The sequence below is a fragment of the Solanum dulcamara genome, chromosome 10, assembly GCF_947179165.1.
Source record: "Solanum dulcamara chromosome 10, daSolDulc1.2, whole genome shotgun sequence".
NCBI lineage: Eukaryota > Viridiplantae > Streptophyta > Magnoliopsida > Solanales > Solanaceae > Solanum > Solanum dulcamara.
In genome coordinates, this window is record NC_077246.1 from 54,845,117 (window position 1) to 54,914,369 (window position 69,253).

The following is a 69,253-nucleotide window of genomic DNA, read 5'->3' on the forward strand; positions in this document are numbered from 1 at the left end:
AAATGCATGATAAACATCACAACATTATGCAATCACCATTAAGGGTCTCTCTATGATATAGATTAAAGCATAACCTACAACCATAGGTAATCAAATAGGTTCATGGCATGAGATTTATCAACACTAAGAAATTCACATTTACCCTTTTATTTCATGATTTGCATTACTCAAGTGATTCACAAGGAATAATCAACATAAACACACACAATTATTGGTATACTCAGGTCTTCTAACAACCCAGGTTTACATTTAATCCCGCAAGGGTCATTGGCTTTTTAAACAATTTTCACCAAGGTTAACATTCAAAGATTGGATCTTTATCACTAGTCACATAATAATCATGATCTACATCATACAATCCCACTCTAAACATCAATTGACAATCGTTTAAACATCTAGACTCCGTGCCTGAAGTCTTAGACATGAAATCTCCCATTAATCTATATTATATTACACAATGGGAATATATTTATAACTACTCAATTGAAAAAACCCTACAAACCTTGGCTCCAAGCAATTATAGAAAGATTATAGCATGATTTCTAACTTTTGGAAGGAGATTCTATGGAGATGGGTCTGAATCCATGGGTTGTAGCCTTTCTTGCGTTAGGAATCTCCTTTTCCCTTCTCTCCAAGCCTAGAATAGTTTCTTGGGGGTTTCTAGGATAACCCTCATCTATTTTGGCACTTAGGGGAAGAATGAAATAATAAAAAAGATGCCTATTTTCTATTCTGTCCCGTCAAATCCTGCAGCAGCGGCCTAAATCCCGCTCCAACAACCCAACACGGACAGTGCTTAGTAAAATGGGTATAACTCTTTACTCTAAACTCCTAATGAGGAAAATTTAATGGCATTGGAAAGAAGACTCATAGACATTTAATTCAATAGGTCATGGGATACCTAATGCTATATAACATGAGAGATATTATTATTTGAAGTTGACTCTAATTTGAAATCAAGTCCAAAACTAAATCAGAAAGACACTTTCTATTCAACTAATGCGCTCGCAGACCAAGAAATTGATCCTAGTCTTATGAAGAATGAGATTTGTATTTCTTTACCACAAATATTTTTAGTGACAATGGGCTAGGTCGTTACAGTTACATAATATGACCATTACTAAAGTTCGTATTTTGATTTTTTAAAATATAAAAATGATGTATCAATATTTTTTATTTAATATTAAAAAATATCAAATTTAGTGAATAAAAGGGAAAACAATGTTTGACTATCAAGAAATTGTTAATTTTGATAATGTATTCATCGAACGATTTAAAGTTTTTAATTTTTCATTTCTATGTAGGATATTTTCTTAATATCAAATTTGATAAACTATTTAACAGACTAAATTTGAAGAAAAAAAGATTAATATTCAGATTCTAATGAATACTAAAATACAAACTAAAGAAAAATGAGGAGTTTAAAAATAAAAATAAACAACAAAAGAAAAGGACTATGTTGAGAAATTTAAAGTAAGAAAAAAACTAAAAAATAAATAAAGAGAAAAATAATTGAAAAAAGAAAAACAAGTATATTGGTTATTTTGTGGGATGCAAAGTTTGTGGTGCAAATATTACAAAAAGAAGATAACAACATTGTGGAAAATAGATACCACTTGCAAAAATATATGAAGATCGATGATTTTTTTTAAACATATCAACATTTTATATAATTCTTGAACATGAAATGTGCTAACTCATAATCTAACATAATTCTCTATTTCATTGCTGCATAGAATTTATTGAAATTTAGCTTTTCCATGTTATGTTGTAAACGATGCATAGATGTCGAATGGATATTTGAAACAGATTATGAAGTAATATATTGAAGTTGTTTAATAAAAAATATAGGGAAAACTAAACCCATACCTTATAAAAATAAAATAATTACAAATAAATACACCTTTATAATTTATACCCCAATGCATTTGACTCGCGACTTTCCTTCCTTCCCCTCAAAGCAAGGGACCTCCATGATACCATCGTAGTATCGATATACTAATATGGTATCATTGATGTTTGCTTCAGTCTGTAATGATACCACCACAGTATATCTATGTACTATTATGGTATCGTTGATGTCTAGTTCAATCCTCCATCGACATCTCCATGATACCATTATATAATGATATGGTATCATTAAAGATTGTTTCATATAATCAGTAACACTCCTCAAATCATGTATGATACCATCAGAATATATGAATATACTTTTGTGGTAGAACTAAAGTTTTCTTTATTTATTCATTCATATATAATAATATAGTGGCATTCACCAATGAGTAGTCCTTCAAATATATATCATATATTGACATGATATCATCATAAATATTGAATGATATCATCATAGTATATATATACTGTGATGATATCATAAAGATATTCCTAAGTCATTTGATATTACATGAATTATACTACCACAATATATTCGTATATTATCATAATATTAAAAATCCTTAATGAAACACTTTTAAAATCTTCAATACCATAACAATATATTTCATATGTTATGATATCATTAAGGAATTAAATATTTAAAAAAAATTGCACAAATACTGAATGATATCATTATAGTATATATATACTGTAATGGTACCATAAATGCGAATTGGGCCTAGACTAAAGGGGTATATCGGGTATGTATTTGGAGAAGAAAGGGTATTCGTTGAAATTACTTTAGAATAGGAACCTTCAGATAATTACTTTCAAATTGAGTCTATTTTATTTATTTTTTCCAAAAAGATATGTGAAATTACATTGGGCATGTTCTACGGGCCTTAAATTATCTAGTATATATATAGTCATCATATTGATAAAAAGAATATATCATGCATGCTTATATATATAGTCATTTTATTGATAAAAAAAATGTATGTATAATCATCCTATTGACTCAAAATAATAATTCAAACATAACTAATACAAGTATTACTTAGATATGCACTCTATCAAACGAACACTTTTCGAATTCCTTGAGAAGTGACAAGAGTTGTTAGTGGTGATCAACGATGTACGAGGAAGAGTTCCTTGAGAAGTGGCAAGAGTTGTGCTTGAACAAGTGACAACCTCTCAACATACTTGTGTTTTCTCAAAGATTACACTAAGGATGTTGATTGTATAACCATAACTCTTCTTCATTCATCTTTTATCACCATTCCCAACTTACGTGGATCCTTATATGATCAAATTACTTGTTTAAACTAATTTAATTTAAAATTTTCAATAATATAATTTATTATTAATTAATTATTCTTCTTTTTAAATTGTACTAGCTATGATCTATATATAAGTATCATATTTCAGTAGGTGTAGTATCGATCATTTTCAAACCATTCTTTCAACCTACATATGCCTGGCTAATGATGGAGTGTATATCTCGTTGGTCCAACATAAACGATGAACATGAAAATGTATAGACTACACGAATGGTCTGTATATTATGATCACTAGTGACAATATTCAAAAACTAAGTTCTCCAATGATAAAAAAGTATAAATTACCACTTTTTCATTGGCAACTTCTATTTTTTTTGGTCTAAAAGAAAGGCAATCCCTCATATATTTTTTGTCTCATTTACTCTTCCATCTTATTCTATAGTAAACAACTCAGTGGGTTTCTATTTTCACAATGTCTCAAGTATCTCAAACATCCAATGCAATTATTTTTTACATTTGTCATTGTGGTTTTCCAGCTATGTTGAGGATATCACACACCGATACGAATCCGAATTGATAATTTTTTAATTATGCAGTTAGTGTATGTTCTTTTTTAAGTGGATTGAAAATGATTCATCAACGAGCAACCCATCAAAGTTAAGCTTGGGATCCAATACATCGAGTTTTCAAGGCATTGCCAACTCTCAAATATTACAAAGGCTTTGGGACTCCAAAGAAAATAGGAATCTACTAATGATTTTATTCAAAGAAGCCGAAGAGCAAAGAAATCACTTGAAAAGGTTGCTAAAATACACCAAAATAGAAAGGGATCAACTAAAACAAAGGTTGATTTTGACTGAAGAAAAAGAGAAAGACCTAAAAATTATATAGTATGGTTTGTTGTTTGTGTTTGCTTTTTGGAAAGGTGTAACAGGGTTGTAGTAGTACTGAATAAATAATAGTATCTCTCTTAAACTGTTACACTATTATATTTTTTAATCATGGTTGATAATATTATAAAACAACAATGATAGCAGTCTACTAAAAAGAATGATTTGTATTCACGCATTCTATAATATTAAACATACAATTTTAACATCGATAATTGAAAATGATATAACTCTATAAGTAGTTAAGAAAATGATCAATAAAATGGAGCAAAACATGTGATCCCACATACTATAAAAAAAATTATCATATTAACCCATGTTAATCTGTTTATTAACCAAAAAACAAAAACAACCTTAAGATCCCAACATCCACCATCCATGAAAAAATAATTATTTTAATCAAACATCCCACCGAGAAAAACTAAGTCCCAACTGTCTAGAGAAACCCACCAAAATAGATAAACAATAAAACAACAAACCAACAAAATATTTCAACAATATTAACTAACTATCTTTCTCGTCACCAACATCTGCACCATTGAGTTTCATAATAATACCTATCACGTCCACTAAAACTGAATCACTGTCTTCTTCAATTTTTTCTTTCTTCTCCCCTTCTGCCAAATCAGTGGCCAAGGCTTCTTCTTCTTCAAACTTCTTCTATTCTTTAACTTCTTCTTTTTCTTCCATCTTCTCATCTTCTTTTTCCTTCTTCTCTTCTCCTACTTCATCAACTGATGCCTTCTCCTTCTCTTTTTCTTCATTAACTGTTGCCTTCTCCTTCTCTTTTTCTTAATTAACTGTTGCCTTCTCTTTCTCTTTTCTTCATCAACTGCCTTGTCCTTCTCTTTTTCTTCTTCTTTCTCGTCTTCTACAAACTCATCAACTGTCTTCTCCACCTCTTTTTCTTATTCTTTCTTTTCTTCTTCCACTTTATCAACTACCTTCTCCTTCGTCTTTTCTTCTTTTTACTCTCCTTTCAATTCATCAATTACTGCAAGATATTCATCAACAGCTGCTTCAAATTCTTCATCAATTTCTGCAAGCTCTTCATTAATCTCTACATGGTCAGTGGCCATAAATTCATATAAATAAAGTATTTAACAATAATATATAAACTAGTATACCTTGTTTCTTTTTGTTCTTTTTAGCCCTCTTCAATTTTGCATCCCGTATATAAGAAACAACTTCCACCATTGATTGCTGAGGGATCTAATATGCTCACACAGATTTGCATCATTAAAAGTACTTGAAATATTTTTCTATCCACTTGAAGTAAAATTCTCACAAACTTGAATAGGAGTGTGATCACCCAAATATTCATCCTCCACTACCACATTAGTGAGGATGGTCACACCTATCAAATCAGCCTTCAAGGCATCAAGGATCGTGTCCTTACCTTCGTCCCTATATGCCTTAAATATTGTCATGTATTTCTGATTCATCTCACTGACAGTAGGTGTAAGGAATGGGTGCACAATCTACAAAAAAATAAAAAATATAAAATATAACACAACATTCACTAGTTATAAAAATATAGATAATGACATATAAATTTATACCTTTGTCCTTTTTTTGTACTTAAATGGATCACCTTTCATTATATTATCGCTTTTCTTGGTGTGCCATCTAAGTAAACGAGGAATGCCCAGAGGAGAATTGTAACATCCTCTAAAAACGTTGTATACGATGTTTCAATTCTCGCCTAAAAATGATATAGCCTCTGTATTTTGGGCATAACTTTTTATAGGGTTATCCAAATTGGGTGATTCAAATTCATGAGTAACCATAAGATTATTATCTACAACTTTTGTGAAGACCATATTTTAAGTTTCGGAGGTTAAGTAGGTCAAATAAATTAATTGTTGTAAGACAGAATGTTGTGACGGAAAGGAGTATTTATAGAAGAAAAATCATATCTTACTGTAGGATTATCCAAATTAGTTGATTCTTGAACGAAACAAAACTAGACTTCTATACCTAAAATTCTTATGAAGACACCAAATCCTAATAAGGAATTTATCCTATTCAAATGCAGCTCTGAAAAAGAGTATTCTGTCAAAGATAACTCATTTCACCTACCATGGAAAGATCTAGATACATTTGACATCACTCATGACATAAATTGCCCTCCATTTAACATCATCCATGATATCAATATATTCCATTAAATTTTTAGATTTTTCTTCATAATTATTTTATTTATTGTTAGGTCCCTCTTTCCCACCTATAAATACCCACCTTATTTCCTCATTTTATTCATCAAGCTTTCTCAAAGCAAATCTTCTCTCTATACACTTCTTTACACATTCTCAAATATAGTTTTAATTCTTAGTAATGAAGAAATACTATTCCGATGATTCATATACTCCGGGTAGTACACAAAATATTCCGGCGAGGAGAGAAGCTAGAACTCAAGAGTGTTCATTAAGTCTTTCGGTACCGACTAAAGCTTTGGATTCCAGGTATGTAAGGCTTCAATGAGAGTATTCCTTCCACTCTCATGCCTAAATTATTTTGATTATATGATAAATTATATTTATTTTCTTTAAGCTCTACTCTAAGTTATGTGTGTATTTATCCATGGGTTCTTCCACCCATGTAGTCCAAAAAACTCTTTCAATTAAATATCTTGATTTTAAGTAATATTTTTTTATGTTAATTCTTATTTTTACTTAATAGTATGAATCATGGTTAAACTAATGATTATTGCTCTATTTTGATGCAACATAATTTCATATATGAATTGATGATTTACAAGTAAACCCTCTAATTATCTATTTAAAGGTTCTTGAAATTTATGGTGGGTTGTTTAAAGCATGATTTTTAATTAATGGATTTCAAAATATTTATCATGGTGGGTTGTTTAAAGCATGATTTTTAATTAATGAATTTCAAAGTATTTATGTATATTTATTTACATACATATTTGCAAGTTGAAGTGATTTGAACCCACCTAGTTTTACTATGTTTTTAATAAAGTTTGACTTGAAAGCTTTGACTCCAAATAAATATTTATGAAAGCAATATCTATGATCAAAAAGGGAGTCTTATAAAATAAAAGAATGATGAAATGATATGAATGATGGATTCTTTATGCAATAAGGACAATTCTTGCATATTTGAATTATCAAATGTTTTAATGAGCTATTCTACCGAATATGATGTTTTAAATTCTCAAGCTATATATTATGACTATTTTAAAGTATTAAACTATTTCGTGGGATTGACTTAGCACCGAATGAGTCATTGAGGTGGGATTCGGTAAGAGAATCCTAGTGGCAACCCCTTGTCTCATTAACTATGTGCCAACATAGGAGCCAGCCCTTGTAGGCTTAGGCTAATGGATCCATAAATAGCCCTTAAAGTTAAAGTTAAAGAAATGAATAAAGTTGACGGAGTTCTACCCGGCAAGTAGTCTCCCCAGCCAACTTAGGGGGTTATGTTGGATTCCATGTAATAGCTCGCATGGTCTTAAATGTCGGTTATGGTTAATTTCCCACAAAATGAATGTTTTAAAGTATATCTATATGATTTATTATGCATACATTAAATTATGTTCCATATTACATAAATGTTTTAATGTTTTCTCAATGTTCATGCATCCTTACATACTTAGTACATTCAAAGTACTAACGCATACTCTTTGCCTACATGATATCACCATGTAGGGACCAGTGCTCCTCCTCGTTCTCCTCCACGTGGCTAGTTGATATTCCATTGAAGACTACTTTTGGTGAGTTCCCATATTCCGGGAACAATACTCCTTTATCTTTCTAGCTTATGATATGTTAAGATATTTTACAATGGCATTTCTTCTATTATGATTGAGGGTGAGCTAGGGACTTGTCTTAGCCCCGTTAAATCTAATAGTTAGAGGTATTGTTGGACATATATAAGTTGAAGATTTACTATTATGATTTCCGCTTGTTTATTTATCATCATTACCTATGAAAGGCTAAAAGAATGCTAAAAGGCTTGATTGAGGTACTTTCGGGTTTCTCATTCGCCATGTCACGTCTAGGCCCTAGGCTTGGATCGTGACAAGAATCCACATACTTACCAACATATTTTTCAAGATGAGGAAAAGCCTCATATATCCAAATCTATAATTATTATAAAAAAAAGTCAATCTATAAAATGCTACACAAATAAATAAGATTCTATCAAAAATCAACTACATGATTAATAATAATTACCAAAAATGCCCAGGGAAATCCATACAGAGCATATGATGCATTCTTCTTTTCATTATACACTTCCCGCTGCTTCATTAAATTAATTCTCTTCTTCAAATATGTAACGTTAAATCAAAACACTATTTCCCCCATGGATAATTCATGAAAAACTCTAAATCATCAACCATTTTGATGTGGTTTGAATTCACAATTTTTGATGCATCATGGGCAAGCAGCATCGCATGAACAAACCAAACTAAAGAGCACTTTAACTTCTACTGTTTATTCAATTTAGTACCCTTGATCAAACTCAGGAACTTTTCATAGTGATGTTTTTGTTCTCCGGCAACTTGAAATAAAAATTCTTTTCTTTTTAAGGACTCTGTTCATTTTTGATTCCCGGAGGTATGCTGAGCAATTTAGCCCCGTAATCAATGAAAATTTACTTAAGCCAAAACATGCAGGCTTATCATTCACACAGAACCAAATTTTATGCAATTTATTGTCATTCTTGACACGTTGCAACAACATATAATGGACCATTTATTCATTAAACTTGAAATAATCTGGAATATACTTCAAGTGGCCAAAACAAGTACCTTTAAAGTCATGATAAAGTTTTTTGTCAACTAAACTTTTTCTAAAATTATAATAAACATCCATTCTTACTCTTACAGATATCTTTGCTAGAAGTGATCCTATCTCATCCATTTACGTTGCCAGGCCGTACGACTTACTGGAGATATCTTTTGCACAATCTGGCAAGGAGAGGGGATCATCAACCTCATCTCCACTAAGGGTGTCTCTACTACTCTCCTCATCTACGTTATCGCTTTTTGGTTCAGTAGACTCAATATCATCACTACCTTGGACACTACTGTCCTAGTAATTGTCAATATCAGTCATTGTTCTAGATTCTGACTCGAGTTCTTCTACTATAATCTTTTTTTTTGAAGTTTTTGAAACTTGTTCAGTCTTTAGTTTCTTATTTCTAGAAAGAGCGAGAGTAGATCATTTGGTGTTGCCGCCTCTAATTTTAGCCATTTTATACTATCTACAACACACAACCAAACAGAAAAACAAAACCAAATAGAGTAACACAACCAAACAGAGTAAGACTATCGACCACTGGTCTATTAAAACAATTACAGGAAGGCTCAAATAAAAAGATCCAAAAAGGTATAACTTTTATTAAAAATCGACCATACAATGACAATAATCTCCAGAAACACCATTAAAATCGATTTTCATACAGTAAAATTTTTAAAATTATGTGGTATAAACATAAATATTCATAAAATTTTTGGTTATTACCCAAATCAAAAGACCATAATAGTGCAAAATCAAAAATATGAAAAGAAACTATTTAAACTCGATTAAACTAACTTGAGAGGAAAACAATGAGAGCTTTGAACTTGAGGATGAGACTTTGAACTCCAGAAACCTTTTAGGGGATCTTCAATATGTTTGTTGTATGAAAGGTGAGTTTATGGAGGTCGATAAGGCGGGGATCATTTCAAAGATGAAAAGTCGTCGGAGGAGAAAGAGGAATAGTGAAGTGAAGTGGGAATTTGAAAATATTTTGAACTCCAAAAATATTTTATGGTATCTTCAAAACGTTTGTTGTATGAGAAAGGTGAGTTTATGGAGGTGGATAAGGCGGGGATCGTTTGAAAGATGAAAAGTCGTCGGAGAAGAAAGAGGTAAACTGAAGTGAAGTGGAAAGTTGAAAACATTTTGACCAGAAGAGATTTTCTAGAAGTTTACTTGAATCCCAAGGTTTATTATTAATATATTGAAATTGGGATTTTAAATTAGTTTTATAATGAAATATATTTTAAGTAATGGTAAAATATAATTTTATCAACTTGTATTTTATCCCCAAGTTTTTTGTAATATTTGAAGAATCCGCTGACCCACAACCCAAGTTTGTAAAATATTAAATAGGCCCATGATCCCACAACTCAAGTTTGTAAAATATCAAATAACCCATGACCCCACCACTTTTTCATCTTTTCTAACACTAACCCTAAAAAATAAATCTAAAAGAAATGAAGTGTGTATTTCATAATATAAGTTTTGGAAGTGTCCCCTAATCCAATTAATATCACAAACAAGGATAAGGAAAGTGCTCCTAATAATGGAGGAATTCTAGGCCTGACAATAGGCCATTATCGCAAAATAGATAACATAATGTCCTCTATGGTTGCCTATGGAGATAGTTCTCCACAGCCAAGAACTGCTTCGACTATAGGCATACAAAACCCTTCTATAGGAAGTTTTGGTATGGAGAGCCTCACCACAAGCTCGAGTACGTTGAGCAACTTAGGTATCCCACTTGGAATTTGATAAGAAAGAGGATCCACATCGGACTAACCTCACTTTTGGTCTAAAAGGAGATGTCAGAAACATCTAACAACTCGGAGGAGCGGGACCAGTAAGGATAGCTGAACAATGATTCATAAGTTTTATGTCCTGGCCGGTTACGGAGATGATAACTTTGGGTGAAATTTTTCAATTGTCGAAGGGAATAAAACCAGAGGTCGAAAATAGAAAAATCTACAATATTGTGTGATTTTTATAACGATCATGATCACACAACCAAAAGTTGTCGATGACTGCTGCTGGAAGCAGCCTTCCTACTGAATTTTGTTACATTTGCAAGTTCCCTGGCGATAAAAAAAAAAGTTGGTGTTTATGAAAAATAGGACTGATGTCGACTCATTTGTTGGCTTCTCTAAGGAGAGTTGTCAATCTTATCACCAAGGAAGCCACAGTCAATGGGGTCTCGTCATAAAAGTCCATCAAATTTTCAGTCACTCAGGGCAAAAGAGATTGTGACATGCTTGTCGACGTTACCTTCAGTGAAAAGGATATGGATGGCCTAACATTATCGCATATTGATGTGTTGGTAATTACTTTAAGTATTATTGACATTAATGCTAAGTATGCCTTGATTAATCTAGGTAGCTCGGTGAAGCTAATCTGCACATAAGTCTTGGAGGAAATGAAACTGTCTAGAAATGACATCTACACTACTGTAGTGTTATTAGGGTTCAACAATGTCTGTGAATTAACTTTTGGGATGATCATCCTACCAAGCATCGCCCAGGTATTACCAAGGAGACTCTTTATCTTGTACAAACCAATGACATAAAATATATCATGGACATACAATGAGTCCATGACATGCAAGTCATCCCTTCTACTCTTTATCTTGTGCTCAAATTCCCATCCCCCCGGGGAATGAAGTGTTAGATTTCAAACTCAATTTGATAACTAAGTTCATGTTCAAAGATGGCAACTCAATTTCAATTTAAAAACTATCCAACTTGGATCCAACTTGCATTCACATATGCTAGATTGTTCTTATCAACTTGAAGCTATCATTCTTATCAAATTGAACACATCTTCATCATCCTTGTCAAGTTGAACACAACTTCTAGTTTTGGCAATATTAGGCAAATCATGATTCTAGGATCTTCCAAATGGTGGCTTAACTTAAATAGGCATGAATATTTAAGTGTCAGAGAGATGAAAATTGTAAGAAAGTGTGAAAGAGAAAGTGCATTAGAGAGGAAGAATAGAGAGCAAAGCTATTATAAAAAATAAATAAAGGTTTGAAACACTTATTATGAGAAAGTTGTGAAAATTTTATTTTGTGTGTGTAATATTTTGCTATTTGTGTAATACAAATATTATTTTGGTCCACTACGCTTTCAATAACTGGTATCAGAGCTTAGGTTTTATACACGCCACGATGTTAAATATATTCCAGTTTCAAATCCTAAAATTAACAAAATTAAATTATGGCAACTGAAGTATCTAGATGAAAGTCCTACTTTGTGCAATTGATTGTTGGGATCAGGTTGAAATCGGTTATGATGTACCAGCAAATGCAACAGCTGAGGCAGCTCTATCAAATAAAGAAACACGAGTGCTGAGAAAAAATCGAGAAAGAGTTAGCAAAGCATTGAATGCAATTCATCAAAGTATTGATAAATCAACCTTTAAAAAATCTGTAGTGCAAAAACATAAATAGAGGTGTGGGAGATTTTGCAAAAATCACTTCAAGGAGCAGAAAAAGGCAAAAAGGGTATGTTTACAAACCCTTAGAGCTGAATTTGAGATACTAAAAATGAAAACATCAAAAAGCGTGGATGGTTATGTCACCCGAGTTAAATCATCGGCAAACGAGATGAAAAAGAATGGAGAAGTTCTCGATGATGTTAGAATCATGAAAACAATTTTGCGGTTATTGGCACGCAAATTCAATTAAGTGGTTGTCACCATCAAAGAATTAAAGGATCTATCACAGATATCTCTTGATGAGCTTGTGGGTTCTTTTCAAGCCCATGAGGAAAAGACGAAGCAAAGCGATGATTTTGAAAGTTTGGATCAAGCTTTGCAAAATAAGTGATCCATAACTAAAGGTGGAACGAGCAACAACTCAGTACAAAGTTCAAGCAATCGTGGAAAATACTATGGAGAATATCGAGGTAGCAATAGAGGTGGTCATGGACAACGTCAATAGGGAAATCAACCATATGACAGAGAAAAGTCAAGTGAAGACTTTAATGCCACAATTCGTGGATGAGGAGTACGAGGCAGATCTCAACATGATATATAAATCTCAGGTACAATACTATAATTGAGATAAATATGGTCACTATAACTATGAGTGTAGATCAGCTCCTAAACATAAAGAAAGAAGCCATGTAACAGTTATTAAAGATCAAAATAGAGAATCTCGCATATTCCTCACCTACAAGGAAGATGAAAAATCCAAAAAAAATATTTGGTATTTAGATAGTTGAGCCAACAACCGTATGTATGGACAAAATGAGTTGTTTTCTGAACTGGATGAATCTATTAATGGTAAAGTAACATTAGGCGATGAATTACAAGTTTTTGTCAAAGGAAAAGGAAAAATCAAAATTACTCAGAAAAATGGGGAAAAGAAATTCTTCTTGATGTCTACTATATACCAGCTTTGAAAAGCAACATTATCAGCTTTGGCCAGCTTTCTGAAATAGGATACGAAGTGCAGATTAAATATTGCTCAATGATTTTGAGAAATAAAAATAAAGAATTTGTTTCCAAGGTTAATATGATGCAAAATCACCTATTCACTAATGATATCGAGTCTGGCGATGTGAAGTGCATGAAAACATCTATAAAAGATGACTCATGGATTTGGCACTTGAGATATGGACATTTTGAATTTTCTGGTCTAAAGTTGTTAGCAAAGGAAAAGATAGTGAACGGTCTGCCAGAAATAAATTCACCTGATCAACTGTGTGAAGCTTGCATCAAAGGAAAAAAATACTGATAAAGTTTTGAAGTAGGAAAGTCTAGAAGAGCTAGAAGACCACTCGAGATTATGCACTCGGATTTAATTGGTCCGTTTGACATACCATCACTTAGTGGAAACAGGTATTATCTAACTTTTATTGATGATTACAATAGAAAAATTTGGATATATATTTTGAAAGAAAAATTAGAAACTCTTGAAAGATTCAAAGAGTTTAAATCAATGGTGGAAAAATAATGTGGGTATTATCTGAAGATACTCAAATCTGATAAAGGAGGTGAATACACTGCAACTCTGTTTGAAGATTTTGTTAAAAGCCATGAGATTATTCATCTATTGACAGTTAGAAACACACCTCAATAAAATAGAGTCGCGAAAAGAAAGAACCGTACCATTCTCAACATGGCAAGGAGTATGGTGAAAGGTAATAATTTACAAGAAATTTTTGGCCCAAAGCTGTTCAATGTGCAGTTTATTTGTTGAATCATTGTCCAACAAAAAGTGTACAATATATGACACCAAATGAAGCATGGAGTGGTCAAAAGCCTGAGTTGGGCATCTCTAGGTATTTGAATGTATTGCATATGCTCATGTTCCTGAACAGTTAAGAAAGAAACTCGATGATAGAGGAGAAAAGTACATCTTCATTGGATATGATAAAAGAAGCAAAGCTTATAAGTTGTATAATCCTCTCACAAAGAAGGTGATTATCTCAAGAGATGTGAATTTGATGAAGGTGATTATTGAAAATGGAGTGAAGAAGAATAGAAAGTTGAAGGATTATTCTTCCGTGATGAAGATGATGATGATTTTGTTGATCAAAATGAATAAGGTGACGGATAGAGTTCACCACAAAGACTTGTTGCAACAACTTCTTCAACATTCGAATCACCAAGTAGTAGCAGCTCAAGTGAAGCTCCAACAAAAATGAGTAGTCTCCGTGAGGTCTATGATGATACTAAACCCATAGAAACAACTCTCGACTATTCCATATTATGTTTAATGGCTGGATGTGATCCAGTAACATATGAACAGGCAGCTTAAAATGTTAAATGGAAGAAGGCAATGGATGAAGAAATTGCTGCCATCAGAAAAAATGACACATGGAAGCCAACATGTCTGTTAGCAGGACATAGTCCTATTGGAGTCAAATGGGTGTACAAGTCGAAAACCAACAAAGAAGGAAAAGTGGACACATGGAATTGATTATGATGAAGTGTTTGCTCTAGTAGCGAGGATTGACACCGTGAGGCTTCTCACAGCAATTTCCGCACAAAATCAATAGAAAATTTATTAAATGGATATGAAGTCAACATTCCTAAATGGCTGCCTGGAAGAGGAAGTTTATATCGAGCAACTGCCTGGATATATAAAGCAAGGACATAAAGATAAAGGTACCGTCTGAAGAAATTTTTATATGGATTAAAGCAAGCTCTGCAAGCATGGAATACTAAAATTGATGAATATTTTCAGAAGAATGGATTCGTGAAAATTCCATAAGAGCATGCACTATACACGAAGAAAAACAAGGCCGGTGACATCATGATTTTATGCTTATATGTGATTGATATGATTTTCAAAGGAAACAATCTAGTATGTTCAATGACTTTAACAAAGCTATGACTAAAAAATTTGAAATGACAGTAGGTGAAATGTCATACTTTCTTTGAGTCGAAGTGAAACAAATGAGAGATTATATATTTTTATCTCAAAAGAAATGTGTGGAGCGAATTCTAAAAAAGTTTAGAATGAAAGATTATAAGCCTGTAGCTATGCTAGCAGAACCAGGCATGAAGTTAAGTATCGACTCAACAAGCTAGCCAGTTAATCCAACTTTCATTAAAAGCATAACTGGAAGTTTAATGTATTTGACTATCTCGCAGTCAGATATTATGTATGCAATTAGACTGGTTACCGGATTTATGAAAAAATAAAACAAGATCATTGGATTGCCGTAAAGAGAATTTTGAGATACATTAAAGGTATGGTAGATCATTGTCTCTTTTATACACACTTCAAAAATTTGAAGTTGGTTGGTTACTCAGACATTGATTATGGGGGAGACTTGGATGATCGAAAAAGCACGTCCGAATATTTATTTTATCTTATCCCAACAACTTTTTCATGGTTATCAAAGAAATAATAAATTATTTCTCTTTCAACATGTGAAGACGAATATATAAACGCAGAAATATGTACCTGCCAAGCAATTTGGTTGAAGAATATTTTGGAAGAGTTGTTTTTCGCACAAGAAGATCCGATCAAAATTTATTCGACAACAAGTCTACCATATCACTCGCAAAGAATCTGATGTCGCACAATCGAAGCAAGCACATCGACAAAAAGTATTATTTTATCCGTGAACAAAATAAAAAATAAGGAAGTGGAATTAGTCTATTGCAACACTGAAGACCAGTTAGCATATATATTTACAAAGCCATTAAAAGAGGAGATATTTCATATGCTCAAGAAAAAACTCGAAATGCAAAATTGAGTTTGAGGGGAAGTGTCAGAATTCAAACTCAATTTGACAACTAACTTCATGGTCAAAGATGAAAACTCAATTTCAATTTAAAAACTATCCAACTTGGATCCAACTTGCATTTACATATGTTAGATTGTTCTTATCAACTTGAAGCCATCATCCTTGTCAAGTTAAACACAACTTTTAATTTTGGCAATATTTGGCAAATCATGATTCTAGGATCTTCCAAATAGTGGCTTAATTTTCTTATAAATAGGCATGAATATGTAAGTGTTACAGATATGGAAATTGTAAGAAAATGTGAAAGAGACAGTGCATTAGAGAGGAAGAAATAGAGAGCAAAGATCTTATAAAAAAATAAAGTGTCGAAGCACTTATTATGAGAAAGCTGTGAGAATTTTATTTTTTGTGTGTAGTATTTTGATCTTTGCGTAATAAAAATATTAGTTTGATCCACTACGCTTTCAACATAAAGGAAATCGAGGATGAGCTGAGAATTTTAGGAGAATGATTCTCACTAATTGTGTCCAATGTCTTAGCTCAACAAAAGCAATAGCAACTTCAATAACGGGGCACACACCAAGAAACCCTCAGGGACTCCCCTTTAAACTCACGTGTTCGGGAGGACTCGGAGACTTCTCAAGACATGCCTATGCTGGTGCCCAAAGATATATTGCTTGATGCTAAAGAGCTTAAGAAATTGGGGTATCTTCGATATGAATCCCAAGTCATCCTCAAGAACATTACGGATGCCTCCATAGTAGGAGCGGAGGCCTATTTGTTACAATCCAATCCATCAGGTGGTGAGCGTACCTACTCTAACACCTAGATCGGAGAACCATTACCATCTAGAAACATACTGCTTAAATAAATAATAGATAACACATATATTTATACTAGAACACATACAATTATACTAGAACACATAAACTTGCTAAAATTTTATTACAGAATTACCTCTCGAAGCGTGAGCAAATATTTTGAAGCAAGTTCGATGTTAGTTTTATGATTTTTATAATGTTCTCAAATTCATAGCCGAACTCTCTCAATACTTGGGTGGGCAACTATCGTATGAAAAGCTTATTTTGCTTTTTCTAGGTTAAAAGAACCACTATTTATAGAGATTTTTTCTCAACCCAAAAATGAGGGGAAAAAACACGGTCTTTCCTTGGAACAAGAAAAACACACGTTACTTTCACTCTTTTTCCCTACAAAATAGAATTCTGAGAACTGTAGAGACCACAAAATTAATTACTGAGAGACCTTATTATGGAAACAAATTAAATAATTAATTTGGATTTTTCGTACCATTATAAATACAAATCATTCCACTTGAAATTCGTTATTGCACTTTATTTATATTTCAAAATTTCTCATTAAATACTTATATAATTTCTCATGTCAAGATTACATATACTAATAATTAAATTAAATTATCGATGAATTTAATTCAATGATTAATTTTTTTAGAGTACTTCTTAACTTATTTCATGCATCTAGACTCATACATCCACTTACAAGGTTCCACATAATGAAAACTTATAAGCTTCTCAAAAAAGCGTCTCATCAATCTCTATATCGAGACATGGATTTCTTCAACTAACTTTTATTTCACCAATATATATTATTATCATCCAAATCTGTCATGACCTGATTTCCCAGGTTGTGATAGCGCCTACTGTACAACCCACCAGTAGGCAAGCGGACCCATATCCTGGGACTGCAAGTAATGGGGTGTCAGGGTAGAAGACCAACAATTCAATCTAAAATCGTAATGAAATAATAAGAACATACACGAACGGGTGGAAGCAAAGCTAAATATGCACAAATAAAAGATTCCTCCCAGAATCTGGAAGTCACATAAACAGAGCTACTACAAAGAGAGTACAAGTCCCAAAAGTAGACCACAAAACTAGAGCTATCTCAAAAAGCAAAAGACAGGCAAAATATATGTACAGAGGGAGACGGATAAATCCAGAACACAATGTGCTCACCCTCACCTCCAATCACGACCGCATCTGGCTCGAAGCAACGCCGGTAGCTAGTACTCGGGCCTGCATTACGAAAATAGATGCAGAGTATAGTATGAGTACCAAAATAATAGGTACCAAATAGGCATCATAGGCCGATTGAGCAAGATAAGAAAAAGTAAAATAAAATGCAAGTAAATGACCACAACCAAAGATAGGGTAAGATGTAAATGTAGCTATGCCCACGAGCGTACTCAACAAAATAAAGAGAAAAATCTAGATAAATTCGTCGGGCTCCCATAAACCCAACAGGTATGCTCATGTACAAGTCTAAGGTAACAACCTGAACGTACCCCTATAAGCCCGACAAGAGCAAAGGTAGTTGAAGTGGAATGGACGGAGCTAATAAAGGTCCAATAATACCACCAATTTCCAGAACTTGAACCGAATCAATCCAAAAACCTTGAACCTTAACCCAAAACTGAGAGTAGATGAATACTTGAACTGAAGATTCATCAGGGAATCCAACATTGAACTACATGTAAGTTGGACCACGGACTTCAACTAGGTAACTGTAGCAAATAAGTCGACGCGAGTAAGCTAGACCACGGACTTCAACCGGGTAACTATATACAAGGGGTCGAACACGAGTAAGCTAGACCACAGACTTCAACAGGGTAACTATAGCTAAGAAGCCGATCATAAGTAAGCTAGACCATAAACTTCAACCGGGCAACTATAACTAAGGAGCCGAACACAAGTAAGCTAGACCACTGGCTCGAACCGGGTAACTATAGCTAAGGGATCGAACCAAATTAGAATTATCAGCCAACCGAGCATCACAGAGAGTGCCCTGAAACCAAATGCCACCAATACATCACTCTAGCTCAAACTATATACAACCAGAATCGTTGAGAAGACTTCCAAAATCAAGAACCAAACGATATAGGATTGATAAGAGAATATGGCATTATGAAGGTAAGGTCACAAGCTACGTTACTGTCTAGCCAAATGTCAGACTATCAGACTCAACCGTCCGAAATGATGTCGGAGAAGTTCTAGGGTAGGGCTAACCAACAACCACAGGAGTCATGTTTAAACAATTAAACAATTTCTCAAAATAATGCCTAGGACATGGATTCTTGGGATTTAGCATGCTCGACGTCCAAACCCCACGAAACTCATAAAATTCAATATACAAAAGTGTAAACATGCTCAGTCTAAAGAGGGAAAAACCATAGCCTACCTGTAGGCCGATCATGTGTGCTCAAACTCATAGAATCGGAGCTTTTCCCTTCCGAATGGCCTCTGAATGTTTCCACGCTATTAATAATAGAATCACAACATTAATACGGTCGTTGTGACACTAAAATTATCGAATTCAAAAATGGGTCAATTTTGGAGTCAAAAAATCAGGAATTATGGGACCCGCTCATTAACTCACGAAATTGACTCTAAGAATGAGCTCCAATTACTACCCCCAGCTGATGTTCCAAAATGGAACACAATTCATACACCAAAATAGACCCAAACCTAACATGCATTAATGATCAACTTCAAGGCCCAAGAACTTAGAAACGCAAGGGAAAGAGAAAAATTTACCAGAAAGGAAGCCTCAAGTCCTAATTTTGAACACACTAATAGAATCCCTTCGAAAACCATGCAGAATAGCCCTTTGAATCGCCTAAATCGCCCAAGAATTGAATGAGAACATGAAGTTTGAAGTTGGAGAGAAAATCTGGAAAATAGGTCATAAGAACGACCCTCTGATGTCGCTTTAGCGACCCCCCGGTGATCGCTTAAACGACATCCACCAAGAGGCGGACATTGCTTTAGCGACACCATGTCACTTAAGCGACTAGTCGCTCAAGAGACACCCACCCAAGAGGGATGGTCGCTTTAGATGTAGTCGATTTAGTGACCAGTAGATGCTTTAGTGATGGCACCAAACACAGTTGGTACAAAATGGACTTTGGCATGTCCAAACCACTGACAGGGTGCTCGGGATTCATTCGGAACTCTGTGTGCGCAAATGAGATATGCTACCCCACTAAATTCGACGTTCCAGAATCAATAACACATTTAAAATTTCCAAACAAGGTCATTTTATTAAAAAGTAGGTCCCACCCCCAAGTGTTATTTTAAACCTATTTTCACAACGTGCCTCGGGATTAGATCGGAAGCCTTGGGAAGCAGACTAAGGGTCATTCCAAACCAAACCCGTCATTATAAAGCTAACCAAACTATTAGAATTTTCATCGAGTGTGTTTTCCAAGAATGTTGAACAAAGTCAACCATAGGCTTAGTGTCAAAGGTAAAAGCGCCAAATGGTCCCAAACGCGTACTGTTTGCCTCGGTGCTCGTGCTGACCATGCTACTATCCTAATTTGACCATTCCAGAGCTGATGGAACCATCAGAATTCCATTTTAAAGTTATAACCGAAGTCAACTTTTCAAGTTATAAAAGCTCTAAAATAGGGAAACGGGCCTGAAACCCAAAAGAACGACCAAACGACATAACAGTCAGTGCCAAAAAGGCATAAATAACTTGGGCTAGCTATAGGAACGCTCTAAGCTGGAATGAATACTTTAATTCAAAAATGACCTAGAGGATCATTACAACATCCACTACTAAAATAACTTTCGTCCGTGAAAATAATAGTCAAGAAGTACCTAAAGGCTCAAATAGGCCGGAGAACTGTGCCCGCATCTCATGCTTGATCTCCCAGGTGGCCTCCTCAACTGGACGATGCCTCCAACAGAACTTAACCACATGAATGCCTTTGGAATGTAACTGTCTAACATCTCTAGCCAAATAAGCAATTAGCTCCTTAATATAGCTCAAACGATCATCCAAGTCAACTACATCATATTGAAGCCCATTGGACTCGTCTGGAACATACTGGCACAACATCGAAACATAAAAGACAGGTGAAATAGTTGAAAGGGCCGAAGGCAAGGCTAACTTATATGCCACCTCGCCAATTGTCCTCAATATCTCAAAAGGGCCAACATATCTGGGCTAAGCTTGCCCCGCCTCCCAAATCTCATCACGCCCTTCATAGGCGATACACGAAGGAAAACTCTGTCACTGAAGACAAATCTCAATGGCTGACGCCTACGATCCGCATAACTCTGGTGTCTACTCTGAGTTGTCCTAAGCCTATCCTAAATCACCCTCATGTGATTTAAGGCCTCCTTCATCAAGTCTGTACCGCGCGGCCTAGGCTCTGTAGACTCAAACTAACCAATTGGAGAGCAACAACGCCTACCATATAAGGCATCAAATGGGGCCATCTGAATACTAGAGTGAGGACTATTGTTGTACGCAAACTCCGCCAAAGGGAAAAAATGGGTCCCACAAACCCCTAAAATCCATAACATAAATCTGCAACATATCCTCAAGAACCTGAATAGTACATTCTGATTGGCCATCAGTCTATAGGTGAAAAGTTGTGCTAAAGTCAACATGGGTATCCAACTCCTCTTGAAAAGTCCTCCAAAAGCTGGATATGAACTGTGAGCCTCGATCTGAGATGATAGAAATAGGCACATCGTGCAGATAAACCACCTCCCGAATATAGATACGGCCAATCTCTCAGCATTATATGAAGTATGAACAGGAAGGAAACGTGGTAACTTGGTCAATTGATCCACGATGAACCAAATACCATCAAGACCATGGGATGTGCAAGGCAACCCCACAATGATATTGTCACGACCCAAGCCTAGAGCCTAGATGGGAAACGGCGAATGAGACACTTGGAGGTACCTCACCCAAGCCTCTTAGAATTCATTAAGCATTTCATTGTTATGATAAACAAATCAAACGAAAAACAAAAAGGATATTGAGATTAAGAGGCTTTACATTAAATAAGAGTCAAACACAACATAACATCTTTTTAAATGTCCAACCATACCTTCTACATTAAAGACTTGGCGGGGGCTAAGACATGTTCCTAGCTCATCCTCAAAATAAGTGTCAAGAAATGCCTTAATAAAAGTCTTAATGTTCTACACAACATAAGCTTAGAATAAAAAGAATGTTGTTCCCGAAATATGAAAACTCACCACAAGCGATCTTTAAACTAATCTGAGCTAGTCACGTGAAGGAGGTCGAGGAGCGATGTCGATTTCTACATGGTGATATCATATAGGCAAAAGTATGTGTTGGTACTTTGAATAACTAAGTATGTGAGTATGCTATGAAATGAAGAATATAATAGTGACATGAGTAAACAATATGCATAAGTGAATGCATGCACTAAACATCATCATATGAAGCCTTAAAACATTCATTTTGTGGGGAAGTGACCATAACCAACATTTAAGACAATGCGAGCTATTATATGAAATCCAACATAACCCCCTACGTTGACACAGGGAGACTACTTTCCGAGTAGAACTCCATTTAGTTTACATTCAATTATTTAACATTTGGTGGCTACAAAGGCCTAGCCGACAAGGGCTCCTATGGTGGCACATAGTTAATGCAATATGAGACTTTACTTAATAACCCCTTAGGTCGAGTCCCCATCTACATGCTACATTCGATGCTAGGTCAAATCCAATGGAATAACGTTTGAACATCAATATAGAAACTTTAACATTAAAACATCAATCGGTGGAATAGCTCATTAAAACCTTTGGTTCATAATATCATCATGGGTGTCATGCCCTATTTACCATTCTACTAATGAACCTTGATTTATAAGAAAATTAGGTCTACAATTAGAGATGGTATTTCGGGGTACCATTCTAATCGGACCTACCTTTTGGAAAAATGTTCAAAAGCATTGACGGCATATAGGGATGTCATACATGTCACATCATAACCTCAAAACATTTCATTTGATTCAAATAAGTGAGAATTCTCCTTTCACATTGAATCCTTTGTTTGGCTAAAAACCCTTTCATCATCATTCAATCATTTCACAAGACTCCCTTTAACATAGACATTTGCTTCATAAACTTTCATTTGGAGTCAAAACTTTCAATTCAACTTCATTTCAACATAAGAAGACTAGGTAGGTTCATTTCATATAACTTTCAAATACATTTAATGCATGAGCGTGATATAAATGCATCGAATCAAACATCTTAAAACAACCCACCATATACACTTTAAAACTACCTTTCAAGCCTTCATATATGATTATTAACAAAAATTTTCATTTCATTAATGAGAGTCGATATATCAATTTAAACATAATAAGATTCAAATATACCATAATATATGCATTTTGAATCATCATGTAAAATCCCATAAGGATTCACCATTTAGAATTTGAAATATCAAGTTGAGAAAATATTTGGGCTCCATAGGTGGAAGAACCCATGGATGAAAACTCGCATACCTTAGATTGAAGCTTTTAAGAAAGTTTGATTCTTGTTCTTCAATGTGTAGCCTTGAATCCTTTGAGTTTGAGAGAAAAATTGGAGGAAATGATTTGACAGAGAGGAGGATGAATATTAGGGTTCTTTGGAGGTGAAAGACTGCAAAAATGACCCCAAAACGCTCCAAGTTCGTATATAGATAGTTAGGGAATTGTCCAAGTTGCCCTTCTGCAACAAAAATCTGGAAAATGGACTCAAAACCCTGTAGGCGCGATAGTGGCGTACCACGCCACCACCCAAACTACTGCAACTAATTTCGGGCGCTCTGCTGGCGTGTCGCGCCAAGCCCAAAACTGTGGCAATGGTAGTCTTTAGTAAAATGGTCATAACCTTTTACTCCGAACTCGGAATGAGTTAAACATGATTGCGTTGAAAGAGGACTCAAAGAGCTTTAATTTGATAGGTGGGATACATAATTCCATATATACTAGAAGATATGGGCATTTGAAGTTGATTCTATTCCGAACTCTTACGAAAACTTAGCCGATGAAAATTCTTTGGACTTGGCTTACTGTTAAAGATCCTATATGCATATGAAGAATGATTCGGGTCTTGGTGTTGAAATATTTGGGGTGTTACAATATCTCCCCCTTGGGAACATTCGTCCTCGAATGAGAATCATTAGCTTAGAAAGGGACATTGCACGAGGATTAGCAACCCAACAAGAACAAAATGACACTCGCAATGCATAAAACATGAGATCTTTAAACTTACCATAAAACATGACTTTAAAATTTAACTTCATGAACATGCATGCATATGAGGACTTAAGAGAACTAAAACATAGGAACCTTAAACACTTGAGCATGTATAATTTAGTGCCTTAGCCTTGAGTAAAGTGAAAAATATATGAGGGTAATGTTTCATTATATTCGTTTCCACTTCCCTTGTAGCGCTTTCAACTTGTTGATTTCTTGGAAGGACTTCGACGGATGGAACTTCCCTGTTCCTCAATATCTTGACATACTGGTCTAGGATTTTAACTGAAACCTCTTCATAGGTCAAATTATCATCAACATTCACTATCTACAATGGAACTAGGATTTCCCACGCATTTCCTCAACATATACACATGGAATACTGAATGAACCGGGGCAAACTCCAATGACAAATCAAATTCATAGGCCACTTTACCAAAAAGCCTCAGGATCCTATACCTCTATAGGAAAATCTATCCCGAGAGTATTACCCCTTACTACCATATTCCATAAACCTCGAGACCTAATAATGAAACACCCAATACATCGTATTCACCCACATGTCATTAATACCACATTCAAGTCTAGTTCCATAACCATTCTAATACACTTATTTGAAAGCCTTAACGAAAAGTTATCAATAGCCTACTACCATCACTCGTATACCTACAACCACGTATTCAAGCCTACTATTTTAACCCATATACCTACAACCACGTATTCAAGCCTACTATTTTAACCACTTCATGGCTCTCTTGAATTCCTAATCACCTAAGAGTTTTCATGCCTACCTTGACATCTCTACAACCACATTTTCATTAAATCCTACCAAAAGAACACCAATATGCTCTTACCTATCTATTTCACACAATAAGATCACGTCTATCGCTTTCTCTACGTCCATAGCCTTAAATGGCATAAGCATACTTCAATCATCACAATACGAAACATCTATTCCTTCTCTATCTATCATGACTCATCTAATATCATCAACCTTAGAACACATAACCGACCTTGATAACTAGGTACTCTCACTCCCCTTGGGGAAAGACTTATACTCTCTTATTTCCCACAAATTCCTTCAACTTACCAATGACGAATCAAGGTTCTTTTTGACTTAACATCTACTACCAAATACGATTCGGACCCAATTTGCACCACCATAATCAGAACCACTCAACCTTACCCCCAATCCAGCCAATTGATGAACATCCCTTATAACTCCCTCTTTCATTCATCAACATGAGCCACACTCCCTATAAACACCCTACTAAATGCAGTGGACATACATTGTCCTTACTCGGATGAGCATGCACACTTATGTCATAAAACTCATTAGCCACGGTAGCCCACTAAAGAGATGGGCTTTCAGAGTTGACATCCCTAACCCTTAGAAATCAACTTTTAGGCCTTAAGAAAAGGCATTAACTTACCCCTTTACTATTGAATCATGACCCTTTCATTCAAGAATAACATCAGAATGTTCCATGTCAAGCTCAATGAGATCACAAGGAACAACTTTGTGCAAAATAAAGCAACAACCGACTCAACAATAAGGGTACATACCAAATAGGGTTCCAAAAATATTTTGGGATATACATCAAACAGATTAGCAAGAAATAAAGCAACAAACCACAAATTGGCATCGGATCTAACAATGAATACACTTCAAATTCAAAGACAATTAACTTACCGATCCCAACATCGGGAGAATACCCTAACCCTTGAAGAATCTGAAAGGCATACAATCTGTCTTGGCATCGATTGTCATCCGATATAGTAGCAATTTTAGCCAGACGACCTATAGTCTGGGCTAGATCCAGAGGTCTAGTACCCCTCTTACACTCCCTTGCATGATTACCCGGCTTTCCACACTTATAACAAGCATCCAACCCCACTAAGCACTCTCCCTTATGGTTTTTCCCACACTTGGAACATTTGGAAATAGTAGATGCACTAAAACCATCACCGAGTTTGGGTTGAGAAGTCCCGCCCTTGCATCGAGCCCTCTTAGAATCTTTCCCTTTACTAGAAGCCACCTGACAGTCCCTCATCTTATGCCTCATATCAACACACTTATAGCAACCCTCCTTACCGGCCATGCATTCTCCTTGGTGAGTCCTACCACACCTCTCGCAAGGGGAAAGAGATGTTCTTCCTTGTTAGGCCTAGACGCCGAGGCATTAGCACAAGATAAACCACTATCAGTCCGCGCCCTTTTGAAATCCCTAGATTTCTCCCTTATAGCATTCCTTTTTTTCACCCATTTCCTTTTCTTACTACCCCGCTCATAGGAGTCACTTTTTGTTGATTCAACTGAGCGATCATAGTTCGAGCTAATAACATGATGGCATCACGAAATTCTGCATTAGTCACTTGTTCGACTAGAGTGTCATTAGAGATTTGTTCCTCATTAGCATCAACCCCTCCTTGAACTGGAGCCTCCAGAATGAATTTTATTCCATTGAACCAACTGAGTGCCTCATTATTCCATCATCAACTCTTTTATCCTAGGTGTCTTTGTAGATATATACCACCTCTTAAGTCTCGACTTTAAGGGAAAATAACACAAACTCTTTGAAGCTATCTTTTTACCTTTGTTATTCCTTGTTTCCTTACTATGTGCATCTATTTTCCATCTGGACGCACCACAAACTTTACAAGAATCGAGTAAGCTATCCTCCTTCCAGTATAACATGCAATCATTAGTACAAGCATCAATCTTGCTGTAAAAAAGCTCAAGTTGTTAAATTATCTTCTTTGCCTCATAATATGAGTTTAGCAAATTAGCGCCATCAGGCAACTTCTCCGACAACATTTTCAATAACAATGTAAATGACGCATTACTCCAACAACCCACAATTTTGATGTGAAGTAATTTGATCAAAGAGGAAAGCTTTGAAGCTTTTGAATTTTAGTAAAGTAGTAGCTCAAAATCCTTCAATAGGCTGTAAAAAAAATTGTTTCAACATTTGGTTCCTCCTCAAGTAAATCATCACAATCTGTATGTGCATTTCCTCTATCGGGATTAGGATATAAATGTCACGCCCCGGGAGGGTACCCTAGACGTAATCGGCACCCGAAGGCCATTTCTGACCTCCGAGCGAACCACCTGGTCCAGTCACACATTCATTCAATCACATTCTCTTAACAGAAACTCAATTAAAGAAATACTATTCATATATAGGGGCCAAAGGCCAAACATTTACAAACCCAACAAGGCAATAAAATAAGACTCCTCAAAATAACAGTTCGACCTCCCCACACTCCAGTCTATGAAGCCTCTATCAAAGTCTAAGAGGTGCCAATGACAAGCTCATGGCTACCAACAATCAAAGTAAAGGAAATGTCAACAAAACTGTACATGAAGGCTCAACATCCTCCGGAAACTAGGAGGACTCACCAACTAGCTGAGGGTGTAGGTAGATCTTCAACGGAGCGCCGGTTGATGATCTCTAGTACCTGTCTCTGCATTATGAAATGATGCAGGCCAAATGACATCAGTACATGGAATGTACGAGTATGTAAGATGGCCGAATACAACGAACATCACAAAAGAATTAATCAACTCGGAAGCTCAACTCAAAAGGAATAATAACTCAATCAAATGTCCTAAGTCTAAGCAAGAATATGATTTAGACGGGACCAATCACATACAATTCAACGTCCGTTCATACTTTGTCAGGGTATGAACGAATCAACCAATCATGGATCCAATCCAACCAAGTCCTATAATGTCAGGACAAACATCTCGGGGAAGCATCCGACTTTAACGGTTCAATCCCCCCTACGTTTGGCGACATAGTTATTGGGTTCGAGTATGGACTTTACTCTTGCCCAATTCGGTGCTCGATACTCCTCCCAAGACTCAATGCTCATAAAACTCCATCCAATCAACTCAATCAAATCATATCGACAAGTCTTATTACAACCTTGTCAACTCACCAACTCTATCATGATCAAATCTTTTCCAATCATACTATCCGGTCAATCTCAGTCATATCTTTCAAAAGAAATTTGAATGCACATTTATAGCAACATATAAGCACAACCAATCATTTCCTCTATTCATTTGCTCAATCTTTGAAACTCATCACAACTCCAAGGCTTTAAGTCACAATTTAAGATAAGCAACATTTTTAAGAAAATAGCATCCTTCATCATAATCCACATAATTAAGAAGATCAATAAAACATATTTAACAACTCATCTTCATCGACTCATACTCACATAAAGGCTCAGTTTAGGAACTTCTTGGCTCAACAACATCAACACATATAAAATCAAATACATAGGGGACAAAGTTCATACAAGCATAAACCATACCAAGAAACTCCATTTCTATGGACATCTAACCTCAAAGTAAGAATAGGGCACATGGGTGGACTCAACCCATGTTTTAGATAGCCTTACATACCTTAGTGAAGACTTGAAGAAAACCTTGTGGTTGGGTCTTCAATGGAGGACTCAAATCTTGAAGCTCTTGGACTCCTTTTTGTTGGAAATGGAGAAGAAAAAGAAGAAAAGAGAGAGAAGCTAGGGCTTTTTAGAGAGAGGGTGAGGTTGCAAAGTGTGTTCCCAAGAGACCAAGGGTAACATATATATAATTTGGGTAAGTTCCCAAATTACCACTCCTCAAAAGTTCTGAAAATAGGCTAAAAACGCACCTGGCGTGATAGTGGCGCATCGCGCCATTGCAGCGCCAGGCTGAATACGCCTAAAACCTGCACACCTCGTAAAGGCGCGCCGCGCCAGAGACCAAACTACTGAGGCATGTTTCTGGAGCGATAGTGGCGTGACGCGCCCTTACAGCGCCAAGGCCATATTTTTTGGGTTCTGGAAATTTGGCCTCAAAAAACCTGCACAACTCTTAGTGGCGCGTCGCGCCAAGGACCAAACTACTGAGGCATGTTTATGGCGCGATAGTGGCGCGTCGCGCCCTTACAGCGCCAAGGTCATTTCCCCAGCAGTTGCAACCCAGGCCAAAAATGAAATTCCTGCCGTGCTAGTTCATCTTAGGGTCATCATATCTTTTGACTCCGAACTCCAAAATTTACGTTCTTGATGGCGTTGAAAGAAGACTCAACGACCTTTGATTTGATGGTCATGGGCCACCCAAATTGTCATCTTTCAAAAGATAGGGTCGTTAGAAGTCGACCCCTTATGTGAACTCCTACCCAAACTTAGCCACGACAAATCTTTTGGATTTAATTTGATCCTAGGGGTCCTTCATGACCCTGCCTCACCTCTAACGCTGCTCAAATTCTCAAAGACTCATTTCGACTCATGCATACGTTCCTCAATACTCGAGTTCGACCCTACCCGTATACAAGAAGGATTTGAATTCTAGGGGAAAATTTTGAGGGGTGTTACATTATCTCCCCCTTGGGATCATTCGTCCTCGAATGACGAGTGGCCAGGAATGGACTCAGGGTACAGATCACAATCAACATCCAGTCATTCAATCAATCAAATTTTCAAACAAATATCAATCAAAACTCAAAATGCACTAATGAATTCAAGTCAAGGAAATGTCGTTACCTTCAACATTCTCCTCGGTAGGCACGAATAGATTGGGATATTTAGATTTCATGGCTTCCTCCGCTTCCCATGTGGCTTCCTCAACAAATTGGTTTCTCCACAGGACTTTGACTGAGGCGACTTCTTTGTTCCTCAGTTTGCGAACTTGGCGATCAAGAATTTGGACCGGAACCTCTTCATAAGACAAGTTATCCTTAACTCCAATGCTATCAATGGGGACTACCAACGAGGGATCGCCCAAGTACTTTTTCAACATCGAAACGTGGAATACCGAATTAATAGAGGCTAGCTCCGACGGCAACTCCAACTCATAAGCAACACTCCCAATCCGTCTCAAGATCTGGTAAGGACCAATATATCGAGGACTAAGCTTCTCCTTCTTTCCAAACCTCATGACACCCTTTATGGGTGACACTTTCAAATACACCCAATCACCCACCTCAAACTCTAAGTCTCTCCTTCTCACATCGGTGTAAGATTTTTGGCGGCTTTGGGCTGTCTTTAGCCTATCTTGGATAACTCTCACCTTCTCCATGGCTTGGTGAACAAGGTCAGGCCCAATCAACTCGGCTTCACCAACTTCAAACCACCCAATGGAGATCTACACCTCCTCCCATACAAAGCTTCATAAGGAGCCATTTGAATGCTTGCATGATAGCTATTGTTGTATGCAAACTCTATGAGAGGTAAGTGATCATCCCAATTTCCCTTGAAGTCAAGCACACATACCCTCAACATATCTTCCAATATCTGGATGGTGCGCTCTGCTTGGCCATCTGTCTGGGGATGGAAGGCTGTACTCAAGTTCACCCTTGAACCTAATCCCTTCTGAAAGGATTTCCAAAATTGGGAAGTGAATTGAGCTCCTCTGTCTAAGATAATAGACAAGGGAACCCCATGCAATCTAACGATCTCCTGGATGTACAACTTTGCATAATCTTCTGCGGTATCAGTAGTCTTAATCGCCAAGAAGTGAGCTGATTTCGTCATTCTATCCACAATCACCCAAATGGAATCATGTTGCTTTCGGGACTTCGGCAAGCCTGTAATAAAGTCCATGTTGATCATCTCCCACTTCCATTCTAGAATTTCTATGTTTTGGGCTAAACCACATGGTCTTTGATGCTCAACATTCACCTGTTGGCAATTCGGGCACTTGGAAACAAATTTCGCAATATCCTTCTTCATCCCACTCCACCAATAGATTTCCTTCAAGTCATGATACATTTTCATAGAGCCTGGATGAATGGAGTACCTGGAACTATGCGCTTCGGCCATAACCCTCCCTTGAACATCATCGACATCCGGCACACATAATCTATTTTGGTACCTCAACACACCATCTCCCCCTTTGGTAAAAATCATCACCTCTTGTTTGTGAACAATTTCCTTCAATTGGAGAAGGATGGGGTCTTGGTCTTGCTTCTCCTTTACCTCTGCCACAAGTGAGGACGTAGACCCATCCTGAATAGTAACTCTGCCTTCATTGTTCTCTTCCAGATGAACTCCCAATCGGGCTAATCTGTGTACCTCTTTCGCCAATTCTCTCATTCCTTCCTCCACGTGGGCAGTGCTACCCATAGACAACCTGCTAAGAGCATCAGCAACAACATTAGCTTTACCTGGATGGTAGAGGATGCTCATATCATAGTCCTTGAGTAGCTCAAGCCATCTCCTTTGCCTCAGGTTGAGTTCCTTCTGGCTAAAGACGTATTGCAAACTCTTGTGATCGGTGAATACATCGATATGCACTCCATACAGGTAGTGGCGCCAGATTTTAAGCGCAAACACCACAGCCGCCAGCTCAAGGTCATGAGTTGGGTAATTTCTCTCATGAACCTTAAGCTATCTTGAAGCATAGGCTATCACCTTCCCCCTTTGCATCAACACACAACCCAAACCAATTCTGGATGCATCACAATAGATCACAAAACCCTCTGTACCATCGGGCAAGGTTAGAACAGGGACAGTGGTTAGCTTAGTCTTCAATTTCTAGAAACTCTCCTCACAAGCCTCAGACCAATGAAACTTAGCCTTCTTTTGAGTCAGCTTAGTCAATGGTGATGATATGGAGGAGAATCCCTCTACGAACCTTCGATAATAGCCAGCCAAACCCAAGAAGCTCCTTATCTCTGTCGGGGATGTGGGTCTGGGCCAACTCTTTACTGCCTCAATTTTCTGAGCATCAACCTGAATACCATCTCCAGATATAATGTGGCCTAGGAAGGCCACTGATGCAAGCCAAAATTCACATTTGGAGAACTTTGCATACAATACCTGGTCTCTCAAAGTTTGCAAGACGACTCTAAGATGATGGGCATGCTCCTCTTCATTCTTGGAGTAAACCAGAATATCATCTATGAACACAATCACAAACATATCAAGATATGGCTTGAATACTCGGTTCACGAGATCCATAAAAGCGGCGGGGGCATTAGTCAACCCAAAGGACATGACCAAAAATTCGAAGTGGCCATAACGAGTCCGAAAAGCAGTCTTCGGAATATCACATCCTCTCACCTTCAACTGGTGGTAACCGGATCTCAAGTCTATCTTTGAGAAACACGTGGCACCCTGAAGTTGATCAAATAAATCATCTATTCTGGGGAGAGGGTACTTGTTCTTTACGGTGACCTTATTCAGTTGCCTGTAGTCAATACACATTCTAAGAGACCCATCTTTCTTCCGAACAAATAGAACCGGAGCTCCCCATGGCGAGACACTCGGCCTAATAAATCTCTTATCTAACAAGTCCTTCAACTGCTCCTTCAACTCTTTCAACTCGGCTGGGGCCATTCCATAAGAAGGAATTGAGATAGGCTAGGTATCAGGAAGAACATCAATCCCGAAGTCGATCTCCCTATCAGGAGGGACTCCAGGCAGATCTTCAGGAAAGACATCCGGAAACTCATTGACAATCGGAACCGACTCAAGGGATGGAGACTCAATATTGTCACCTTTCACTCGGACAATGTGATAAACACACCCTTTTGAGATTAGCTTCCTGGCCCTAAGGTATGAAATAAACTTACCCTTAGGTGCAATTGGACTACCCTTCCACTCTATGACAGCCTCATTCGGAAATTTGAACGTGACAATCTGAGTTCTACAATCAATAGAGGCATAACAGACATAGAGCCAGTCCATGCCAAGGATCACGTCAAAGTCAACCATGTCCAACTCAACTAGGTCGGCCAAGGTATCCCTGTGATAAATGGACACCGTGCAATCTCTATAGACTCTCTCAGCTAAGACAGAATCACCGACAGGAGTGGCCACACTAAAAGACTCAAGAAGACGTTCAGGAATTTTATCGAATTTACTAGCCACATAAGGAGTCACAAAAGATAGGGTGGGACCCGGATCCATCAATACGTAACAATCAAAAGAAGAGACTCGAATCATACCCGTCACGACGTTTGGAGAGTCCTCTTGATCTTGGCGACTACCCATGGCATATAAACGGTTTGTACCTCCGCCGGTGCCTGAAGTAGTGCCCTTTGATTACCTCTAGTCGGTGGTGCGGTGGTAGAATGTTGGGCCCTGTTCCCCCATGCTGGACACTCCTTCTGAAAATGGTCTATTTGTCCGCATTTATAACAACCCATCCTTCCCACTCTGCACTCTCCCAAGTGAAACTTACCACACTTGACGCATGGTGGCCTCCCTTACGCACCTCGACCCATGCTAGCTTGGGATTGAGAACCCTGGGGTCTGAAATTCTGGCGGCCTTGTCCCTGTCGATCATACCTGTTTTGTGGCATCGGTGCACTGGCGGTAGATGAGGCATAGTTGGAAGGCCTCTTCTGGAAGAAGGACCTGTTGCCTTTGCCTTGCTTCTGCTCATTCTCATGGCCCGCTGATTTTTCCTTCTTGCTCAGGTGCTCTTCTCTGTCCTTTCTTTTTTCATCCTCCACCTGTTAAGCATACACCATTAATCTGGAAAGATCCATATCCGAGATCAACAATGCTGCCTTGCACTCCTTCACATGTCTCCCTAAACCGGAGACGAACTTCCTCATCTTTGACCTCACATCCGGAATCATTTCTGGAGCATACCTGGATAGCTGGATGAACTTCAGGCCATACTCCTTAACTGTCATTCCCTCCTGTTTCAGATTAACAAATTCCTCCACCTTCGCTTCCCTCAATTCTCGGGGAAAGAAGTGGTCAAGAAAAGCTCCCTCAAATTCATCCCACCTAGCAGGTTCAGCATCTTCACCTCTACCTTTTTCCCATTGGTTATACCAAATGTTTGCCACATCTTTGAGTTGATAAGACACCAACTCCACCCCCTCAATTTCCGTAGCATGCATAGCTTTCAGGATTGTCCACATTTCATCAATAAAGTTTTGGGGATCTTCATCAACCTTAGAACCCGTGAATGCCGGCGGATTCATTCTCAGAAAGTCTCTAATTCTAGTGGCAGCAGATGGCTCCTGGGAACTAGAGCTGAGAGTCGGTGAACCCTGATTACCACTTCGGGCAGCCATTAGTTGCGTAAGCATTGCAATTGCCCCTCGAAATTCTGCCTCTGATGTGGGTGCAGGTGGAGTAGATGGCACTTGAGGTGCCTCCGCATATCTCGCGGGTCGGCCTCTAGCCCTTGCTGGGCGTGCCTCTAACTGTGGCATCCCTGCATTATCAACATTCCTCTGGCTAGCAGTACGTTTAGAAGGCATTATCTGTAACGTACAAACGCACGAATTAGAGAGGAGTTTTATAGAGTTTAACTCTATCGCACGAGTTCAGAGTATGAGAGAAGTAAAACAATTCCTAATGTCCTATAGCCTCCTGCTTATAAGTGTGGTGCACAACACACCCATAGGCAAGACTCTACTAGACACGGCTTCATAGACTCCCTAGGACACTTGAACTCTATGCTCTGATACCATGTTTGTCACGCCCCGGGAGGGTACCCTAGACATAACCGGCACCCGAAGGCATTTCTAACCTCCGAGCGAACCACCTGATCCAATCACACATTCATTCAATCACATTCTCTTAGCAGAAACTCAATTAAAGAAATACTATTCATATATAGGGGCCGAAGGCCAAACATTTACAAACCCAACAAGGCAATAAAATAAGACTCCTCAAAATAACAGTTCGACCTCCCCACACTCCAGTCTATGAAGCCTCTATCAAAGTCTAAGAGGTGCCAATGACAAGCTCATGGCTACCAACAATCAAAGTAAAGGAAATGTCAACAAAACTGTACATGAAGGCTCAACATCCTCCGGAAACTAGGAGGACTCACCAACTAACTGAGGGTGTAGGTAGATCTTTAACGGAGCGCCGGTTGATGATCTCTAGTACCTGTCTCTGCATCATGAAACGATGCAGGCCAAATGACATCAGTACATGGAATGTACGAGTATGTAAGATGGCCGAATACAACGAACATCACAAAAGAATTAATCAACTCGGAAGCTCAACTCAAAAGGAATAATAACTCAATCAAATGTCCTAAGTCTAAGCAAGAATATGATTTAGATGGGACCAATCACATACAATTCAACTCAATCTGACTCAAAGTACTATCAAGACCTATTTGGGAGTTTCTCTTACCCGACAACCATCACTTATGAGCCAGTGAAAGTACAACAAACCGACGTTGTTGCCGCATCCGTTCATACTTTGTCAGGGTATGAACGAATCAACCAATCATGGATCCAATCCAACCAAGTCCTATAATGTCAGGACAAACATCTCGGGAAAGCATCCGACTTTAACGGTTCAATTCTCCCTACGTTTGGCGACGTAGTTATTGGGTTCGAGTATGGACTTTACTCTTGCCCAATTCGGTGCTCGATACTCCTCCCAAGACTCAATGCTCATAAAACTCCATCCAATCAACTCAATCAAATCATATCGACAAGTCTTATTACAACCTTGTCAACTCACCAACTCTATCATGATCAAATCTTTTCCAATCATACTATCCGGTCAATCTCAGTCATATCTTTCAAAAGAAATTTGAATGCACATTTATAGCAACATATAAGCACAACCAATCATTTCCTCTATTCATTTGCTCAATCTTTGAAACTCATCACAACTCCAAGGCTTTAAGTCACAATTTAAGATAAGCAACATTTTTAAGAAAATAGCATCCTTCATCATAATCCACATAATTAAGAAGATCAATAAAACATATTTAACAACTCATCTTCATCGACTCATACTCACATAAAGGCTCAGTTTAGGAACTTCTTGGCTCAACAACATCAACACATATAAAATCAAATACATAGGGGACAAAGTTCATACAAGCATAAACCATACCAAGAAACTCCATTTCTATGGACATCTAACCTCAAAGTAAGAATAGGGCACATGGGTGGACTCAACCCATGTTTTAGATAGCCTTACATACCTTAGTGAAGACTTGAAAAAAACCTTATGGTTGGGTCTTCAATGGAGGACTCAAATCTTGAAGCTCTTAGACTCCTTTTTGTTGGAAATGGAGAAGAAGAAGAAGAAAAGAGAGAGAAGCTAGGGCTTTTTAGAGAGAGGGTGAGGTTGCAAAGTGTGTTCCCAAGAGACCAAGGGTAACATATATATAATTTGGGTAAGTTTCCAAATTACCACTCCTCAAAAGTTCTGAAAATAGGCTAAAAACGCACCTGGCGCGATAGTGGCGCATCGCGCCATTGCAGCGCTAGGCTGAATACGCCTAAAACCTGCACACCTCGTAATGGCGCGCCGCGCCAGAGACCAAACTACTGAGGCATGTTTCTGGCGCGATAGTGGCGCGTCGCGCCCTTACAGCGCCAAGGCCATATTTTTGGGGTTCTGGAAATTTGGCCTGAAAAAACCTGCACAACTTTTAGTGGCGCGTCGCGCCCTTACAGCGCCAAGGTCATTTCCCCAGCAGTTGCAACCCAGGCCAGAAATGAAATTCCTGCCGTGCTAGTTCAGCTTAGGGTCGTCATATCTTTTGACTCCGAACTCCAAAATTTACGTTCTTGGTGGCGTTGGAAAGAAGACTCAACGACCTTTGATTTGATGGTCATGGGCCACCCAGATTGTCATCTTTCAAAAGATAGGGTCGTTAGAAGTCGACCCCTTATGCGAACTCCTACCCAAACTTAGCCACGATGAATCTTTTGGATTTAATTTGATCCTAGGGGTCCTTCATGACCCTGCCTCACCTCTAACGCTGCTCAAATTCTCAAAGACTCATTTCGACTCATGCATACGCTCCTCAATACTCGAGTTCGACCCTACCCGTATACAAGAAGGGTTTGAATTCTAGGGGAAAATTTTGAGGGGTGTTACAATAAATCTCTCAACAAATTCTTCTACTTCATCCTAACTCACATTTTTCTACTGCATCACCATCTCCATCTTCAGATTCAAATTCAGATTCTGGCTCACCCAAACGTTCCTCATGGTGATACCAAAAGGTATAATTTTGAATTACTCCATATACTTACAAATGTGTCTCAATTGTTTTAAGAGTTCCTAATGCTGTATTGCAACATTTGACACATGGACATCATATTTCATATTCTTCTCCTGTTCTTTGAAAGGCATAATCCAAAAACTTTTACACGCCAACTAAATAGGTTTCATCAAGTCGATTGTCAACAAATTGCATCAATTGCTTACTACGTGCCATAACCTTGGAGAATACATAAAATTAGATAAAGAAAAAATAAAGAAAATAAGAATAATAAGATGCACACAGCTTGTTACAATTAGATGCACACAACTGAGATAAACTCTAACGTTGCACTTTCTAGTGGATCTTGGCTAATCTTTTAGTTAATGGTACAATCAGATGGCAAAGATTGATACAAATAGAATTTTTTGATAGTAAGATGGAAAGAATTTAATATTTCAAATATTAGTATCCCACTTCATTTTATAATGTACATCGAAAGTCAGTACAATCTATGAAATAAGAGATACTGTTAATAGAGAAAAGTATACCCGAAATTTTACACTGCTTAATGGCTAACATAAATTTCATGATCAACAGAAGAATGCTTGTAACATGAAGCGTCAAAGAAAAAGGGGCTTAGGAAACTCAAGAAAGTAACAAATAGTACATTCGAGTTCAAAGAGTTTCCAAAAATTACGGAAAAATGAACAACCTAGAATATCTAAAGTGCAATTAGCTACTTGGACTAAGAGGATGTAGCTATCAGGTAACTACCACTAACCAATATATATTACCAAACTAGGTCTTCAGTTGTCATTGCTTGTAATGGTGCAAGTGCAACAATGTAGTGTTTCACGAAAAGTAGAAATATCCATTATACAGAAAAATATATCCAACCATCTGCATAAACAGAACTTAATGAAAGGCCAGGCCCCTAAATGACCACCCACCAAAATCAAGAGTAGACCTTCCACAAGTAGCCAATGCACTCCTGTACAAAAGAGGTGATGTATCCAAGTTTCATTTATATAGAGACCTTTCACCATTATTTGAAAAAGGGCACAAAATAAGACATGTAGGAGAAACATAATTGTCACTACTACTCTTAGTGGCATGACAGTTCTCATATGACGAAAAATCAGTTACAATAGCCTTTGTGTCTCAGCTGACTAGACTAAGATTTAAGTAGAAGAATCCAAGCATCCTATACATTAGAAAACGTTACTTTGGTTGGTCGATGGTAAGTTACATTGATAATTGAACTAGAACTCTACACTGATGATTCAAAGAAAACCACATGTTTGAAGGCGCATTCTGAATACATATGTGAATTACACAAGAGCAGTAGAGACATTAGTAAATTTATTCAAACTGGAATCAAGATTTGAGAAACACTTCCATTTCAAGAATCAACACGATAACACAACTTTAAAAAGAGGAAAACAAAGATAACTAGGAGGTACATGCTTCTGGGAGGTTTTTCTGTTGAAAAATGTTGGTTAAATATTCTCACTATCTTAAAGAACCAAAGACTCAGAACTTACAGAAAAGAACAAATGAATCATATAACCATCTCATGTCAAATAAAATTACAAAAGAAACTCATGATAGTTCCCACTATTTAGTTTCTTTCTATCAATTGCTCTTTTTAATTAAAATCTTTGCCGACATTAATAATAATTAGAGTGGGTACTATTTCCTTTTCTATTTTGCTTTTCAAGAGAAATTTTAAATGAAATATATCTGTTGCAAAGAATCTTCATGTTGTATGGTCAACAACTAACCCAACAAGGCTCAAATATCCATTCATATAGAGGTCTGTGTTGTCCATTGAGGAAGGAAAATCATGACGCAGAGAAGAAGACAGGAAGGATGTCCTTTTAGTTTTTTTTAAAACAAAAGGCTTTTTTCGGCATAAAGTGAATCGACAGACAGATAATACTTTACAAACTATAAAAATAATAAGGATCAAACTCAATAAAATTGGAAAAGAATACCATATACAAAGCAACATAGATATGTGTCTATTCACGACCTGTAGCACATTAATGAAAGAAAACAATTACTTACCTTGTAGTATGTAGAAGATAATCAATTTTGTTACTAGAGGGATCGAGACTCCAATATAATGAATCTTTGTGTTGTATAATCAACAACTAATCCAACAAAATACAGATATCCATTCATTCAAGGGACTTTATTGTCCATTGAAGAAGAGAAACCATGAACCAGACAAGAAAAGAGGAAGGATGTCCTCTTAGTTATTTTTCTAAAAGTTTTATTTTTTGCCTAATGTAATTCTTCAAACACACAATATACTACAAACCTAAATACACTTCAAAAAATCAAACTATCAATTAGAATCAAAACTCAATAAAATAAGAAAAGGGAAAAGTTGAGCGATAGATCAGAAAACAGGAAGAAGAAGAAGAAGAGATAACATACCTGAAAGTCGCAGTTGAGAGAAGGAAAACAGAGACGTTGCTGCTGATAATACGTACGGAGGCTCTGGGGCAGAGCTGCAATAACCCTAGCAATTTTGCAGTTGATCAAGATGAAAAAGAGACGGTGCTGCTGTTGAGTATAGAAAATACGTATAGGGCAAAGTAATGTTGTGAGCAAAGAGGTTTTTTTTTTTTAGATATATAGAAAATAGTTTTTTTTGGCGCCTGCTTTTTAGCAAAAACGAAAAAATTTATTTTTCGGTCAATTTTTAGTCTCTCCCGCTAAGGCTCTCAATTACAATTGGAACCGGTTATTAATTTTCTTAGGGACTATATTTTATATGCCTTCACAATAAAATACAACTTTAAGGATCGAAATATAATCTCATCCCAATATATATTTTTAGTGATGAAATTGTTACTTTGTCCCTAAATCTTGGTCTTAAATAAAAAAAATTCTTGTAGTGTATTAAATTTAGTTAGAATAAATTATATATTTATTAGCCTTAATGGAAATATTCATCTGCAATTATTTTTGGTCAAAATATAACTTTTTGCCAACATTCAAAAATTTATTTTTGTAAAATTAATTATCTTTATGACCATTGTAATTGTTCTTACTTCTTATTTTTCTACATAGGTATTGATAGAAATTTAACTTGATCATTTTTTATTATAAATTTTGAGCTAAGTACTCATGAAAGAGGGGGGAACACACAGCCAGTGAAAAACAAAAAATATCGAATGACTTTCTGTTGTTTTTTACTTCTATTGTCGAATTTTATATTATTTAAATTCTTTGTTAGATTGTAACTTCTAGTTTTATATTAAAAGATCTTGTTGAATTTTGGGAAATCGGGTGAAATATTCTTAAGGGCCTCCTCACAGACATTCCTATTGCCTCAAATTATGAGAATTTCCTTGAATTCCAATATTTTTTCAATAATATTAAATGTGTTTTTTTGTGAATCGCGAGAAAAAAATTATTCTATTTACTCGATCTCACCGGTCAAGCTCCAAGGTTGTCCACACATTTCTTTGAATCACCAAGTGAAGTCAAACGTGAGTGTTGCCTTTATTTTCTTACATTATATTAGCACATGACAACCTTCAGAGCAACGGGACCTATCCTTAAAACAAGTATACAATTGAATATCTAGCGGTAGATAATATCAATGATCTGAATTTCAAGTTTTTAGATATGGGATATAGCAATGATGAAGTAAGGATGGGAGTCCTGATATGTGTTGCCTTAGTGCACTTTGGAGTTTGGTTAGAAGAAAAACTTTGTCTAAAAAAGTGTTATGAAGAACTAGTCAATAATGTCGACATGACAAATGAAAGCTTCAAGAATCAGGTGGTTGGTTCTTCAATCTGTGTTTGAATATGACTCTTTTTAGAGATAATATCATACAATTCACATTTCAATGTTAAATTGTGCTTGTATAGGCATAAGATATGTTGATATGCTAATGTTTTTATTATTATAATATTAAAAAATATGAATATATAAAATTTCAAGTCAATAATAAAATTCTCTAGAAAAGAGTTGGAAAAGTTGACAATCCTATTAAGTCAAAAACTAATTTAAATAAAGCAGATGAAAATATTATTGTGGTCGTTTTTCAAGTTAATATTTTCATACATGTGGTTGACTGGATGATACAACTTTATGATAATGGACATACTTGTCTGAATAAAATATTTTTTATAGCTCACACTTAAATCAATGGATATAACTTTATTTGTCTTGATTGAAGACCTACTGAAGTTCTTGGAAAAAAATTCTTCTCAAACTCATATATGAAAAAAAAAAAAATACCAGCTTTAACAGAGATTTCATGTTCCTGATAATTTGAATCAATTTAGAGTCCGTTTGGATGGGTTTAAAAAAAGTAATTTTTATGTATGAAGTGCTTTTAGAACTTTAAAGTGCTGAAAGTTATTTTTATAAATAAACAGTTGAGTGTTTGGATAAAAGTGCTTATGTTGAAAATAAGTGTTTGAATTTTAGGATTAATAGAATAAAAAGGGTAGTTTGGAAATTTAGTTAAAATATAAGGGATATAAAAGTAATTTCCATGGTCAAACAAAATGGCTTTAAGCACTTAGAAAAAAAAAGTTAGAAATCTTAACTTTCATTTTTGACTGACTTTAAGAACTTTATTGCTTGAAGTTAGCATTAAGCAAACACATTCAAAAGTTAAAAAGAGGCTTATAAGTTGATTTGACCAACTTAAAGCTCATCCAAATGGGCTCTTAGTTGATATGAAAGTATTAGAAAGTTAAGAATAAACATTTCATTTGAGAATATTATGGGTGAGTTTAGCTAAAAATGATATATATTTTTTGGTGAAAGATATTATAAACATGATTTAGTTGTGTTAAATGTGTCTAAGTCATGAATGAAAATGCTAGTAACTTGCTTGCTTGATTTCTTCGATTATGACATGTTAAATTTTGATAAATTATTTTATTTTATATTATGAGAATTCAATCATAAGTAGAAAATAAATTGCATAAAAATATTAAAAAGAGTAGACTTGGTAGAGAAGATGGTGCTAATGTTTCTTGTAAGAACTAGATAAGAATCAGCCCGTGAAAGCACGGGTCAACCCTTCCTGTTCTAGCGTAATTTATTTCAACAGGTCAACCCTTTTTGTCAACAGATATTCTGTTGTAGCGAAATTCTTTTACTGCAAGATTCATTCCTATTGAATCACAAACATTCGTGTGTCTTTGTTAATTATGATAATTCAATCAAGCATTTGTAGTTGTAACTTGAAATAGATGATAATAATAACATTAATAAATGATGTATACATATGGTTGCATTAATTCCTAAGCTATTCAAATGAGATATTATGAATTATTTCAATAAGCTTGAATTCCACACCGAAAATTCTTTTAATACTCGTTCTACTTTTTTTCCATCCAAAACTGCCATATATTGATTTATTTTGGACATAATATGTCGAAAGGATCGTTCAGCATCACTTATCCAACTTGGAAATAGTCTCTCTCAAGAAAATTCAGATAACAAAGAAATTGAAAACTTAACTATATGAGCTACGACATTAAACCTTCCTATCTAATCTTCTAGGAATGTGTACAAACACTATAGACTCTAAATGTGCAGACATATTCCAAATATCTTCGCGAACTACATCAATGTCCCAAGTAATCTTCGCGTTTTATGTTTATATGATCCCCTGCATTACGATCTTGACGGAAAATCAAGATTGTTAGTTCAATTTATGGATTTTGGACCGTAAATTATTTGTCTCCAATCAGTGACTATCAGAAAGTCCAATAATGTGTGATTTAACCCACAACAATCATCGAAAACTAAAATAATATAAGACATAAGCATTCAGACCTACTCGAGCAAAAAGGAGAAAGCAAACAATTCATCCATACATTCAATCAGGATGATCACACCACAAACGAAAAATAAAAATAACAAATTGGTGAACAGGATCGACGTCATTTAACACTCAAAAAGAATCATGATTATATTCTTAACAGGAAAAAAATAGGTTGATTTTAACACTCAGTTTCTAACAAAGTGGTGAATAATATATATAGGAAGTTTTTTTTAGCCAAAGAAGTGAGGAGTATAACCACAATATGTCTCATCCAAAAAGGTCTTAAACATTTTTAACATTATAATCCCCCATGGAAAACCCAATTTCTGAAGTAAAATTTTCCACAAATCAAAAAATAAAACTCAACAAAATATAATAAAAATAGAGCAACATGTTTCAACAAAGAACAACTAATTAAAAACTAATAACTCTAAACAAATGTAAAATAATCTAATATTCTAGATTGCAATTACAATGGCAAGTTAAACCCACCACAGATTAAAAAATAGTATTAATTAAAAAAATAACACAAACTTTCAAAAGAAAAATTGATTCAAAAGCTCCTCGCCATAAAAGAAGAAATAATAATTGCATTCCCAAGCAAAAATTTGAAGAAAATCGAAATAGGCCTTGCAACCTAAATCAATAAGCTATTTATAAAACACAAATTCGAAAAGAATCAAGAATCCAACAACAAGTGAAAAATGGGCAATATTTGTTGGGGGAGGAAGTACCGCAACTAAAGTTTGATATGACAATTAATATGAAAATAAATTGAACACAAGAATTTTACGTGGAAACCCCTCTAACAGATAGAAGGGAAAAACCACGGGGTAGAAGGATCTCACTATTAAAATATAGAGTATACTGCTCTCAAATACAAGGAGAAAACAACAATTAACACTTCTCTTTTGTAAAAGGAACAACTACTAAAGAGGACACTCAAGACTACAATATTTATCTTGGTGTATAACTCTCTTTGTATTTTTACTCTCTCTTTCTGGGATGATCTAAATGAGGGCAAGAGGCCCTCTATTTATAGGAGAAGAAAACGCGTAAGAAAATTACGCGTTAATTTTCTACGCGTTGTTTTTTTCTTTTCTGTCAACTTTTTGCTTTTCAAAAAGTGTTTGCATACACATTTTGATTTTCAAAAGTGGTTGCTGCACTTTTTCTTTTTGACCTTTCTTTCATTGTTTTTCTACCAACCAAACACGTTTTCATTGCTGCACTTTCTACCGAATTACTACACTGTTACGTTTCTGCTAGGCCAATAGAAGATTGACACCATATAAACTTGTTACTGTTGATCGGCTTCGTAAGCATATCTGTCAGGTTGTCATTGGTGTGAATTTTCTGAATATCCACACTGCCTTCTTCCACCTTTCAACGGACAAAGTGATACTGAACTCGTATGTGCTTTGTCCTTGAATGAAATGCCAAATTCTTTGCAACATGCAAAGCGCTCTGACTATCACAAAACAGAGCAATCTTCTTTTATTTGTGTCCGAGCTCCTCCAGTAACATCTGCATCCATATTGCCTCTTTCCTAGCTTGTGTAGCTGCTACATATTATGCTTCCGTCGTAGATGTAGCCATGATAGATTACAGTTTTAAAACCTAGCTTACAGCTCCTCTAGCAAGAGTAAACACATAACCTGTAGTGGACTTACTTTTATCAAGATCACCTGCATAATCTGAATCAATATAACCTTTAATAGTAAAGTCTGATCCTCCATAACACATTGCAACATCTGAGGTACCCTTGATGTATCTCAGGATCCTCTTAACAGTATTTCAATGCTCTCTACCAGGATTAGCCATGTATCGACTAACCACTCTCACTGCTTGTGCAATGTCAGGTCTTGTACATACCATGGTGAACATTAAATTTTCCACTACTAATGCATACGGTACTCGAGACATCTCCATCATCTCTGCTTCATTGCTAGGACACATATTTGAGGATAACTTGAAATTAATAGGAAGTGGGGTAGAAATTGACTTACAGTCTTGCATCTTGAAGCGTCTCAAGATTTTCTTCAAGTAGTTCTTTTGAGAAAGCCAAATCTTCCTATTATTTCTGTCTCGGTGAATTTGCATCCCCAGAATCTTATTTGCTGGTCCCAAGTCCTTTATTTCAAACTCCCTAGCCAATTGTGCCTTTAAATTTGTGAGACAATCTTTGTTGAGGCTTGCTACCAATATGTCATCAATATACAACAGCAAAATAACAAAATCTTTATCACCAAATCTCTTATAATAAACACAAGGATCTGAACTATGTCTATTGTATCCAAGGCTTATAATGAAGGAATTAAATCTCTTATACCAACATCCCGGCACCTGTTTGAGACCATATAGAGATTTGTTCAACCTGCAAACCAAGTTCTCTTTTCCTTGTTCTTCAAAACCTTCTGGTTGGAGCATGTAAATTTCTTCTTCAAGCTCTCCATAAAAAAATGCAGTTTTAACATCTAACTGCTCCAAGTACAAGTCAAATGTAGCACACATCGCCAGGACCACTCAAATTATTGTGAGTCGAACCACCGGAGAAAATATCTCATTGAAGTCTATACCTTCTTTCTGAGCGAATCCTTTCACCACTAATCTTGCACGATACTTCTCCACTTAATCATTACCATTGCGTTTGATCTTGTAGACCCATTTGTTTCCAATGGTCTTTCTTCCTTGTGATAATTGAACAAGATCCCATATTTTATTTTTATAAAGAGCTTTAATTTCTTCCTGCATTGCTGTCACCCAAAGAGATGATTCTTGGCCTTTCATAGCCTCATGAAAAGTTGAAGGCTCTCCATCTTCTATTAGTAGACAGTATGCAATATTACTCTCCATAAAATAATCTGAGTGCCAAGCTGGTTCTCTTCTCTCCCTAGTTGACTGTCGAACTTGTGGAGTTTCAATCTCAGCTTGCTCTTGTTCTTCGTGCTCTGGTGGTGCTTCAGAAGAAACTGGAACTTCTTCTATTTCTTCAACTTCAACTGTAGTAGTCTCTAATTTTTCTTTTGAAGTGCTACCTTCTTTTGCTTGTATCTTGTTTTCAATAAATACAATATCCCTGCTGATTACCACCTTGCGGGCTGTGGGATCCCACAAGCGATACCCTTTGATTCCATCAGCATACCCTAAAAAATACATTCTCTAGATTTTAGATCCAACTTTGATTTTTCTTAGGTGTTGTACATAACATAAGCAGGACTTTCAAATATATGTAAGCGAGAATAATCCGCTGATTTTTCTGTTCACATCTCCATTGGTGTTTTCAGATCAATTGCGGTTGATGGTGACCAATTGATCAAATAACAGGCAGTTTTGACTGCTTCTGCCCAGAATGGTTTTTCCAACCCTGCAGTTGCCAACATAGCTCTTATTCGTTCTAACAAGGTTCTGTTCATCCGCTCTACTACTCCATTTTGTTGTGGAGTATATGCCACTGTGAACTGCCGTTTAATACCTTTCTATTTACAAAAGTTATTAAATTCATCACCAGTGTATTCTCTTCTATTATCTGTTCTCAAACACTTGATCTTTTTCTTAGATTCAAGTTCCACTCGCGCTTTAAATTCTTTGAAAATTGAAAAAACATCTGCCTTTCTCTTGATTGGATACACCGAACCTTTTTTAGACTAATTGTTGATGAATGACACGAAATATTTTGCTCCTCCTAGAGACTCCGCCGGTGTTTGCCAGACATCAGAGTGGACCAGATCTAGTATTTCCTTGCTTTTAGCAGATGAACTGCTAAACTTCAGTCTATTTTGCTTACTGATAACACAATGCTCACAAAAGGGTAGTGAAACCTTTTTGAGCCCTAGAAGAAGCTTTTGCTCAATAAGAATCTTCAAACCTCATTCTGACATATGGCCAAGTTTACGATGCCACATCATCATTGATTCTTCAAATGAACTTGCTGACGCGGTTGATGCTTCTCCTTCTTGGTGTGTTTCACCTTTAAGCACATATAGATTTGCAGCATGTTTTTCTATTTTCATAACTACAAGCGCTCCTTTGGATATTTTTATGACTCCACCTTGAATCTTATATGAATATCCATTATCATCTAGTTTTCCTAAAGACAATAGATTCTTCTTCAAGTCTTTTACATATCGTATCTCTTGGACGGTGCGTACCGTACCATCATACATCTTTATTTTGATAGACCCAATATCAATAACATCCAAAGCATGATCGTTTCCCATAAACACAGATCCTTCTGAGATAAGATTATATTAATGGAACCATTCTCTCTGGGAAGTCATGTGCCATGTTGCTTTTGTGTCCATGATCCAGACATCAGCGAAATATTTTTTGTCTTCATTATTTGATATTGCCTCACGACATAAAATATCGCCATCATCCGAGGTACATGCATGTAATGACCTTGAGAGTTATTTTTTAAAAATTTGTGTAAAATTACCATTTTACCCTTATCATTAGTTCCCCCGAGTATTATTTGATTGGTTTGTTTAGTTGAAAGTGTCAAAATCTTAGTGGTTTGTAAATTATGAAAATTCTTGAGTTTTATAGAGTTAAGAGGTGAAAAAGTGATTTTTGGGACCAACCAGAGCTACGGGTATCGGAATGGATTTCCGTCAATTCCAGCAGCTCTAAAATGTGGAAATTGGTCTAGGAGAGTTTATGAAATTAGTTTTTGAGTTATAACAAAGATTTTAAGTCTTGAGTTGGAAATTTAAGGAATTTTAGGCCAAGATTTAACTTTGATCAACTTTTGGAGTTTTGATACTCGAAATGGAATTCCGATGACTCCGTTGGATTCGGGGGATGATTTTTGGTCTAGAAGAAGTGTTGGCTGAATTTTTAGAGGTCCCGAGCCCATTTTGATATTTTGAAGGCCTAAGTTGGTTTAGTTGCGACTTTTTGAGTTTCGGATCAAGGAGACCTCGAATTCATATTTTTATGATTCCATCAGCTCCGTAATATCCAAATTAGGCTAGTAGCATTGTCGGCATGACTATCGAGACAATCGATACGAGTTTGGGGTCATTTGGCGCTTTTGACTTTGAAAGTTAGCCTATGATTGACTTTGGTCAAGATTCTTGAAAAACGCACTCGGATGAAAATTCTGATAGCGCGGTAAGTTTTGGAATGTCGAGTTTGGTCTAGAACGACCCTTCGTTTGCTTCCCAAAGTTTCCAGTCTAATCCCGAGGCCGATTGTGGAATTTGCCTTAAAATGATACCTTGATGTGAGATTCACTTTATATTAAAATGATTTCGTATGATAATTTTGAATGCGCCATTGAGTCCGGAATATCAAATTTAGTGGGATAGCATATCTGGTTTATTTTTATCGGGTTTCTAACGAATTTCGAGGGTGCGTTCGGAGACTTTAAATAATGCAAAATCAGAAAAATCTGGTGCAAAAGTGCAGATTTTGCACCAGATTTTTCAGACTTTTCTCTCAACTTTGAACCCTCATTTCTTGAGCATTTCAAGTCCAAATCTAGTGATTCAAGAGTCTATCTTCAAGAAATTTTCGCGAGGAATCCATTGGTGAGCTCGGAATCTTGATTAGAAGCTTCGTTTTAGGTAAGATTTAATGTTTTAGATGCTGCCTCGACCATTTTTGGATTCAGATTTTTGTAAACTTTGGAAGATGATTTCTTGGTCATCTTAGATCCGAATTCAGTGATTCAAAGCTCTAAATTGTGTAGTTTTTCCATAGGAATACAGTGGTGTAATCATAAAGTGATGGAGAAGATTTTTGTAGGTAAGATTCGCGTTATAGCAGCTGTCCTTTTTATTTTCGGATTAGATTTTTGATGAACTTTGAGATTTGATATCTTGAGCATTTTGGGTCCGTTTTCAGTGATTCTTGAGGCTATATTGCTAAGTTTTTCATAAGGATCGTTGTGGTGTGATCATTTTTAGTTGTAGAGGCTTCATTTCTGATAAATCATTGTTCAAAGTTGCTGTCTTTTGCCATTTTCGTAATGAAATTGTGGTAATTTTTAGAAAATTGTATTTTCATGATTTGGAACTCGATTCTTGCTCGATCTTAATGGGATTTTCAGCCACGAATCCTACTCCATGTGTAAAACATAATTTTCAAATAAAATTCCAGATTTGACCCTTTTCAAAAATAAATATTTTTTTAGATAATTTTACCCCCGATTTCGAAACCTATCAATATGAGTGTCATTGGATTCCTTGTGATGTGTATGTTTTATTGTTGATAGTGGATTGTCATACCGAGCGCTGAATTCGAGAGTTGCTTGTCCGGTGGAGGTATTCGGGTGCGGTTTCGGCAATTGAGGTAGGTTTGTGTATCTTTCTTTGAGATTGAGATGGGATAATTAGTCATTCATATGTTATAGACTTTGGGATGGGGTTATAGTATGAGTTGAGAATGTTATATATATTGTGATGCCCGTGTGGAGGATTATTTATTAATGTGTTATTATGACGGGGTTTATTTGTATTACATAGCCCGTGTGGGGGCCTTATTTGTTATCTTATTTGCTTTGAGAGCATGTGAATTATGATTTTCCTAAGAGAGAGGCTTGAGTATATTATTTGACTTGTGATGCCCCCTGAGAGATTGAGTTGGGGGTTTTGAGCATACTTGAGTATTGAAATATTGTTGAGAAAGGAGTGAATATTTAAATGAAAGTGTATTCTTCCCATTACTATTTATTGAGGGTGAATATCATGTGTAGGTTAAGTTTTAAGAACTTTGAACCTTATACCACATGTGAGTTGATTATTACTTTCATGCAAATGTGTTTTGATGCATTTATCCTCATTCATCATATCATGAAACATGGGAAGTTGAGAAATATGGAAATTCTTTTTGAGAAAGAAAATGAAACACCTTTAAACCTTTGTATCTTGAGTCCCTGACCGAGGCAGTTTTCCGGCAGGGTAGTGGATGCATTGTGATCCCAACCTTTGTATCTTGAGTCCCTGATCGAGGCAGTTTTCCGGCAGGGTAGTGGATGCATTGTGATCCTAACCTTTGTATCTTGAATCCCTAACCGAGGCAGTTTTCCGACAGGATAGTGGATGCATTGTGATCCCTTGACCAAGAGGAGGTGGCAAGGATAATGAGATATTGTGATTGAGGTATATAGTCTGCGAGACCCCCATGGGTCCTGCTTGGTAGCACAGCTCGGCAGGTGTATACGACAGGCTGTGCGATAGTCTTGATTCTACCATACCACCACATCATTGCATCATCATATTGCATTGCATTGATATCTGTGCTGCTTGAATTATCTGATTAATTATGATTATGAGATGTTATTATGGGTTTACTTTACTCGCACCAATATATATATAAATTGGCAGCACCGATGCCAAAGTGGGACTTTTCTGTATGCAGGTGGAAGCGTTCCTTAGTTTATTTCATAGGTTTGATTAATTCCTTATACTCAGTCAGCTAAAACCTATTGAGTACATGTGAATTGTACTCACTCCTACTTCTGTGTCTCTTTTTGATGCAGATACTAGTCGGGGTACCTCATGTGGCAGTTAATATTCTAGCGGATTGTGTATTCTCAGATTAGTGGTGAGGTCCCAGAATTCGGATCGTCACTAGTCTGTCTTTATTTTTCAGTCTTTTATATCATTCAGAGACTTATGTTGTATCTTTAGATTCGAACCTTGTATTAGATGCTCTTTATACTTATGACACCAGATTTTGGGATATTTTCTTTATTGTTTTTCTTTTCACTTAAATCATGACATGATTTTCCCTTTAGGAGTCTCGTATGAGTTTTATTTTTAGGCTTACACATCAGGTTGGGTTTTGGAATGTATGCCATTATGACTTCGATTTTTGGGTCGTGACAATGCAATATTCCCTTGAGCATTTTATGGCTCAGGGTGTTCACTCTACTTTTTGAACCGACAATCTTTCTTGAAGTGCCCTTTCTTGCCACAGTTATAGCACTTGATATTCTTCTTACTTCTTGATTGAGATCTGCCATGATTGTGACTCCCACTGGGGCCACGTTCCGTTGGTCTTCCTCTCACCATCATCAAAGCTTCAGCTTACTGCGAACTTGCTTGTCTATCTTTCTTATTTTTACGTCGATTTTCTTCTTCCAAGACAGCGGCTGCAATTTCATCGAAAACTAGACTGTCTGTATTATTCGTCAGGTTGATGATGAGTTGATCATACGAGTCAGGCAGACTTTGAAGTAAAAGCTCCGCATGTTCAGTCCCCTCTATTTTATAACCCATTGTTGTAAGTTGCGAAAACAGAGTATTCAAAGTATTGATGTGTTCAGTAAGCAACATGGACTCTGCCATTCAAAGAGTATACAATGTTCTTTTTAAGAAGATTTTATTATGCAAAGACTTGGCCTCATATAACCCCATAAGAGTATCTCATATTTCCTTCGCCGTCCGTTTTTTAGCCACACTAGACAATACTTATCAGCTAGTGTCAAGTGTAGATCAACAACTGCGTTGCTGTCTATGTTATTCCACTTGCTGTTATTAGTAAAATCTGTGGGTCTGCCTTCAATTGCAGCTAAGCAATTGTCCTTTCTCAATATCGCTTTTATTTTTATTTTTCACAATGAGAAATTAGTCCCATTGAATTTTTCAACATCAAACTTTATTGTACTCGACATTATTATTTGCTTCACACTTTTCTAGATCATTTCTAAATATTTTTGTGAACAATCATGACAGACTGTACCGTCACCAAAATTTACTATTCACTGAATTTTACTATTCATAAAAAATTACTATTTATGGATAGTATCTTCGCATAAAACAGACAGAATAATCGAGGGTTCTGATACCACTATTGCGGGGAGGAAGCACCGCAACTAAAGTTTGATATGACAATTAATATGAAAATAAATTGAACACGAGAATTTTATGTGGAAACTCCTCTAACAGATAAAAGGGAAAAACCACGGGGTAGAAGGATCTCACTATTAAATTATGGAGTATACTTCTCTCAAATACAAGGAGAAAACAACAATTAACACTTCTCTCTTGTAAAAGAAGCAACTACTAAAGAGGACACGCAAGACTACAATATTTATCTTGGTATATAACTCTCTTTGTATTTTTACTCTCTCTTTCTGGGATGATCTAAATGAGGGCAAGAGGCCCTCTATTTATAAGAGAAGAAAACGCGTAAGAAAATTACGCGTTTTTTTTTCTTTTCTGTCAACTTTTTGCTTTTCAAAAAGTTGTTGCATACACTTTTTGATTTTCAAAAGTGGTTGCTGCACTTTTTCTTTTTGACCTTTCTTTCATTATTTTTCTACCAACCAAACACGTTTTCTGCCAACCCAAACTTTTTTGTTTCAATATTTAGCAGCAATATTTATTTTACAAACCCATATCAAACAGTTGCATTATTTATCCAAAATCAAATTTATAAAATTTGTAAAAGTCAGTCAAAGACCATCATACAAAATGATGATGGAAAAGAAATAAGAAGATTTGTCCAAAATTGAAGAGTAGCCAATATGAAAATTTATGAGACCAAAATGAGAAATAAAGTGTGGAATTAGAAGTTACTGAAATAAGCAGAAGAAGAAATTAATAAGTAGAAATCCATCTATATGTGAAGTGGTAAAGTCAATAGAGAAAAAGTCATGTAGTTGATAAGCTTTGTTGTTGGCAATGGAAGCAAAAGACATGTAATATCAAGGGCAGTACTCCTTGTAAAGCTAAGAAATTAAATGACAAAGCTACCCACAATTTGACATTTAATGACAAAAAACAATCATGTTGATGCCTCAATTCTTACCCACTCTTCTATATAAGTAGAAAAGAAAAGAATGAATTATTAATGAAGTCACTCCTCTTTAGTCACTTGGATCAAATGAGGTAGTGAAAAAGAAAATACTTTTTCTTTTAAAAAAATATTTGCATTGCTTGTTATATCATGCTCTCAATGATATTTGGGGAGAAACTTAAAATAGACTTATCAAATATTAAAGTACCTTATTTACAAAAAAGATTGAATCAACTTCTTATGATCAATGAATAAATTATCCCTTTAGATTAAAATATTTGAAAGTGTGAGGTGGCTTGTTAAAGTTGTGCTACCTGATTTTGAAAAGAAAAAAAAGGTAAGTATATTTTGTTAAATTCATCATTCCATAAAGAGAACCTCAAACCTTTTTTGAAATTATATTGAAATTTCTAGCAGATTTAAAGATATTAATATTTGAAGACGGGAAGTATGTGAATATTTTAAGATATGAATATTTGAAGGTTTAAAAATTTGAAGATATGAATATTTGGAAATTGTATTAAAGTTTTATCAAAATTGTATTGTATATTAAATATAAACGACAATTATAACACATTTGGAATTCAATATTATACATTGTTATGAATTCTATAGTTGTTATTCCAAAACATATATAATACATTTCAAAAAACATAAACTAATTTAAACAATACTTGAATATTTGAAATTAAAGTATAATATTTTCTTAATACATGTACACTTATAATACATTTATAATACATATAGCAAATATCACTCTTTTCTTAGTGATACCAACCAGAATAATTTATATGACACATAAATACATATTTTATTCACTACAATACATTTATAATACATATTGTAGACGTCACTCCCTTGTTAGTGATACCAACCAGAATAATTGTCACGATCTAAGCTAGGCCCTAGACGTGACACGGTAAATGAGATCCCGAGAGATCTCTTAGCATAGGATGACGTAGGATAACATAAGAATCAACATAAGAAAATGCGGAAGATAACCCTCAAAATAGAAATCTCAATAAATGGGAAATCTAAACATAACATTCGAATGAGGGAAAACATATTAGTCTAACAACCTCTACTATCAATCTACCATAGATGGGGTGTAGGATAAGAACTAGCTCTCCAAAATAAACTATAACTGAATCAAGTCTGAAATAAAAAAAGTAAAATATCTCATAATGTGTTTGTGCCCTCGAAGCATGAGGACTCACCAAAGTAGCTAAGCTGATAAAAGCTGAGTACTAGCCATGAGCATGTGTAGGAACGTCGTGACCTATATTTTTGTGTCAGTACTATAGGATGTATTGAGTATGGAGATTGTGTAATGCATGACATAAAACTTAATAATGGAATGACCAACCATGACATGCTATCATAGAAATCATAATTGATTCTTTTTAAAAAAAACATTCTTGAAACCATAATCATAAATTCCTGATGCATGCATAGTCCTGAAACATAAGTCAATTTCATAAAAATAAGCATAATAAACGGGTTCACGTAAAACTCATCAAAAATATGTAATTAAGATTCATTCATGCATAATACGATCATATATAGTGAATAAAAAGATAATTGAGTGAACCTAATACAAAATCATTGAAATCTAGGGTTTAAGGAAAAATCATAAAGAAGAATTGAGTTTACTTTGGGACTCCATTGATAGAAGAGGATCCATGGATGGAATTTCCACATACCTCAACGAAATCAAGTTTTAAATTGTAATACCCCGTATTATTCTAACTTAGATTATTAAAAACCAAGAAAAATTGAGAAAAATGAATCTGGGACTAGGTCCGCGTCATGGACATGGGCAATTATTTTGATTCGGTGATATTTTTGAGACAGTGGAGTGCATGATGTATATGCATCGTGGAGAATAAAAAATTATTGAAACTAAATTTAGGGACGAGGTTCACGTCGCGAACTTGGAGGTCAAATTTTGTCCGTCGCCGATTTAATGAGGAACAAACTCGTCTTTTTCCTGTATTTCCCAAACTTAACCCAATATATTTTGGGACCAAAATCCATCCCTTATCAGTAAACAATGGGGTTTTTCTCTCATTAAAATCTAAAACCTTTTGAGAGCAAGAATTAAAAAGAAGAGGAGAAGCTAGAGTTCAAAGATTTTAAGCCTAATCTTCAATTTTCGCTTAACAAATATCATCACGTTGTACTAAGTTCTTCCTCGTGCCCTACATCTCAATATAGTCAAGTTAAGTTTCAAGATTGAGTTTTTAATTTCGATAATGCGAATTCTTGAGTTATCTATATAAATACCATTGTGTTCTTTTGCATATTCAAATATACCTTGATGAGTTCCTTGAGTTCAGTTTTTGAGATTATGGATTCATGTTTGCACTCACTTGAAGATATAAATTAGATAAAATAAATGAGTTGAAACTAGTTGAGTTTGCATTAATCATTTTATGCACTATTTGAGTTAAAGAATGAGTAATTATTTTCATCATTTAATTGAAAAATAGCTTGAGCATGAGTTGAGTTTGAGAAGCCTTCTATTTATCATTTTGAGCATGAATTGAGAAGTCTCTTAATCACTATTTTGAGCATCAGTATTATTGAGTATAAATGAGTTGAATATTTTAAACATCTATTTCGAGATTGAATTGAGAAGTCAAATCATTTATTTAAATACATTCACTGAGTTGAGATCATGACTATTTTAAAGAGAAACGATGAGTTGAGTTTTGAGTTAAGTCCAAAAGAGACTAAATGAGTTAATCGAGTAGTTACGCTCATTTGAGATATGACCACAATAAATGTATTTTAGGAGTAGTATAGAGCACCGATTTGGGTAAGAGTATAGAACAACTCGAACCCCATAAACTACATAGCTAGTGTAGAATAGGATCATGTCGTTGATTCAGACGACTCCTTATTTATCCCCAAAGAGGACTTTTATTATGGATCCATTGAGGTGATGTCCCTTATTCGGGCAAGGTATTGGATGGATGTGGCAACTACATCACTTCGTTGTATCATCACTAGCTCATAAGTGATGGTTGTCGATTAGAAAAACTCTCCAATGAGTAAATTTGTTATTTTAGAATGAATTGCATGTAAATACTAATACATTCCATGTACTGACATTATTTGCCGTGCATTATTTCATGATGCATACACTGATGATAGAAATCCTTAACAGGAGCATTATTGAATGACCGATTTCCATCCAGCTTTTGGTGAGACCTCCTTGTATTCAGAGGATTTTATTTATTTAATATATTTTTCTTTATCTTAGTAGTCATTCGAAGTAGTCTTAGGATTCTCTTGACACCTTTCTATTATTGAGTCAGAGGCTTCATGGACAAGAGTAGAGTGGAGTTAGTATGTTTACTTTCGAGTCTGTTTTAAATTATAACTTTATTTATTGAAATATGTCGATGAGTTATGATTATTTTGAGTATTTTAAATATCCTTCTATACGCTCATTGATATTAATATTTTAAATACCCACTTGAGTTCTCTTTCCTTTGAGTTGAGTCTTCCACTGAGTGAGTGAGCTAGGCCAAGGGACCAGTAATGGTTTTCAAGTGCCGGACAAGTCTAGGGTGTAAACTCGGGGCATGACATAAACCTTGAAGAGGAGACTTGAGTACTTTAAAACCCTTTCTTGTTGGAAAAGATGACTTGAGAGAGAATCCTTTGAGTACCTTAGAGAATTTTAGGATAATGGGAGTGAATGGGAGAAATTTGAAAGGTTTGGGTAAATATAGGTCGTTCAATGTAGTCCAAAATAACATAGCTTAGATGTTAAATGAATGAAAAATGTTCGAAATAACCCTGGGATTAATCCGCCAGAAGTGACCTATGAACAAGACCTACGATCCATGCCTTTGGTTTGTAGAAACCATGTCCAAAATTTAGAGTTATTGGAATTGGTCCTACGATCCTAGTTTATGGGTCATCGAAGACCCTATGGGTCATTAAACCCAATCATCCTGTACAACTCCAAATCCCAAACTTTCTAAATCTCTGAATCTTCACCTATGAGCCATCCTACAACTTGTCAAACTTTCTACGACTCGTAAAGACTCCTCGTCTTGCCAACTCTGAAAAATATAGTCTCTGAACTCATCCTACAATTGCCTCCTATAGTCAGTAGGCCCTTATACAGATCGTAAGTAGGGCTCATTCAAAACTTTTGAGACTTGTAAAAAATTTCCTGAATCAGAGTCTTTCCAATGCCTCCCCTCTATGGATCGTAGGACCTTGTATGGTCCGTAGATAGGTACATCTGTACTAGCACCAGAAGCATTTCTGCAACATTTTCCCTCGTTTTGAATTTCCAATTTTCGAGGTCTTACAATAGCTGCCCTTGGGAACATTCTTCTTCGAATAAGACTTAAGTTAACATGAAAGAGTACAGAAAGAGATTTAACAACCCAACATGAATGCAAAACTTATTAAAATGCATATAAACATTGAGTAATCAACTCCAAGTTAAAACATGACTTTTAAAATCGATTTCATGAACATGCATGCTTATGGAAACATGAGAATAACGGAGATGCACAAATCTGAAAAGTAAATATGAGGAACAAATACCTCGAGATAAAACTGAAGTGAAGGGAAAAAGATGAGGATAACGGGACATCATATCGGCTTCGGCCTCCCATGTAGCACCCTTAACTAATTGATTCATCCAAAGAACTTTAACGAAATCAACTTCTTTATTCCTCAACTTTCGGACTTGACGATCAATTATATCAACCAAAATCTCTTCATAAGAGAGACTTTCTTTCACACCAACACTCTCCAACAGCACAATACAAGTAGGATCATCAATACACTTCTTCAACACAGAGACATAGAACAACGGATGCACTGATGACAATTGTGAAGGAAAAACCAACTCATAAGACACCTTGCCGAAACACCTCACATTCTGATATGAGACTACATTAGGGGACTAAGCTTTCCTTGCTTACCAAAACGAAACACACCCTTCATAGGTAAGATTTTTAAGTAAACCCAATCATTAACTTCATACTCAACCTCTCTTCTTCTCACATCCAAATAGGATTTCTGTCGGATGTGGGCAGTGTTCAACCTTTCTGTAATGAGTCTAACTTTCTCCATAGCTTCATGAATAGACTTGGACCCTATCAAAATGACCTCCCCAACCTTAAATATATGAGATCTACATCTTCTATCATAGAGAGCCTCAAACGGAGCAATTTGAATACTCGAATGGTTGCTATTATTATAGGCAAACTCAATCAAAGGAAAATGGTCATCCCAATTACCATTGAAGTCAATCACACAAGCTCTCAACATATCTTCCAAAGTCTGAATAGTCTGCTCAGCACCATCGATCTGAGGGTGGAAGATGTACTAAGCTTAACTTGAGTACCAAGACCCTTTTGAAATGATCTCTAAAGGTGAGAAGTAAACTGAGTACCTCGGTCCAAAATTATAGACAATAGGACACCATGCAACTTAACCAACTCTCTAATGTAAAGCTTAGCATAATTCTCGGCTGAATAAGAGGTCTTAACGGGAAGAAAATGCTCCGACTTAGTTATTTGGTATACAACAATCCAAATTGAATCATGTTGCCTATGAATACGAGGTAAACCTGTAATGAAGTCCGTATTCAAATCCTCCCACTTTCAAGTGGGAATCTCAATGTCTTGAACTAAACCTCTTAGTTTTTTATGTTTAACCTTTACTTGTTGATAATTTGGACACTTAACCATAAACTCTGTAATATCCTTTTTTCATGTCATTTCACCAATAAATATTTTTCAGATCACAATACATCTTGGTGGATCCCGGGTGAACAGAATATTGGGAACTATGTACTTCGGACAATATCATTTTCCTCAAGCCATCAACATCGGGAACACGTAAGCGACCTTGGTGATGAAATACACCATATCCCCCTTGGGAGATAGCCTTAATGGATTTTTCAGGAAATGTTTTTTTCAATTCAATCAAAGTTGGATCACTATCTTGTTTTGCCTTCACATCCGACATAAGAGATGATTTTGAGCCATTTCAATCAATAACACCACCATCCTTGAAATCAAAAAAACAAACACCTATATAAGCTAGTCTATGCACATCAAGAACTAATTATTTTTCTCATCCTCAACATGGACAACACTATCCATGGACAATCTATGAAGAGCATCGGTAACTATATTTGCTTTTCCCAGATGATAAAGAGCACTCATGTCATAATCTTTCATCAACTCGAGCCACCTCCTTTGATGAAGATTCAAGTTTTTTTAATTAAACACATATTGCAAACTTTTATGATAGGTGAACACATCCATATGAACACCATAGAGATAGTGTCTCCAAATCTTTAAAGCAAACATCACCGCCGCTAAATCCAAATTGTGAGTCGGGTAGTTCTTCTCATGAACTTTAAGTTGTTTAGAAAAATAGGCTATCACTTTACCATTTTGCATCAAAACACAGCCAAGACCAATCCTTGAGGCATCACAATGCACAACAAAACCATTAGATCCTTCCGGTAGAGTCAAAACTGGGCAAAAGTAAGTCGATCTTTCAACTCTTGGAAACTCTTCTTACATGCTTCGAACCATTGGAATTTTACCTTCTTTTGAGTCAACATAGCCAAAGCTGAAGCAATAGAGGAAAAAACCTTCCACAGACCATCTGTAGTAATTAGATAAACCTAAGAAACTCTATTTATCCAAGGGAAAAAGAGGTCTGGGCCAATTCTTAACCACCTCGGTCTTCTTAGGATCAACTCTAATACCATCACCGAAAATAATATGGTCAAGGAATGCTACTGACCTCAACCAAAACTCATATTTGCAAAACTTAGCAAATAACTGGCGATCCTTGAAAACTTGTAAAACAATCCTTAAATGATCATTATACTCACCCTCACTTCGAGAGTATATTAAAATATCATTAATGAACACAATGACGAACATGTTCAAATATTCCTTGAACACCCTATTCATCAAATTCATAAAAGTCGCAGAAGCATTCGTTAGTCCAAAAGACACAACCAAAAATTCAAAGTGACCATATTGAGTTATAAAAGCCATATTTGGAATGTCACATTCTCTCACTCTAAGCTGATGATAACCCGATCGAAGATCAATCTTGGAGAAGTAACTATACCTTGAAGTTGATCGAATAAGTAATCAATCCTTGGTATAGGATACTTATTCTGGATGGTGAGCTTGTTCAATTGTTGATAATTAATGCAAATACAGAGAACCATTCAAACAAAAAGAACTGGAGTACCCCATGGAGAGATACTCAGTCCAATGAAACCCTATCCAAGAGATCCTTTAATTGATCCTTCAAATCCTTTAGTTCTATCGAAGTCATTTGATAAGGAGGAATAGAGATAGGATGAGTATCTAAAAGAAGATCAAAACCAAACTCTAGTTTTCTTTTGGGAGGAATACTAGGAAGATAGTCAGGAAACACTTTCGGAAACTCATTCACAAAAAGAACTGACTGAAAGGTAGGGGTTTCAGAATTTGTATCCCTAACCTGTACTAAATGATAGATGTAACCTTTATAAATCATCTTCTTAGATTTAAGGCACGAGATAAACTACTCTTAAATATGAAATTACTATCCTTCCACTCTAAGACTGGTTCATTAAGAAATTGGAACTTAATCACTTAGGGTTCTACAATCAATAGAGGCATAACAATGCATAAAGCCAATCCTTACCAAGAATACCATCAAAGTTAGTCATATCAAGCTCTACAAGATCAACTGAAGTGACTTTATGAAAAATTAACACCAAATAATTTCTATAAACCCCTTTAACTAGAACTAAATTAACAATAGGAATATAGATTAAGAAAGGCTCTAACAAGATTTTGAGACTGGCATCAAATTTCATAGCAAAAAAAAGCGTCACAAAAGAAAGATTTGCTCCAAGATCTAACAAAACATAAATATAAACATCAAACTAAAAGACTCTTAACGTACCGATGAACATATTTGGAGAATCCTCCAAATCCCATCAAATCTAGAGAGCATAAAACCTGTTATAGTGTTGAACACCACCCAAACTTGGTGAAGTACCCTACAGAGCCAGTCGACCCGAAGAAATAGTCTGAGTTTGTCGACCATATCTACTTTGCTAGCAAGCGAAGGGATATATCTTATCTTATGACCCATCTTACCACAACCATAACATGTATCAAATCCTACCAAGCAATCACCTCGATGGTTCTTTCCACATTTCTTACATGTGGGGACAGTCTAACCACTCAAAGTACTTTTTACACTTGTTGAATTTCTAAGTCGTAGCACTAGATAAATTCTTACTAGAGAACTTTTGTCAAAATTGAGAATAATCTCCATTACCTTACCTCGAATGAGAAAAATCACCACTATCTATCCGAGACCTCCCGGACTCCGTAACACTCTTTATAAGTTTTTCCTCCTTAATTTATTTAGCATGAGTCATCAACTTTAAGATGTCCGTCTCCTTGATCAATATTGTGGTTTATATTTCTTTACAACCATATTCGAAACACCGAAAACAAACTTGCTTATACGAGTCCTAGAATCATCCACCAAAGCTGGAGCGCACTTGGACAATTGTGTGAACTTCAATGCATACTCAATCACACTCATGTTTTCTTGTCTTAAGTTTATAAACTCTTGCACTTTTACCTCCCTCAACTCAAGGGGGAAGAAATGGTCTAGAAAATCGTCTTTAAACTTGCCCCAATCCAAGGGACCCTCACCCAACTTTCCTTATTCCATTGGTTGAACATAACTTGAGTCACTCCCTTCAGTTGATAAGTTGCCAATTCTGCCTTCACCACCAGAGTCACCCCATAATATCAGTAATCTTTTGGATTCCCTCTATGAACTCTTGTGGATCTTTGTCTATATTTGAACTATAAAATTCTAGAGAATTCATTCTTGTAAAGTCATGAACTCTTGTAGTCATTGTACCCATATTTGGGTTCACAAGAGCTATAACCTTTGAGTTGCCTTGTGACACCATAGCTTGGGCAAGCATTCAGAAAGCAACCCTAAATTCAGCATAAGTAACTTGCTTGGCTAATGGATCAACCGGAACTTAAGGTGCTTGTCGTTCTTCGTCTTCATTCACATTCAAATTCCTTCTTATATAAGATCTTCTTGGAGGCATGATTCTATAACGTAAAGAACAAGAGTTAGAAGGAAAACTTTATAGAGTTCAACTTTATCGCACGACTTAAGAGTGATAAAAAAAGTAAAGTTATTTAAATGTCTCATAGCCTCTCATTCATAAATGTGGCGCTCTTAGCAACCATGAAAAAGACTCTACTTGACGTGGCTTTGTCAAACACCCAAGGACACTTGAACCTTAAGCTCTAATACCAAGTTTGTCATTATACAAGCTAGGCCTTAGATGTGACACGACAAATAGAATATCAAGATACCCTAACCAAGACTCTTAGCATAACATGAAATAGGATAACATAGGAATTAATTTAAGAAAATGCGGAAGATAAGTCTCAAAATAGAGTTCTCAATAAATGGGAAATCTAAACATAAAATCTGAATGAGCAGAAAACATACGAGTCTGGCACATACTATACTACTATAGATGGGGTATAGGACAAACCCTAACTCACCAAAATAAACTGTAGCTGAATCAAGTCTGAAATAAAAGAAGTAAAAGACTTCATAATGTGGTTGTGCCCTCAAAGCATGATGACTCACCAAAGTAGCTAAGCTTATAGAATTTGAGTACTAGCCATGGGCTTGTATAGGAGCTTCGTGACCTATATTATGAAACAATATAAACAAATAAAGTATATGTCAGTACTATAGAATGTACTGAGTATGAAGAATGCATAATGTATGACATAAAATGTAATAATGCAATGACTAAGTTAAATATGTTAAAATCATTTAAAAGATCTTTGAAAACATAAAACATGGTCAATGTAAAACATAGGAGGAACTCATAGTTAAATCATAACATAAGTGAGAGAAACCATTAACCGACATAAACCATGTGAGCTATAATATAGAATTTGGTGTCATACCTCCTGCACAGAAAAGAGATTTTCCTAGTTGCCAAGGTAAGGACCATAGACATGAGATGTTGTGAATCCACTAGCTAGAGTTAATTCAACTAAGTCCTATGGGAGCAAGAAGTTATGGGACAAGGGGATTACTACTAGAGATCCAACCTCTACTAACGGTAGAGCCTCCTATTATCCACTCGGTGCTAGGTCAACTCTCAACAAAAATAGTCATAATTATATCATAGTCATAGAAAATGGTAATAAACTTGTAAGACTAAATTCATGATCAATACTTAAGATTATAAGAATAGCTCCTTGACAAATCGTGATATCATAACATGTTCATAGTGATACTTATCTAAGCATCAAAATCATGATAAACTCATTCATAGAAAAATCATGAAAAACCTTCATGATAGGATTTCTCATAATGAAACAACCTTTGTCTTAATATAAATCCTAATTGATTCTTTTCATAAAAACATTCTTGAAACCATAGTCATAAATTCATGATACATGCGTAGTACTTAAACCTAGGTCAATTTCATAAAAATAGGAATAATGCATGGGCTCATGTAAAGCTCATAAAAATATGTAATTAAGATCCATTCATGCATAATATGACCATATAGAGTGAATAAAAGCATAATTGAGTGAACGCAATATAAAATCATTGAAAACCTAGGGTTTAAGTAGAAATCATAAAGAAGAATTGAGTTTACTTTGGACTCCATGGATGGAAGAGGATCCATGGATGAAAGATGGATAAATATAGATTAAGCAATATAGTCCAAAATGACATAGTTTAGATGTTAAATGAATGTGGAATGTCCAAAATAACCCTATGATTAATCCACTGAAAGCGTCCTATAGATGAGACCTACTGTCCGTAGGTCCTCCTATGATCCGCGCCTTTGGTTTGTAGAAATCATGTCGAGAATTTAGAGCTACTGGAATTGACCCTACGACCCTACGACCTTGGTTTATGGGTCGTCAAGCCCAATCGTCCTGTACAACTCCAAATCCCTAACTTTCTAAATCTCTGAATCTTCACCTTCGTACGACCCGTCAAATTTGCTACAATTCATAGAGACTCTTTGTCCTGCCAACTCTAAAAAACATAGTCTCTAAATCCATCCTACAATTACCTCCTATGGTCTGTAGGTCCTTATACAAACAGAAAGTGGGACTCATTCAAAACTTCTGAGACTTGTAAAAGAATTTCCTATTCTGAGTCCTTCCTAAGCCTCCCCTCTACGGATCGTAGGACCTTGTACGGTCCGTAGATGGGTCTGTCTACACTGGCACCAAAAACATTTCTATAATATTTTCCCTCATTTTGACTTTCCAACTTTTGAAGTTTTACAATAATTTATAACACACTTTCAATACATTTATAATACATTTTTAATAACTATTGCAAACATCATTTATTTTTTTGGTGATACAATCAGAACAAGTTATAAGACACATATAATACAAGTGTTATTCATCAACAATATATTATGATACATGTTGCAGACATCACTCCATTTTAAGTGATACAAACTAAAACAGGGTAAAATACATAAACAGACTCCTAAACTTGTTCGGTTTTTCCTTTCAGGCACCTCAACTATGTCGTCTTCCTATTGAACCTCTAAACCATTCATAATTTATACCTTTTAAACATATTTGGCTGACATAGCACAAAATTTCAGTAAATATTTTTCCTTGGTTGTGCGCGTGAAATCCACCTTTACCACGTGGAAAGTTCAACCAATCAAAACTCTTAACCCCTTTAAATAATTTACACATCAGCAACCTAAATAAAATCCAAAATAAAACCTAAAAAGCTAAAGGACACTTCATTTCCCACCAAACTTCATGTTCACTGATCGGTTAAGAGAAAACCCTAATTGGTCTTAAGAAATTAGTCTTATTTCACTGATTTTGGGAGAAAACCCTAATTGATCAGATTTTGAAGTAATTTTGGGTGTTTTGTTAAAGGTATCATCGAAGATAGTAGACAATGTTAGAGTTTAATCTAGTGAAGTAACTTCATTCCCTAACATAGCACATTTGTAATTGAAGAAAAAGAAATTGATGAATAAGATAACTTTGACATTGGTACTTGATGATGAAGAATAAATCAATGAAGAAGAGAGATACTTGATGAGCAGCACGAAAATTGTTGTAAGGAAGAAGAGAAAGAAAAGAGAAGAGAAAAAAGTGAAAGAGGGAAAAATTAGGGTTAAAAGAGGAAGAAGAAGACCATTGTAGTTGTAGGTGGATTCCACATCAGCGACGTGAGAACACGCTTCATTCGCTCAAGCGGCGTGAGAACACATTTTGTGCCATGTTAGCCAAGTAGGTTTAAAAGGTATAAATTATGGATGGTTCATGGGTTCAATAGAAAGACGGCGTAGTTGAGGTGCCAGAAAGGAAAAACCAAACAACTTCAGGAGCTTGTTTATGTATTCTGCCCAAAAACAATTTATAAGACACATATAATATATGATTTATTCATAAACAATACATTTATAATATATATTGCATTATTTCAATTTTAACACAATCTTCAAATCTTCACAACTTCAAATTTTCATATTTTTAAATATTCATATCTTCAAATATTTATATCTTTGAATCTTCAAATGTTCAAAATTTACCAAAATCAACTCTAATCTTCACCAAACACTCTCAACATTGAGATATAAGTTTCCAATGATATACTCAGTCATTTGCAATATTATCCAATTCAAATAAATTAACAATTTGTAAAAATTAAATTTGATATTGAAGTTTTGAAATTTTTAATGACATAGATTAAAAAAGAGAGAGAGAGAGAAGATGAGAAAGAAAAAGAGAAGAGAGGCGAACAATAGAGAGAGCCAAGAGAGAAGCATCTACTTTCAAGGGAGACAAAATTAACCAAAATACATAGTATTGCTATATATAATAATAATGAAAAAATATATTTAAAAATAATAGTAATGTTATGAAATAAATAATGGTGGATGTCCACCACTTATAATTGTTCATTACCAAATTCAACCACTATTAATTATCCCCTCTTATTATCCCTCAATTTGCCTATAAATAAGGCAATGCAAAGAATAAAAGAGTGTGAAGAAAATATCAATGCAAATATAGTTCTAAATTCGTCTTCTTCCTCTTTTCTTATTATTAAATTGTTTTCTGCCTTTTGCTTACTCTTTAATTTAATTATTTTATAATATGTTATCAGCACGGGACTCCATCGGTTTGAGCTATTTTAAACAAGTAACAAAAAGATAAGAATTTTATTTTCTTAAAATGTCTAACATCTCTAAACTTTAATTTGTTGCTCACGATATATCTGGAAAAGACTACTCATCATGGGCACTAGATGTCGAAATACTCCTAGAATTGATAGGTCTGGAAGACACCATCAAAGAGGATAATAAGACATCTAGTCAAGACCGTGCCAAAGTCATGATATTTATCCTTCACCATCTTGACGAAGGGTTAAAATTATAGTACCTCACATTAAAAGACCACCTTAAAATGTGGAAGAAACTAAAATAAAGATATGATCACCTGAAGCTGGTCATTCTTTCACAAGAACGTCATGATTGGCTCAATTTGAGATTAATGGATTTTAAAAATATAACTGAATATAATTTTGCCTTGTTTAGAACTACAACAAAGTTAAATTTATGCGAAGAATAAATCACTCAGTAAGACAAATTTGAAAAAATGTACTTCATATTTTTATCCGCGAATATGCTCATGCAGCAACAATATCGCAAAAAGAATTTTAAAAAATATTTTGAACTACTTTCTCACCTTCTTATTGCTGAACAACATAATGAACTGTTAATGAAAAATTATGATAGTCGGCCCGTTGGTTCTTTGCCACTCTCTGAAATAAATCAGGCAAACTATAACCAACGAAAAAGAGATTATGGTCCCAACCATTATCGTGGTCGAAGAACAAATTATAATCATGATGCTCGTCTGGCACCAAGAAATGATCCGCAATACAAAAACAAAAGAGTGAAAAGAAAGAAAATATATCAAAAAAATTCAGAAAGATATGTCATATATATGGAGGTAAGGGGCACTGGTCACGGACCTGCCGGTCATCAAAACGTCTAGTTCAACTATATTAGGCATACTTGAAGAGAGCAGAAAATAATCCAGAGACAAATTTTATTGTTGAAGACAATATTGAGCCTATGCATCTCGATGTAGCTGATTTCTTTAATTTCCCAAAAAAACCATTAATATTGATAAGCCTGATAATATTTAAATAAATTTCTTTTCATTTGTCTGTACTAAATTATACGTTTATATTTTTCTAATCTATGTAAATAAATTAAATTTGTATAATGAGTCATTATTTAATTATAATGTTTACTTTATTTCTTTTTGAAAAAAAATATTGATATGCCTCAAATTTTGTTTTGGATCAATAATCAATCACAAGGATATTTGTGGATTTTGATAGTAGACAACTCATGCCATTTTTAAAGAGGAGAAATATTTTTTCTACTTGCTTATAAGAAAAAACAAATGTTACTACAATTTTTGGTAATTTAAAAATGATTAAAGGCCCCGAAAGAGCAACTATATTTCTGTCTAAGGGGATAAAAATTATTACAGAAGATGTACTATTTTCTTCTAAATCCCCAAGAAACTTGTTAAGTTTTAAAAAAATCCGCAGAAATGGATATCATGTTGAAACACTAAATGAAATGAATATTGAAAACCTTGATATAACCAAGAGTGTGTCAGTCTAGAAATATCGTTTGGAAAAATTACTAACTTTGTCGTCTGGCCTATATTATGCAGACATTAGTGCAATTGAAGCACATTTGATTGTAAATCAGAAGTTTACTGATCTAAATATATTTATGCTAAGGCATGATCGAATAGATCATCCTAGATCAATAATAATGAGACGAGTTTGTCACGACCAAAGCCTAGGGCCTACACGTGACGCGACGAATGAGGAACCCGGAAGTACCTCAAACAATCCTCTTAACATTCATTTAGCCTTTCATAGGTAATGATCACAAAAAAGAAACAAGCGCAAACCATAATAGTAAATCTTCAACTTACATATGTCCAACAATACCTCTAACTTTTACATTTACCGAGGGCTAAGACAAGTCAATAACTTACCCTCAATCAAAATATAATTAATTGTCATAGTAAGTGTCTAGAGGTCTCAACATATCAATAGCTAGAAAGACAAAAGAATATTGTTCTCGAAATATGGGAACTCACCAAAAGTAACCTTTAAACAAAATCTCAATTAGCTAAGTGGAGGATAACGAGGAGGAGCACAGGTCCCTACATGGTGATTTAATGTAGGAAAAAGAGTATGAGTTAGTACTTTGAATGTACTAAGTATGTAGGCATGCAATACAATGTAAAATATTTAGGATATTTCTAAGGTAAAGTATATAAATGAGTGCATGCATGAGTAATCAAGTAGATATCATTTAAATCACATGCATGAGTAATCAAGTAGATATCATTTAAATCATACATACGTGGATATATACATGCACGAGTAATCATGTAAATAGCATTTAAAACGCTCATTTGTGGTAAGTTGACTATAAACGACATTAAGATCATGTAAGCTATTACATGGAATCCAACATAATCCCCTACGTTGGCCGAAAAGTCTACTTACCTGGGTAGAACTTCGTCAACCAGAACTAAAAAGAGTCCAAAAAGCGACAGAACAAAAAGCGACGGACAGCGTCGCAAATAAACTGTGACGGCTAAAATGACGTTGTCTGTCATTTTTACTTTTTTTATTTTTTTTACTATGAGCGACGGACAGGAACGCATAGTCCATCGCTTATTTTGGCAGTTTTTTCAGCTAAAAATAAATACTATTTTTATATAAATATTTTATATATTTTATTAAAAATAATTATTTATAAATTAAATATTACAACGCCATCCGTCGTAAGTATTTATTTTTTATTTATTAATATTTTTTAACACAGCGACGGACAGAGTCGCTAAGTTCGTCGCTATTGGTCAAATGATTTGATCAAAAAATTTAAAATAGTGACAGACTGGGTCGCTTTGGCCGTCGCTTTTTGGTCAAAATGACGGTCAAATATTTTTTAAAAAGTGATGAACTTAAAGACGTTGTCTGTCGCTTTTATTAAAATATGTAGAAGACAGAATGTATTTTTTCTGTTTTGTCTCTCTCTAAACGCTCTCTTCTCTATCCCTTTTATCTACAAATCCACCACCTCCGTCGCCGTCCTGCCTCTCACCGCCGTCCCCCCACCCCCATCGCTGTCCCCCATCAGTCCCCCGCCTCTGCCACTACGTTGCCGCCGTCTTGTGGTGCTTTAGGAGTATTATTGATCTTTAAGAGGTTAGGGCTTAAACTTTATAAGAAATTTCAACTTTTTTTTATTTGTCATTTGTTAGTTAGTTAATTAGTTGATTACATTTAATTTTTTGTAGTTCATTTGTCTATTGGATTGTGAAATTAGTGAATGTAGTTATAGTTTTGACTTTAGGGCTTAATTTAGATTTGGGTTGTTGAATTAGATTGTAAATATTTTACTAATTTGTGATGTTAGTTACTTAATTAGTTTATGCCATTTAGTTTGTTGTAGTTTATTTGTATATTGGATTGTAAAATTAGTA

The 69,253-nt window shown here is 35.6% G+C and overlaps 1 long non-coding RNA gene and 1 pseudogene across 1 annotated transcript; both read right to left on the minus strand.

The window, feature by feature from the left end:
* Positions 1 to 25,546: 25,546 nt before the first annotated feature.
* On the minus strand, positions 25,547 to 33,418 carry LOC129869813 (uncharacterized; annotated as a pseudogene).
* Positions 33,419 to 37,666: 4,248 nt separating this feature from the next.
* LOC129870844 (uncharacterized) lies at positions 37,667 to 39,620 on the minus strand. The gene is made up of 2 exons (XR_008762136.1): positions 39,467 to 39,620; positions 37,667 to 38,012 (listed from the first exon to the last, which is right to left on the minus strand). It is a non-coding gene; the product is annotated as an uncharacterized LOC129870844 (long non-coding RNA).
* Between the last annotated feature and the right edge of the window lie 29,633 nt (positions 39,621 to 69,253).